The sequence below is a fragment of the Nicotiana attenuata genome, unplaced genomic scaffold, assembly GCF_001879085.1.
Source record: "Nicotiana attenuata strain UT unplaced genomic scaffold, NIATTr2, whole genome shotgun sequence".
Taxonomy (NCBI): Eukaryota; Viridiplantae; Streptophyta; class Magnoliopsida; order Solanales; family Solanaceae; genus Nicotiana; species Nicotiana attenuata.
The window spans coordinates 143,562-213,957 of record NW_017670253.1 but is presented as its reverse complement, the minus strand read 5'-3'; the positions used below and the strand labels follow the sequence as shown (position 1 = coordinate 213,957).

Below are 70,396 nucleotides of genomic sequence, written 5' to 3'. Positions count from 1 at the left end.
CTACCCCACGAAGAATGAAAGAAATTTGTCCCTTATTCTTTTCATATATGAATATCTAGACAAAAGATCCTGCTATAATATCCTTTCACATCCTCTTTGTAGGAGACGTGCCCTGCAGTTAAGAACATTCTACTTCTAGATTCCGAAGGAAAGCGTGTTGCTGTAAAGTACTACTCAGATGATTGGCCAACAAATGTTGCAAGGGAAGCTTTTGAGAAGGCTGTGTTTGCCAAGACACAAAAGACTAATGCCAGGGCAGAAGGTATGATCTCTCTTTTACTGTTGATTTATTTATTTATGTTTGGTCGTGCTCTTTCAAAATTATCTCCTTTATTTTGTTTCATATTTTCAAGTATTATTGGCTGCACATTCTGGTGTCCCTTTCAACATGCAAAGGAAGCAAAAGTTATCCTGCCAGTTGGTTAGGTTCCATTCTGCACTAGAGTTGTCTGTGGGACTATCTTATGCAGTAGATATTAGCAGTCTCTGCAAACATAGAATATTATTATAGACCTCTTGTGGTAGTCTTAAATCAAGTGCCAAAAACAAAGACAAGCTATTAGAAGTTTTGCTAATTTACCAAATAGGAACTCTGGTTAGTGGTGGTAGCTAATAGGTTGAAAATAATAATCTTAAAAGACTTGGTTTTCTTTTGTTTGCTTGCATGTCCTCTTCTAGAAGTTGGTTGTCTCCCGGCCATATGAATTCGAAGTCTTGCTCAGTAATTACTCTCTATATATAAAGAATACCCTTTTGCTTAAGCAGTTTTGCAACATATTGGTTCCCCCCACCCCCCACCCCCACCCCCACCCACACACACACACACATCTTGGTTGCTGCTAAAATTCTTTGTGATTGGAAAGAAAGAGAACCTTGATCTGTCTGACCACTCTTCTTGCTTCTTCTGCAGCGGAAATAACAATGTTTGATAATTATATTGTTGTTTACAAGTTCTCCCAAGATCTTCATTTCTTTGTTACCGGGAGTGACAATGAAAATGAAATAATCCTTGCCAGTGTGCTCCAGGGATTCTGTGATGCTGTTGGTATTCTTCTTAGGTTGTGTACAAGAGCAAAGTTTTCCTTTTCGATATGCATCCCTTGATATTTTCATCTTCATGTACTCATCTTGCTGCAAATGCCTTCTGTTTTAGGGCCAACGTAGAGAAGAAGGAGGCACTTGAAAATTTGGACCTTATTCTTTTGTGTCTTGATGAAATTGTTGATGGCGGGTAAGAGAATTGTGCCATGATCAGATTATTTATTTCAAATTTTAAGTAATTAAAATCTTTGTCTTAGCTTGCTTTGCAACTTTTTCTCATTTTATACAAATACAAGTCAGAATCCTTTATTTTCTTTTCTTTGTTATATAGAATTGTAGTTATTTCTTTTTTTACATGCCCTGTGTAGCACTTATTAGAGTGTTTGACCTTGAGAACTGAAGTAGGAAAATGGAAAAGATTGCGAACATTCAATCTTGCTCTCAATTTCAGTTACAGGAAACTAAGCTGATGAAGAACTTGAAACTACTTCTGGTTAACTTACAATCTTATGAAGATTCTCCATTTTACTTTCTTATCTCTTGTAGAATTGTTCTTGAAACGGATGCAAATGTTATTGCCGGGAAAGTGGCAAGCAATAGCTTAGATTCTGGGGCACCTTTGTCAGAGCAGGTAAACATTGCTCTATTTCCTGATGTGTTCCTTCAAACTGATCGAATAGCTGTTTCATTAATTAGCATCCCTGTGCAATTAACTCATCTTTTACTATGCGTTCTTTCTGGTTTTCTACAGACTATAAGTCAAGCATTGGCAACTGCACGAGAACATTTAGCAAGATCTCTTCTCAAATGATATGTTGGGTCAACAAAAGAAAGGGAAACCAAGGCCTCGCGAGTATTGATTTTCTCCTGAATGAACTAATCGATGAGCATCAAGTTGCATGTGTTTTAGCTCTTACAATTCCAACTTATGCCCAGTCTCTTGTTTCTACATGTTTCGGACATTGTTGAACACGCCAAGATGTAATGCAAACTTGATTCTTGTGTAGAGAGTGGGGAAAGAACTCGTTTGCAATGTGGATTGTGGCCTCATTTAGTTTCTTTTCCAGATTTTCTTTTCTTGCTCCCCTTATTATGTGCATTTAATGTAGTTAATTTATTTTGGTTCATCTTTTGTGTCACCGGAAAAATCATGTTTATAACACATCAAATCGAATCTTTTGTGTCCATCTGAGATTCCATTAGATCGAATCCTACTACCTTTCAACAAGCTGAAATGTGTGGTCTTCCTTTGAGTTTGGGTCTAATGGAACGAATTAAGTCGAGGACAATATATGTAGCAATAAGGATGGTGCATCGCCTATTTATTGTTATCTCTTAAGTTACTCAAAGTTGTGATCTTCTCTTGCCTTCCAAGCTTGCGATTATCTTATTATTGTGATGTTGGTCAGTTCCCAGGTTTTGACATTATAGCAAGTTGATGCCATAATGGAGTCACTACATGTCAATGTAAAAAGAAAATGATAAATTTTCATAACTTAGAATAGTAGCTGAATTTTCATAACTTAGGTTGTGCAACTAAAAAGCAAAAGATGTAAACTAATGTGTATAAAGCTCGTTATGATCCGATGGTAATGATCTAAATCTAGCTTGCCAGGTTTCGTACTCTAAACTAAAACGTAAGCATAAATTACCAAATGCTCCAATTACATCTATCATTTCTTTATAAACGATTAGTAACCTCAACAGTCAATACCATTAGAAGTAGAACCCGTTTGGATGGGCTTAATTTAAGTGACTTTTAAGCCAAAATAGCTTTTAAGTCATAAGTTAGGAATTTTAGCTTTTGACTTTTAGCTTATTTTTGTCATTTTAGCTTAAAAATAAGTGCTTAAAAGCACTTTTTTACTCTATCCAAACACTACAAAATGGCTTAAAAGTTATTTTGGCTTAAAAGCACTTAAAATAAGCCAATCCAAACGGGCACGTAGTCCGTTTTACCTTATTGACTAGTTCCAAAAGAAACGAGTCCACAATTTCATGAAATAAGCCAAACGGTTTTGCTATAGAACCAAAAAATGAAGTAAGTTAACCTGCATGTCTAATTTATCAAGTGAACCTTGACCACATTCGATACCAAATAGGATAGATGAGATTAAAGGTTTTCTATACCACATTCGTCAATTTCCTCTGCAAACATCATATAAAATAGCTCACATAATCAAAGAGCATTTTTAGGTGAGTCGTACAGGACTGAACCACAAAACTTGTCTTCTCTTAAATACTACTAAGGACATCAACAATATTTTCAAATAAAGGGAGATCTTTGTACATTCCACCGGTCCACCCTACTGTGCCAGGAATTTTAGGCTCAATGGAAGTAGGAAATAAGTTGAACCTGACAATAAAAATACCACATCCAAATCACTTGTGCAGCAAGCAGGGCTAAACTGGTTAGGAAACTAAGAAGGATTGCAACACATTGCTTAGTGGAAACAGAACAGCACTTATCACTATAGATAAAGAAGCAAGGGGTTAACTGTGAAACAAAGAGTTAACAAAACAAGAAAAGTCCATTAGCACGACGTTAGCTCACATTCCTACGTTACATTTGACTGATGACAAATACGTGAAGTACAACCTCGAGGCACAGGGCAGCAGCTAGTCGATTCCCCTCGGGACATGTGAATTTAAGCTATTTCCAAAGCAACACCCTGGAAAGGCCACTTTCAAACTCACTACAAGACTCCGAAAAAGCAGGAGGCGTTAAGAGATTATTAGTAGCTGTTCTGCCATAGCTGCTGTTGAGACTGCTTAGGCTGTCCTTGAGAGCCACCCAACGACCCATCCCTTGGATTTTGCTGTTGATGTTCTAATGAGATCCCAGCCTGAGAATGGTAGAAATTTGGGTAGCCCAAAGATCCATGATTCTGCATTGGCTGTTGAGCTTGCCTAAATCCACCACTTTGCTGGTTTTGACCTTGGAAACCATAGTATGTGTTGGCAGGAACAGCTGACATTGTTCTTGAGCCAGGTCCATGAAGCCACATAGCTGAGTTCTCACCCTGAAAGGCAGGGAGAGTGAGCATATACATGAGCTTCAAATAACGGAAAGGAAGAACGGTGATCGACAAAAGCAGTTGATATCAAAACTATTAGACCAAATGAAAAAACATCAAAACCTATTATATTAGAGAAAGCGAGTCGACAGCAATTTGTCCTATTGACTTTAAATAATCAAACGGCGTTTATAGCAAGTGAATTGCTTACCTGCTGAAGAGACATCAAATGATTAGTATCCTTGTACTGAGAGCTCAACATATCATCGTAACTCAAGTTAGTACCAGAGGGAGCAGCAGGCGGGTTCATCGGGAAGTTACCAGGGATAGTTGTTGTATTTCCAAAACCACCATATCCAGAAGCAACACTGGCCGACTGAGGTAAGCTGCTGACAGAAACACTGTTCTTATATTGGGGGAGCACTGCCGCTAGCGACTGATGATAAGTACTGTTACCAGCAAATGGTTGCTGGAATGCAGATGGCATATACGTATAGCTCTGAGGCATAAAGGGATAACTAATCATGTTAGCAAACGGTCCCAGAGGAAGTGTTGGTTGGGAGTATGGATGTACAGCAAGATGTTGTGGCACAGCAGGTCCGGTGGTGACACTAGTTCCAGAAAGTGTCTGCTGTGTAGGTTGTGCTGATTGAAATCCAACAGTCCTCAAAGACTGCAAGTCAACAGAAACAATATCAATGATGTACACCATGACATAAGATAAGGAAGATATCTGTAAACTTATTATTCTAGAAAGGAAGAAGACATAAGATAGAAAATCTCTATCCATATGGTTACACCACCTTTTCATATGAATTGCCAATTAAAATTCAACCCATTCCTCTTAGAGGAACGGATTGTTTCTATAGGTCAATTAAAGGGATCACATTTCACAACTTCTTTTGTGAATCTTCTAAATTTCAGATTATTACTCCCTCCGGTTCACAATAAGCGTCCAATTTGCTTTTAGCACGCCCATTAAGAAAATACTAATTTCTATACAAAAATACCTACTATGACTAAACTACCCCTAATTAAACATTTAATGTGAGGAGTAAGAAAACTTTTTAGGGATATGTACATAGGGGTTATTTTGTAAAAACAAATTGAATTCTTTCTTGATTACATAACTGGACACTTATTTTGAACCAAAATGAAAAAGCAAATTGGACACTTATTGTGAACCGGAGGGAGTATTAACTTATTGCCCTTTCTTTTCTTTTGCAACAACCAAAAAGAAAATCTTAAATGAGAAAATCAAAAGTTAACAGTTCTTTTGACCAGGAACACCAAAAGGTAACATTATCACAACATCGGCCACCTTTACCTAAATCAAAGGGTAATTTTCTTTTCTCTTAATGAGCTAGACCCTCTGAACTGTACCACACAACTAAACAAATTAGCCTTTGAGATATTTTGAAGATCCATGACGAGTAACTATTCTCTTTGTCTACATTTTTTGTATACAGAGTAAAAACACCAACTAACACAACATGAGTTTTACAAAATATCAAAAGCTGTCTGCCCTAAAACATTGGATGGACATTAAGACTTCAGAGAGATGACCTTCAAATTTTAGTTTCAAGCAGCAGAAGGCAGAAGCTATCTTTGAAATTTCATCCTCAATTGTTAAGAGATCCCACCAGTGTTAGATGCAATTAGATCCATTATGTACAACATTCTCATTATGCACAAACAAACTATAAAAACCATTAAAACTACTTCTAAAAAGGGTAAGAAAATAACATATTTTGCGTTTTACGGTACATGGAAAATTTGACAAGCAACAAGTGATGAGCAATACACCAAGTGCACATGAAGAAAAAGAAACTCACTTTGAAAAATGAATTGACTTCATCAAGATAGCATTACCTCAGGCATGGAAATTGTTGAGCCTCCAATTGAAGAAACAGAGTTGCCATATTTTGTGGGCATTGCTTGTGTTGCAGAAAATGGTGAGTATGAAGGATCAGATTCACGACCAGCATGAACATTAGCAGCCAACAAGGTACTTGGCAATGAATTTGTGAAGGCCTGCTCAAACAAAATAGCAAAATGAGTACCTTGCCGTCGAAAATTCTGGTGGGAACTTAAATGTTCCTCTTTTGATTCTCTTGTACTCCATTGACCTACCGCCCTCCTCACATGGGAAAAACAGGTATTATAGGTTTTATCTTTCTAGAGTTTGTAAAACTGAAAACAATTCCTGAAAGAGCATAGATACATTAGGAAAAATAGTAAATTACCACTCATACTAAGTGCCCCCACAATAGTGCCGCAGAATTAGATTCTTCACACGTTAGCCACTATTATTTTATATTTATCAACTTCAAATACAGATTATACAGAAGGAAACTCCGGCATCAGCTTTTTCCTCAAAATATTCTAGGAAAAGATTAAAGGACCACAAGAAAAGGGCAGTCCAAAAGAGTTACAAGAAAAAGACGGTCATCTTTCACTCTAACAGACCACAGCGATTACTCAATTTAGTTAATTTGATTGTCTCAAGCAAAGTTGAATAAAAATATTGTCTATAACTAGCAACAGATTTTCCTCGATTTTGCAAGAGCTATTCAGAAGTTATAATATGTAACCACAGACCAGTGCCTATATAGTGAACAATAACAAGTTCACAAATAATCATGCTGTACTTGTGATATCCACCAAAAATTAACTTTCAAAAGAGTAACTATAAGACTCGAGAGAATAAAAATGGTCAATCATTACTAGATTGTGAATAGATCATGATTCTTTACGGATGTAAATTTTCGAGAATAATCATCTCAAGAACATGTCACAAACTTCTACACCAAACCCCACCTGTCATTGCACCGATAAAAAACAAGAGACTTACAAAAGATATGAATGCATTCACATCTTTCAGTACACTATTAGGCAAACATCTATCCATGCGCAATGTATAGTGTGAACCCAAACTACACTCAACATTTAGAAACCCCCCCCCCCCACCCCCACCCTGCTAGGATAATAGAATAAAGCTACCAACCCCACAACTCTACCATGTCATTTTAAACCTAACAGAATAGCGAGCCAATAGTAAGCAAAATCTATGCGACAAAATTAAAAGTGAAAGTCAAAAGTAAAACATACAGAGCCAATTATTTATTGTGTATGTTCCCCTTAGGGGCTGACTTATGACAAGTTCAACTATAATACACACCCCTGCCCCAAAAAAACTACTAGAAATCAGTTCAATGTACCTTCGAGCATTATAAGTCACCCGATAAACTTTCAGTACAATTAGCTTCAAACTTTAAAACGCAAAATTATATGCAGGCAAACATCCAATGAAGAACAGAGAAATTATTTATATCCTTGACAAAGAGGAAGCTCTTACCATTACATTAGAGAAAGAAGCAAGATTTTGCATCTGGGAACTTGTCTGTGGCTGACTAAATGCTGCAGTCAATTGTTGTGCAGTTTCATATGTGTAGCCACCAGCAGAGGAGGGATACGAGTATTGATTTCCATGTTCACTTAATTCTGTTTTCAACGGCTCTGGTTGTGAAGCAGAAGGTGAATCATAATTTCCAGAACTTGCATTAGTTCTGTGGTACAAGTTACTCTCGGATGCATGTCCAAGAGACTCATCACCATAGTATTCGGGAGCTCTGCAATATAAAGATACACCAACAATTAAGAGGAATAGTTTCGGCTCCCATGCTTCGCATGGGAGATTAATTTATAAATACCTCAATAATAAGATATTTATGCTATCTTGTAAGATTTTATACTTAAAGGATATGAAGATGTTTATACAAAAGTTAAAAAATGCACGTTGGGTTAGCTTTAAGGAACCCTAATTTATCTTAAATGATTTGGTTGGAGAGCGCAGAGATAACTGCACCCATTGTCCTAAATGATAAATTATTTGACTGGAATGAAATGAGTCTGAATAGAAGAAGTTGGTATAGAGGATCCACACAGATGCAGCTAACTTCACCTACTTGGGTTTGGAGAATAGTAATGATTGATTTGACTGACTAATATGATGAACATTTAAAAAAAGCCAACTACAAAAATACTAAGAGAAAGTGCAAGGATATATGTAGTTGAATTTAGTAAATCAGAAGCAAAATTAACTGCATATCCACATCATGTAAGTGGAAGAGGCAAAATTAAGTAATTAACCTATGAGGCAAAACAAATGACTGAAACTTTCCACATCATCTAAGTGGAAGAAGCGACCAGCAGAGATTTGGTGGTGGTGCATCAATGAATTAAAGAAAATCCACAGTTAAGAAGAAGGTATACCTGGATCCCAAGTGCCCAACTGATGAACCCTCCACATCCTTAGGTGCATCTTCCAAGCTAGTTTTCACTGGAGCAGATGCCAAAGGCCCAGAAAAGGACCCACCAATACCAGCACCAAAGCTACCAAAGCTCAGGTGTGAGCAGTCTGCAGTTTGAACTTGAAGATGGTCTGGGATTACAACAGAAGGACCATCTCCCTCAGGTGACAACCCTCGATCATCATGTACATCTAACTGTTGCAAGTTTGCAGCAACTGATGAAACAGAGACGTTAACATCTTCAACTGCAAGCAGATGGCAGAGAATTATTACACAAAAAATAGACATTTCAATAGATTCTATGTAGCAGAATTTCATATGATGGAACAAACAATTTGATTTCACAGATAAACCACACTGCTTTTCACTTTACGTTGAAACTAATAGTGACATGGAAAGCAGGTGTACATGCCTCCTAGCAAGCATCTCCATGTATGCTGCCCCCTCCCCCCAAAAAGAGAAGTTTCTAGGTGGCTTGAGATTAGTTCGACTTTTCTTCCATTTCAAATATAGGGCCAGCTGAAAAGTATGAATTTTAAAGCATCTTTGAATTTTTAAGGATAAACCCCAAACATCAAATTACTTATCAAAAGAGCACTGTATTCCTAAAAAAGGAAGGTCCGGTGTAGTTGCTCTAAGAACACACAACGATAACATTATACTAATGTCAAAGGGGGAACAGAGAGAATCTTTAGTTTACTGGACTAAAGACCTGCCAAGCCCGGAAACCTCGGAGAAAATAATGAAAAACAAACAATAAGCAATACTATGCCAAACGAGCTATTACATAAGCTATTTGACAACAAGTAATACATATTTTCAACAATGAAAAGCATATCACAATACCAACTCAAAACCATGATATACTAACCTTCTTGATGGTCAAAAGTATGATTCTGGTTCTGAAATCTGTAGAGGTCATTCTCATAAATAGATGCACTTCCAGCATTCTCCTCCTGCAAATTTCTGCTTGGAGGACTACCAAGATTTTCAGCAGTGCTGTCATCAGTCCCCTGTACCTCATCAATCTCAGTTTGATGATTAATTCTGTCATATGATATGTTAGCTGGATCAGGATGCAGCTCAGAATCTGCAGGAGGCTCTGAGACAGAGGGCTGGCTAGCAACTGATGGCTGCTCGATTAGAGGCCATTCCTCATCGGTTGAACGATGTTGCACCCGATAATCCCCAGACTCTCGATATACATCAGAAACATTGGATGTATGATCGTCAGAAAACTGAATATTTTGATGTGATGCACCAGAAGGGAGCCCTTGAATATGGTTTTGGTTGGCATTGACATTGTGGTGAGATACATTAGGTACACTCGGCACTTTGCTCTGCGGCTTACCCATCTTCACAATATCCGCCATGGAAACTTGACCTGGCACCCCGCCCCAAGTAGGTTGATATCCAGAAGAATGCTGTGAGACTGATGAAACACCATCAACTGCTGCTGGTGCTGGCTTTTTACTCTCATTTGCGGCAGCATCACTGTAACACGTATCGGAAAAGCATTCAAAGAAAATTCAAAGCAGCATTATGCATCTCCTAAAAGAACGCTGAAAGTGTGCTTAGTCACATGCATTTGTAAATAGCTTACATTGCACGATTATTGAAGTGAATGAAAAGAATTTGCAACTTCATTAAGTCAATGCAGTGATTACAGATCGTAGCTATTAAGTAGTTAAATTAATGCCAAAAACACTTCAACAGAAAGAAACATACTGTGGTTAAGGAATACCATACTGGAACCAACAACACGAGCATCTAAAAAAAACAACTGATGTCCTTTTGAAAGAAACTGAACCATTTAAGACTTCGAAACTACAAACCTGATGGTTGCAGCCCTCCTGCTTATGTTACTTCCGGAAACTCCAGGAGTAGAAGCCAGATTACTTGTATAAGATCCATTCTCCTTTTTGTATCCAGGAGTAGGCTTGGTAGGCTCTGGAAAAAGGTCGTCAGAAACAAAATTATACCCTCACGAGACAACATGACAAACTATGAGAAAGTCAGACCTAATTATGTTTGAAAAGAGTGTGCATTATCATGCATATACCTGACCCACCACGCCCAACATACCGTTCTGCACCACCCCTGCTTCCACGGCCTGAATTGCTAACTGAACCACGCGGCCTAGATTCAGTCGTATCCTTACTCTGAACCAAAGATGAATATAAGTGAAGTATAAAGAAATCAACAACCCATTTAAAAAGCAATGTAATAGCACCTTATAATATTTTGCTAGAGCATGCAACCCATCAGATAGACATAAAACATATCAAGAGGAAAGTGTCATGCACCACTCAAGACGACAAAACAAAAAAGAGAGCTCAGAAGTTAATTATCAAACCAGGGTAGTAAGAGATCTGAGTGGACTACTTTCCCTTCACTCGTATCATATAAAAATTATAAGAGGAACATGCAGATATTAAGGACAAATGTTAAATCAGCTCCATAACCAATTGTCTCTAGATTTCCTGCTTCAATAAAGTTTACGAACCTCTTTTCTCTTTTCACGTTTGCTCTTCACCTCATGAAAAGTATCTGGGCAGTCAACGAACTCCAATTAGAAGGTGATCAAAATTAATAACAAACTATGGTCACCTAAAGTAACAATTAACGCATAAACAGCATAAAGGAAGGCAAACATGATTTATTGGGACTCCGCAAAATATATCAAACTCTGAAGTCTGAATAAGGAATTTCAACTGCAGTAACCAATGTTCTAAAAGTGAAGCACAAAAAGTAATAAGTTCTTGGGGCTTTAAGAGAGAAACCAGAAGCAATTCAAAGTAAAGCAGGCAGTTTTAAAAGCCCCTAATACTGTATTTTTCTCTTTCCTTTATATTTTAAAATCAGCGTCTATGAAAATCACCTCTCCATCTGATTGCTTTGCGCATAACTACCCAAATCGCAAGTGGCATGCTCAACCGGTTAATATAGCTTTTAACAAAGTATGCAACTAACTACCAGGTATATAGCATAAAATTCAAATCTTGCACTTAAGAAAAGGGTGTTCTACATGATGAAACGTATAAATCATACACTGCAACTACAGATGCTCCACACACACAATCCCACTGTGTCATTCTTCTTTCTTAAACAAAGCATCACAATTTAAGAGAATAATGCTCAGAACATCCAGACCTATACGCATGAAAGGCCAAAAAACACACACACAAAAAAAAAAACACAAAAGCCAATTATTCTTTTCTTGTTCCTACTCCTTAAAAAAAACTCACAATTTCTAACAACCAGTATCAGCAAAGAAGTACAGAAACAAAACACCAGCGGGAAAAAAAATATTATCTTAGGTCTTATCAATAAAGGAAGTAACCTTATCACAAAATCAAGAAATCCAAAATCTTCCCAAACTTTTGAGAAAACACAAAAACCCTAAAACCCCAGCAATAATATCTAAAACTAAACAACACCCAGAAAAAGATTCTTCTTTTAAATAAGAAAAGAAAGATCTTTTTAGGGTTTACGGTAAAGACCTTGAGTAAGAAGCCTATTGACGGCTTCATTAGGGTCCATATTACATTCTTTGAGCATAGCATAGATCTCAGGCTCAGGACAGTTAACTATCTCCTTTAAGCTTTGTACCACCTTCCTTGACCCTGCTGGTATTGCTTGTACCCCAACTCCACCATTGCCGCCTCTGCTACTCATCTTTTTTAAGAGTTGCAACTCTTTTTCTGTGAAAAAAGAGAGAAAAAAACAACAAACACCCACTGTATATTTCCTCTTTCAGATCTGTTAAAGTTAGGTTTTTGGGTGTCTCTCACTTTGTGTATAGACTATAGAGATATGTATCTTTGAAAAAACACGCACACACACAGTGAAGGGGTTTTTGCTGCTTTCTCTCTTCTCTCTGTGGGTTTGGGATTTCTCTATTGTGGGCTTCTTACTCCTTTAATACTAATAATAGTTGTAAATAAATGTGTTTTGCCTAATCTTTTTTTTTTTTTGGAAAACCCTCTCTTTTCCTTTTTCTTTCTTTTCTTCCTGCCTTAATAAATAAAAGTATCTCTTTTTTGTATCTGTCTATGCTTCTTCTAATTTTTGCTTCCTTTCCTCTTTTTCTTTTTTGTTTGTGTTCGAGATTTTGGTTATGGAAATTTTACTACGATAGAATAAATCAGTACTTTTATAACTGCTTGAGAAAAATATTCTTGTTTGACTTTGTACTGAGTGGGAGGATTTCTTTTTTCTTTTCTTTTTTTACTTTTTTGGAGAAATTTTTTTACTAGTGCGTAGTATTTTTACTTTTTACATTAATGTGCATATGTTCAAGTAAAAAGTTTTGTTTGAGGGAAAGGACTAGGCTTGAAATTGAAATTCATAGAGCCTTTTATGTTAAAACATAATCCTTCCTTTTTATTTCTTACTTTTTACTAAACTCTAGGGATGAATATATAATTAATCAAGTTATACAGAATATGTGAGCTTTTCATACATTTTGATTAAATATGAACAACTAATTAAATATAATTTTTAAAATTGTGAAATCATCTTATTATCGTGCAAAATTTATTATGTACAAGAAGGCCACAAAATTTAAAATAAAAAATTGTACCCTTTTATATTTAGTATAATGTGAAAAGAAATTACAAGCTCTCTTGTCTTATCTTAATAGTATAATTTAAAGTTAACTCTTTTAGAAGAAGAAAAAAAGGAGTTACATGTTGTATAATTGAACATGTAAAGTCAAATTTTAGATAGCCAACCAATGCACTACAAAAGATTCCTCAAAATTTTACTCTTTTTGTGTTGGCCTTATGGATTTTTTTGTGCAATCTTTTGTGGATTGTTTTACTGAAAAATAAAATAATTAACATTCATAAATTCGAAAAGAAAAAAGAAATAAATTAGTATTCATTCGTTCCCGAATAAAATGCCTACAGTTTCTTTTAGATTATTTCATAATTTATACGAAGATTTTTCACGTCTTTTAATATTAACTAGCAAAACGATATTTTGTGGCGCTTACTCTAAATATATTAGATCAAATTATTACTAATTAATACCTAAAATAGGGAAAAATGCAAACTATTTTCCTTTAAATCTATATCTATATATGTATTAAAGCAAGAAAGTAACCATATATAATTGACATTATATATATATAACAAAAATAATCAAATATAGAATAAAGTTACCATATACTATTGTCATTTATTAGCCTGCCACTTGTCTTAACCATAATGTCAATTATTAGATAGTTTTAAAATCATTATAATAGAAGTTATATAATGGATAAAATCAAAAAAATGAAATCTTATGGAATATTTACATAATATCCGGCCATATTTATTGTTTACTTTTTATAGCTAATATAAATAGATGATATACCGATAACACACGATTATACACATATTATATATAGATTATATAAATTACACATCATTCAATTTTTTAATTTAAGTGATCGGGTGAGCACCTATTTAGGCTGATTAGATAAAGCCAAAAGAAAAATATGAAATAATTTAAACCAAAGACTAAAAATATAATTAAAGTTCATATGTAGACAATTTTTATTAAAACGCATCCTTTTATAGTGAAATAAATTATTATTTTTTGTAACAAAAGAAATAATGGCATATAAAATAAGATAAATATTGAAAAAAAATGTTAGTAAGATCTAAAAACGAGAAATAAAAGATGACAACAAATTTCTTTTGATGTTTCATTTTTGTTGAGTATAAAAATTTTGAAAGTTAATCTCATCGATTTCAAATATTTGTTTTTTCAACTCAAATACATAGATTATAAGATAAGGATATCTAAGAATTTTTTTTTTAAATTACCTTAAGTGTCGTATTTAAAAAATCACTATTACTAACAAGCTGGTATGATATTCGATTGAATTGGAATGCAATTTGAGTAATTTGCATTGAGGTTAAGCCAAGTATGGTGTCGAAAATAAACTACTTGACAATTTTAAGACAATATATGCAATATTTTATAATAATAATCAACTAATTTAACATTTAGTGATTCAAGAACAAAATTTTTGTATATATAGGGTACTGAAAATTCAAATTCTGGGGCTAGAGATATCGGTAAACTTAAAGTGGAGTCATACTAAAATAAATCCGGCCAAAGAATCATTTAAATTTTTAGATATCACTAGAGAATTGAGAAAATGCTAGTCTTTTTTCATGTAGTGTTTCTTAATTAATATCTGACGATTATCTATAATTGTTTAGAAGGTTTAAATGTTAAGGTTATTTACATATAATTCAAATAACTCAGATATTTAACATGGTTAATGTCAAATATCAAAATGGAGTAAAAAAAAATTCACCAACTAAAGAATTTTTTATATTTTTAGATAGCCAACTAAAATGAGTTTTGAATTAAAAATAATATTTTCAATTACATTATTGTAAAAATAATAATTATTGAAAAATAATATTTTAGAAACTGAAATTTTAAGAAAGAAATATTTTTTAAGAGATATCAACACACCAAATAAGAGTACAGTAGTAGTAAAAGAGTTAAGTCTTATCCAAAGAGTCATTTATTGTCTCAATATTTGATTGTTTTGCCATAAATATGAGTTATTATTTTGCTTCCTGACTATTTTTAGGATCCAATGGCACCGGTGAGAATGATATAAAAAAAGAAAAATAGGAGAAATGGTTAGTCTTTTCATGTAGTTAATATCCAATGATTATCTATATTTACCGAGAAAGTGTAAATTTTAAGATTATTTATGTACAATCCAAATAACTTAAATATTTGATATGATTAGTGTCCGCGGATCCGCGCGGGTACTAATACTAGTATTTTTAGGAAAGGAAATACTCAAAAACTAAAAAGAAGAAAATAATTTGGTGAGAATTACAATTTACATGAAAATTTATTGGAATAACTTCATATATTTCAGGTGCAACGATATAGCCGCGTAATGGATATTTAACTAAACTCGGATTCCTGCAAAAGAGACGTCACGCTCCGGAGGAGCAAGTGATAGAAAGATTATTGGAAGTGGGCCCAGTTAGGAGTTTCGAGCGCTTTCGATTACATTGTGTGTAGTTCACTCGCTCAACGATGAAATTATCGGAATTCAATTACCAAAAGATGTTTATCCATAAATATTTTTAATATTAAAAGTCATGGATTGGTTGGTCCAAATTTCCAACTTCCCACGCAGCTTTCCTTACACCAGATGACGTGCTGGGGAATAGGCTTTTCCTTAATGGGCCATTAGTAAGTAGACTTTCCATTTTGGGCTCTGAGATTTGACCAGAGTCTACAATGGGCCTATCGGAATGGTACGGTACAGCCGGTCTAAAAAAATAATCGAATATATATATATATATATATATATATATATGCTAGACGAGGAAAGGCCCGTATACGGGCCCAACATTGTAATCGTAAAATTGTTGTTTGTCGGCGCTCAATTAGTTTTTTGATAAATAAATCGATCATTGTTATATCCATTTAATAACTGATAGAGAATGATATTGGGGATCACAATTTACAATTAATTTATTTTAATAATTTACAAAAAATTAAACGATAAATTATAGCCTGCTTAAGTTGCTCCAATTACTAACATAAAAAGACTATGTGGTATAAAACTCATTTTAACATCAATGTCAAATATAAACATCAAATTGTAAAATTGATTGAATGGTATTATTTTCCCACTATATTTGAATTTTTAACAAGATAATACATTAAAGGTACAAGTGTAATTTGTATTAACAATTTTTCTACAATAAAAAACTTACCGATCTATTTGTAAACTAATTTTGAATACTTCCAACTTGGTCTTGCAAGCGTTGCAAATAGTGGGAACAATCAGCTACCTGATGAAAGTTAAAACGAACAACATCATTCTTTACAATACGAGAAAAGTTAAAAAAGAACTTATAATTTTACTTTATGTATTGTATACAACAAAATCAAGAGAAATTTTTAGTACAGTCAACAAAGAGAACTTCCAAGGGGACTTGTATCCCTAAAGAGGTAATTTAGTACTTCAAACAAAGAGAACCAACTGCACTAAACAAATATTAACATGATACAAATTGTAAGTAATTCAATATAGTAGTTCAAATTATATTTTATTATAACTCGTTTAAAATGATGTTACTGGTGATAAGATAATAAATATCTGATAGAAGTCTATATAAATTATAGGGATTTTAAGTTTTTCTTAGTTAAGGATATAAGAGAAATATTTTTATTTTTTCTATAGATTTATCATATGTTAATTTTTATAATGAAAAATATAAAATATTTTAAGACAATTTATAGATTGTTGAAAACTTATCATGGAAGAATGGAGTTCAAACCATATAAATCAAATTTTCACATCAATTAAGTACATAAGAGATAACCTCTTAGAACAGATGAACAAATATCATCACTTAAATTAACTTTTAAGGTTTAACAAACTATAATTTTTAAAATTACTTTTGAATATAAAACTTTTAGGTTTGAAATCCCCTTCAAATAGTATGAATACATGAAAGTCTTTTTAATTTTTTTTTTAAATTGTGTTAAAATAGTATGGGTAAATGTAAAAATCTTGTAAATATTTATCTATATTTCTTTTTGTTGCTTTATTATTTAAAAATAAAATTTACTTTTTCTGTAAAAATTTTTAGTTGACTAAAACAAAAATTAATAATTTTATCAAATGAGAAAAAACATTCAAAATGAGTATTTTCATGAAATAACTCTATGCAAAAGTAGTCTAATTAATAGTACATTTAAACTTTTAAAGGAGTGATGTGGTCAAGGGAATGTGGGGTCCACGTATATCAAGGAGGACACAATTTGTATTTAAGAAATGCAAACAATACAATAATTTTTTTTGAAATGACATATATACCCTTGGTTGACCATCTTTCCTTTTATTTTTAGATATTATATATATATATATATATATATATATATATATATATATATATATATTGTACCTTTAATGTAGTTTACAAATAGATCGGTAAGTTTTTTATTGTAGAAAAATTGTTAATACAAATTACACTTGTACCTTTAATGTATTATCTTGTTAAAAATTCAAACTGTCTCCCATACTCTTGTCTTGTTTTTAAAGATTCGACCATTTCTTTCCTGCCACACATAATATATTGTAGATGCTAACACCGTCTTGTATAATTGAGCTGCTCCATTTCTTCTCTTGGTCCATTTCTCTGCCCACTTTAGCTCTTTATCCCATCCTTGTATTGATTTGTCAATGCCTTGCCATTCTAACAGTTTACTCCACAATACATTTGCATATGGACATTCAAAGAATAAGTGATTTATGGTTTCCTTTTCACTGTTGCACATGACACAATCTTGATCAACTGATACTCCCCATCTTTGCAATCTATCCTTTGTATATAATCTTCCATGTGCTGTCATAGTTAGTACAAAGTTCCATCTGGGGCATCCACCATTGTGACATACTACTTTCCTCCAACTTACTTTTTCAAACGTCCCTCGCAGCATGTGGTAAATATGTTTGACAGAACAACTGTTCATATTTGTGATATCATCCTGGCTGAATCCTGCTTCCATCATAGTCTTCTGTGCCTTCATGATCTTGCCTACCATCCATGAAGCTTGTTTTAACTGTATTTTCCAGATGTTCCTTCCTCTAATGTAATAACTATGTACCCACAGTATCCACAACTTCTTCTTCTCTTTACATAAGTTCCAAAATTGCTTACATATAACAGCTTTGTTCCAGATTGCTATATTCATGACATTGAATTCACCTGCTGACTTGGGAAGACATATTTTCTCCCATGCTAATAGTGCTTTTTTTGAAACTGTACCTTCTCCAGTCCATTGGTAGCTTCTGCATATTGACTCAATTGGTTTTGTGATCTTCTTTGGTAGGACAAATATTTGAGCCCAGTAGGTTTGAATGGAGAACATGATACTTTTTATGAGTTGAATCCTTCCTGCATAGGACAAGAATTTTGCAGTCCATGAAGTAATTCTTCCGACTATTTTATCAATAAGTGGTTGACACCGAGCTACGAATATTCTTTTGGAGCTCAGTGGTGCACCAAGGTATCTAACTTGTAGTACACCTCTCTGAATTCCTAGAAATTCCAGGATCTCCTCCTGCTCATCATTTGTGACTCCTCCAAAGAAAATTGAGCTTTTGTTTTTATTAATCATCAATCCAGAGGGTTTTGAGAACTCCATAAAGCATTGAAACAATTTTTTAACTGATCCAATATCTCCCCTGCAAAACAATAAAAGATCGTCAGAAAAAACAAGTTGCAAGATTTGCATCTTAGCACACTTGGGGTGGAAGTTAAAATTTGGGATCTCAGCCAGTTTCTTAGTTTCTTTGTCAAGTATTCCATTGCAAGCACAAATAGAAATGGTGAGAGGGGTTCCCCCTGTCTCAATCCTTTCCTAGCCTCAAATGGCTTAGTTAGTGCACCATTAATCATGATTGTATATGTGACAGTTTCCATACAGTTCATGATCCATCTTACAAATTGCTCTGGGAATGCTAATGCATGTAATATCTGCTCCATAAAAGCCCATTCCATTGAATTATAGGCTTTTTGCATATCAAATTTCATCATACATCTAGGTGATACCCCTTTTCTCCCATATCCTTTCACAGCTCATGACTCAGAATAATATTATCTGTGATTACTCTGCCAGGAACAAAAGCTGCATGTGTACTATCAATCAGTATGTCCATTACACTTTGTAGACTCTTGGTAAGAATCTTTGATATCACTTTGTACAAGACTGTACAACATGAAATAGGCCTATATTCTTTAATGCTTGCAGGATTTTTGACTTTAGGAATTAAGGTAATGGCAGTGCAGTTGATAGGCCTGAACATTTGTGCTGAGTCAAAAAATTCCAACACAACCTTTATCACATCCTGTCCAATGATTGGCTAGGATTTCTTGAAGAAAATAGCATTTAGCCCATTGTATCTAGGGGCTTTTAGATCACTAATATCCTTCATTGCTTCGCATATTTATTCCTCGGACACTTGCTTGATAAGCTGTAGTTGTTGTTCCCTATTCAATATTGCCCCCATTTTCATATCATTTGGATTAATAGCTGGAAGATTATCTGCTCTTGAACCCAATAACTTCTTGTATTACCCCATGATTTCTGCCTTTATATCTTCCTCCAACACTAGCTGGTCCCCCATGTCATTAGTTAGTATATGTATTCCATTCAAATTACTTCTATTCTTCATCTGAGCAAAGAAATAAACTGAGTTTGAATCACCCAACTTCAACCATTGCACTCTTGATCTTTGTCTATATATGCTTTCCTCAATCAGTACCCATTTTTCTAGATCCCCCTTCAATGTTTTTTCCTTCTCAATTAGCTCTAGCTTATGTAGATTGGAACTCATTTCTTCCTGTACTGACTGAAGCTCCTTCCTGATCCCTTTAATTCTCTCATCAACTCCTTTGTAATGTTGTGTGTTAATCTCTTTAATAGCCTTCTTTACCTTCTTGAGGTTATTCCATACTACTTAAATCATACCACCAGTACTCCTTCCTTCATAGGCTTGTTCAACTTTCTGTATGAATTGATGATGATCAGCTATACAATTAAAGAATCTGAATGGTCTATTCTTCTTCCCCTGCACTTGTGTTATCATTAGCTTTAATGGTGAATGATCAGACACTAATGGCTCTAAGACTTGTACTTTCATATTAGGCACTATCATCATCCAGGCTGCATTTACTAACCCCCTATCTATTCTACTATAAGTGTGATTGTTAGTCCATGTATAATTCCTTTCCACATATTGTAATTCATGCATCCTTGTATCAAACATATATTCCTTAAAATCTCTCGTTTCCGTATCTTGTACCTCAGTACCATGCTGTCTGTCCCGTGCCTGAAGAACAACATTATAATCCCCCATTGCTAACCAGGGACCCTGTTGTAAACTATGTATCTGTCTCAACTTCCTCCACATACTTAGTCTATCTTTGATAGTATGTAATCCATATATTGCTGAAAACCCAAATGTGAATGCCTTTGATATGATTCTAATCTGACCATGTATCAACTGCTCATCAACTTCTTCTGGATCAAAATCATAAATTCTAGGATCCCATATTACCCATATTCTACTTTTATTGCTTGGACTAGAATTTGATATTCACTGCCAACCAGGTGCTATCTTTTTGATTATATCTTTGGTTCTGTGCTCCTTTACTCTATGTTCAACCAATGCTATTAGAGCTTTATTATTACCTCTTATAAACTCATTCACCTCCTTTTGCTTATATGTTTTTTTCAACCCCCTAATATTCCAAGTTATCACACTCATATTGGTATAAAAACAGGTGCATAATACAGCTCCTGCACCCTTTGACTGCTCATTTGCGTTTTGCTTGTACCTGGTTCATCATAATTTGTGTTGTTCTTCAAGCTTTGGGCCTCTTTCTTTCCTGCAACTTCCTACTCTTCATTTTGTCTGGCCTTAGCTGTCCTTGCTGCTGATTTTCCAAGTACTGTAATCTACCCTTCATCCCTCCTTTGTACTTCTTTCTCTGTTGGTTCTGGCTCTCCTAGCTAGCCAGATTCAATCATTTCCTTTTGTTCTGTTTCCTTCTTTTCATTAGCTCCAATTCTGTCAGTTCTTAGCCAAACTTGTTTACCTTTAGCTACTTTCCTTTGTTGGATCATTCTCTGTGGTTGTGCCCTTTTGATCTCAGCATAATCATGTCCTATTTTCAAACATTTAGAGCAGTATGTTGGTTCCCAATCATAGGCAACCTCCTGTTGAATTAGCCTCCCCTTAGGGTCCTGCAATTTCACACTTCTAGGCAATGGCCTAGTTATGTCCATTTCAATTAGCATTCGTGCATACGAGATCCTCATTGCTCCAGTAGTACATTCATCCGCATACACTGGGTTCCCCAAAGCACTTCCTATCTTGCTTAGTGCTTTCATGCTCCAGAAATTAAGAGGTAAATTGGGAAACCTCGCCCATAATGGGATAGTCTTCAATACTTCATCGTGTACATTGAAATCTTCAGTCCATGCTTTCATGATTATAGGTTTATTATTCACTGTATGAGGTCCAGAGTATAGCACTTGGTCCCTTTCCTCCAGATTACTAAACCTTATCACAAAATAACCCTCATTATGATAGTAGAACTGTGGCTTCCTTGAGAACTTACCTACTGAGCTTAGAAATCTCTCCATAGCTCCAATGGTAGGTGAATCCCCTATCATATACAGAATAATCGCAGATCTCCATTTATCATTTTCCTGCTCAACATCCTCAGCCTCTAATTATACAATTTTCTCACCATTTTGAACGATTGGAGCCATAAACTGTAGATTCATACCCTTCATGGCTAATTTATTCTCTGCTACCACATTTGCCCATGACTGATCTTGTTTGACAACCTTTGATTCATCATTTTTGCTGCTCTCAATAGTACCATAGTTGCATGGTACTATTCCATTGCTGGTGTTGTTCCTGGCTTGCTCTTGAGTTTTCCCGTTCCCAGATCCACTTCCAATAGCTTGAGTAGCTATTGTTGATACCCAAATTTTCCCTATGTATATTTTATATGCAAAGTACCCTCAAAATAGCATATGTATGCATATATAAGCATATCCAAGTGTTTTCTTATTTTGTCCTTAATTTAAAAGTTTTTTAAATCAACTTATCCCCCTATTTTATCCATAACAATCCAATAATTATTTCTAAAATTATTAGTTTTGATGATTTATTTATTGGATCTTTATGTTTATGCTAAAATGTAGCTAAGAGATTTTTTGCATATTTTTACAAAATCATTTAGTATTTTTTTAAAGGCTAAAATCGTATAATTGCAATATTAGCCCTTTTTAGATTTAATTGTGTTTATATTCATAAAATTAGGTCTGGTATTTTTAAATGATTAATCATGTACTATAAATTATTTTATTACCTTTAATTTATTTTCAGAAATTATTTTATTATTTTTTATAAATCAAATACGAAAAATTGGCTATTTAAATGTTAGCCCCAATTCATTTCGATAATAGCCTAAATCGGACCGCAATTTGAATCCCAATTACCCTGGACCAATTCCTATTTAACCTCAACCCAATTCCAATTTAAACCGACCCAAACCCAGCCTCGTTAAACCGCCCCTTTACCCGCTCAATCCAAGCCGTTGATCACTCAGATCAACGGCCAAAAATCGTCCTTACCTAAATTAATTCTAAACTACCCCCTAAACCCTATCATTTCCCACCATACGCCGCCTCTGAATCCCCTCCTCTCTTAAATCCTCTCTACAACAACCCCAAACCCTAGTCGCCGCCACCCTAATCTACCCTAATCCATGGCTTTCTATGGTCGTCTAAGACATGTATTAGCCTCTCATGGCTTCTACGTGTTTGGTTCTGTGGTCTCATGACCAGATTCTGAAGGGGCTTAGTCCAGTCCTTGCTCGATGGCCTTTCTCCGGTCATCTCTGACCTTTCTCCGGCCAGCCATGGCCACTCGAGTCAGACCTTTTACTCTCTTGTTTAGATCGATGGCTTTCAAGGCATTTCTCGTCACTTGGGGTTCTTCTGAAACCCTAATCTCTAAGAATTTTTCGACTCCTTTCAGGTTCACTTTATATCTATGCTTGCTATGAGTTTTTAAACGCCTTCTCGAGGTCTCTTTAATTTTGCTTTAAAAAAAAAAGACTCTTCATCTTTTTCTGATTAAGGTTTTCCTTCAAGTTCTTCTTTTCAATAAATTTTCTGAGTTTAGCATGATAAAAACCCTAATTTCTTTTGGGGTTTCTGAGACTATTTGTTAGTGTTTGTCTGATTTACTTGTTTATCATCTCTAGACTCGATCGGTGTTGTAAACCCTAATTTCTTTGGGTTCATTCGAGTTTCTGAGACTATTTGCTAAATATTGTCAGATTTATTTGTTTATCATCTATAAACTCGATTGATGTTGAAAACCCTAATTTCTTTTGGGTTCATTCTAGTTTTTGAGACTATTTGCTAAATATTGTATGATTTATTTGTTTATCATCTTTAAACTCGATTGAGGTTGGAAAACCTTAATTTCTTTTGGGTCTATTGGAGTTTCTAAATTGCTTGTTCAACTTATTTGTTTATCATCTTTTAAGCATGAATATTGTTAAAGAAAACCTATGTCTTTGAGTTGAAACTGCTCGTTTGAATGCCTGACTTGATTTGAAGTTCCTTGTTTCAGCATCTCTTTCCCTTATATGATTCCTCTGATTCTGGGTTCTTACTATCTTTGAAACTCGACTATGCCGTGAGACCCTTTGCATGCTCCTGACACTCTATTTTCTTTACTACTGATTCAATGAGACCTGCCCTACTTGACTATCATGCTTTGAATATTTGCTATCCACTGACTTTGTACTACTATTGCATGCTGTTTCTTTGCCAATAGTTTGGCCTCACATGTCTTTTGTTTGTGCATTCTATTTATATGCTGAGGTTCCTTCTTTGATTGATGCTCAATTTTGGGACTGATTTCAAAACTTCTCTTTTTGTGAACTCTAATTTTACTCGCCTGTTTAAAGTCATTGATACCTTTCCTTATTATTGCCTTGCTGAATCTTTTTCCCAAAAACAAGTGTATCTCCGTACTTGGACTCGATTGTGTACTTAATGTTTTACTACTTTCTTTTATGGTAATAACCAGTCTGCCTGCAAACTGATTTTCTTTCCTTCTTTTGAACTTGTTAGCCCCGTTAAACAAGTGATTCCTCAATTAAAGGGGAATCGCCTGGTTGATTGATTCTGATTGCTGATTACTTCCATATTTGCATTGAGCTTTATGTATTGCCTTATTTCTCACATGTTTTCAAAACTATAAATACCCACATTCTCTTCTTTCAAACACACGAACACAAAGCATAAAACACTTGAGTTCAGACACATACTTCACTAAAAATCTCTCTTTCCTCTGTTGCTACTTGTATTGCTGCCTTACCTAGCCGACTGAAAGCCAAGGCTAGGCTGTGGGAAGCTTGCTTATTTTTCTCTGCATTCGCATCTTTACTGGTATGTTCTAACTAATTTTCCGCATCAACAACAATATTTTTCTTTACTGTTTCTTTCATCCTTGTTTGTCTCCTATTTGTATTTAACCAAGTTCCATTATTAAGCATGTTGTAATCTGCCCTTTCTGTTTTGAATTAATGCTTCTGTCAATTACTTATTATGTCTTATGATTCCTAAATCCCCATCCCCAATGTGATTGATATCTGTGGTTGGTTTGGGGCATGACAACATTTGAACATTGCTGTGCCTGACCCAAACCCGATCCCCCTGGGATCATAACCTCCATGTCTCCTCTAGATGTTGTGTGTTCTGATTGGTTTATAGGTACGCCAACACCTTCTATTGCTGTGCATGCCCAAAAGCTAATCCCTGCCTAAGTACATAGGCTCTTTGCAATGGATTCCCAACCCCTGACCCCCTTTTGAATGAAGTTATTAGCTTTGTGCTTTACTATTACTGTTTTCCTATCACCCTTTATCCCTCTCCTTTCTCCCCTCAGTTTTAAAACTCTATTCCTGCACTTTCACCATATTCTTAGACTTAAGTTCTGCCCCTCTTGTGTGAGCCTTGCCTTGGGACCCATGAGCTCCCTCTGAACTTGGACACATAAGGGCTGGCCCTTGCACACTGCACTCATCTCTATCTGGTTTCATGAACCTGGGTGTAAGCACTGCCCGGGGTCCTTTGAGACTCTTAGGGAACTCTGACACACCTAGGTCTGAGAAAGGCTTTGAAACATGGCATCTTAAGGCAGTTTATTCCATAGCTCAGGGAGGAACCAAGAATCAGGCTTCCTCTGGTTGTAAAATTTTTATTTATATTTTGATGTAATTCAGTATTTCTGGTTTGTGAATTTGTAATAAACAATCGGGGTTGGCTAGTGGAAAAGGGATGGGTAATTATGCATGCTCAAGGGTAGAAAATACGCCTATAGGACTGCTTTCAATTCTGCATGTTCAATCTGCATTTAGAAACCATGTCTATAGGACTTACTTTAAATCTTGCATGTTCAACTTCACAAATAGATAACCTGTCTATAGGAATTATCTAAAAGTCTGCACGTTTATCACCATTTAGATATCATGTGCTTAAGATCCAATCGGTTATAATCTGGTATCATGTCCTAATGCACCATAAATCATTAGGTGGCGACTCTTAAAAAATGCAAAACCCAGTTCCCCAAAGGAATGAGTTGTCTTATACCCAAAATGTCATTAACCCGATTCTCCTGACGCAAGGAGGGAAAAAAGGGGGCGCGACAGCTGTAGGTGTAACTTCAATTGCCTTCAGTTTTTCCTTATTCCGCGATGGATCTGCTTCCTCTTTGCTTATCTCACTCTGCATGCTCCTCGGAGTGAGATTTCCAACTTGATCTTCAATTCGAACTCCCTTAGGTGACACAAATAGTTCTAGTGCTGCTTTCTTCGTCTTCGTTGATCGTTGTTCATCAACAGCGTTCTTCTGCTAATTTTTCTTAGGCCTACCTCTCCCTCCCATGGCTTCCAAGCGCACGTTAGCTGGTCCACGTTAACGTGCGCCGAGAGAGAAAAGGAAAAGGAGAGAGTAAGAGTTAAAATAGTTTATAAATATATACTTTTTATATATTAATATATATAATCATTGTATATTTTTTATATATTGAGTAGTGTATATAATTATTTTTGATTGACTGGTCAACTGTGATAGTTGCAAATTGGGCAAAATCTCCCAAAGTTTTTTGTTTGAAATCTTTACATGGATAGTCGATCAGGATTACTATTTATTTTCTACAACAACAACAACAAATTTAGTGTAATCACACATAATAGGGTCTGGTAAGGATAAAGTGTACGCATACATTATCCCTACCTTGTGAAGGTTAGAGAGGTTGTTTCTAATAGACCTCTGGCTCAAAGAAAAAGGTGAAAATAGCACATGCTAGCCAGTTTTTCGGACTGGTAATTAAAAAATAACCAGCATTTGTAAAGTCATTGAAAAATAGCCACATTTTGCTGCAACACGGAAAGTTCCAGCATAATATACTGAAGATTGGTGCACCTGTGTATGAACTTCCAGCATAAAAAATTTGAAAATAGCTTTTTGGAGTTTTTTAAATTTTCAAAAATTTCCAAAATGCATCTTCAAGTGAAAATTCGAAATCATATGAACAAACGCAGATTTCGGTAAAAAAATGAAAATTTTTTGGAGAAAGGGGAAAAGTTTCCTATGTCCAAACGGGCTTAGAGTTGTGTTTGGACATAAATATAATTTTGGGTTATTTTTGAAGTTTTGCGAGTAATCTGAGTGAAAATTTTAAAAAATAGCCTTTTGAAGTTTTTCAAATTTTCAGAAAATTCCAAAATCTATCTTCAAGTGAAAATTGAAAATTTTACGGAAAAGGGCTAAAATTGTCCCTCTACTTTGAAAAATTAGTCACATTTATACTTGTTTTTACTTTCTGTCTAAAATTGTCCCTACCGTTAACATAGTAACTAAAATTACCCCTAACCCTAAGAGATGTCCTACAGGGCACCTGGGACCCTTCTCCTAAACTGACAGCTAGGCAAATTCTGAACCTAGTTTAAAAGACCGATCCATTTCACTGACTATCCATGAACCCGTTAGTCCACTCAATAAAATAGCCAAAACTCGGTAACTGTTAGCTACACCATAGCCACGACATCTCGTACTAAACTCCATCCCCACTGGTTCTCACTGCCAAATAAAAGATTCTATGTTTAATACTCCACAATAGTAATACTCTAATCAACTTTAATCAATATTTTGTATTCTAACTTCATTTTGTTGAAAAGAAAAAATCTAACTTCGTGGATTTAACAACGGACCATTACTGTGTATATCGATTTTTGAGATTTTCGAAATATGTCAGTTCTACTTTAATTTTAGAGCTGGAGTCGGTTGGCTGAAGTGATTTCATTCATCGATTTGTTGCGAGAAAATCTACTTTGAGAAGAAATTTTTGGCCTCCACTGAAGGAGCTTCAACCTTGAATTAAAAAGAAGAAAAAAATCAGATCTAAAAAACTTTTACTAGAATTCAATTGGGTGTTATAAAATTTTGTTGGAAATATTTTTTAGAATTTGAATCTAATGTTTAAGGCATTTTGAGCTGATTCGAACTGGGTGTTAGGTTAAAATTTTCGGTGCCGACCTGGTAAGGAAGATGATTTGTCTTTCCGGCTGACTATTGGCCTTCTTTAATCAACAAAGAAGAAGACTAATTAATGGGTTCTAATGTCATCCTATATGGTTGTGCGAGTTTTAAAAATGGATTCATATTTGCTTAGTTGGCAAATTATTATGGGTCCCAGGTGCCATGTAGGACATTTGTTAGGATTGGTGGTAATTTTAGTTATTATATTAACGATAGGGATAATTTTAGATGGAAAGTAGAAACGGGTATAAAAGTAGCTAATTATTTAACATAGAGGTTTGACATTTTTCCTAAAATTTTATGATCAAACACTAAATTTTAAAAAAAAGTGAAAAATTTCTTATGTCCAAATGGGCTCTTAATTAAGGGTGCAATGGTGTTATTCATAGTAAACATAACTGTAACAACGCCCCAAGTTGGTTAATAAGTGTACTATTGTAGGAAGTGTCAAAACTGCGATAGTTTGTGTAAAGAAAAGACTTCTTCAGTCTGAAGATGAGGCTCCTCCACAGCCCCTCACCTCCACCACTGTTAACCTCCTTTGCACCGCGCAAAACCTCAATTCTTCACAAAAAAGCTTCTCTCAACTATGCACAGAAACCCCTTCAACAAGCTCTATCAACTGGGATCTCATTAGTTCTATCATTGGGGCTTCTTGTTTCTGCTCCTAATTCCATCCTTGCACTGGAATCTCCTTCACTACTTGAATCTTCTAACTCATTAAATTGCCCCGAGAACGAGGTGAAGGAGGTGTACACTACTGAAGTATCAAAAGTGGTGAGCAATGAAAGGATTGTGGAAGAGGCTTGGCAGATTGTGAACGACAGCTTTCTTAACACCAGCCCTCGTTCTTGGTCTCCTGAATCTTGGCTTGTATGTATACATTTTTCTCTCTATCTATCCTTTTGTGATAAAGGGTTTCTCTTGCATATCAATCCATGACTAAATATTTTGTTACTTCCAGAAAAAGAAAGATGACATCTTAAGTTCATCAATTCAGACAAGGTCAAAAGCTCATGATATCATCAAGCGGATGTTGGCTAGTTTGGGTGACCCCTATACACGTTTTCTTTCTCCTGAAGAGGTATATAAAAAAGTTCTCTTTACACCTATATTTGCATCTGTGCAGTTGATGATTGACTTCTTGACATGTATGTTAAAACTGGCATTCAATTTGTTGTGGAAGGATGGAAGACTAACACATGGGAATACAATAACTTTTTTGGTTTGGATAGTTATATGGCACAAAAATCATATTTCCGAGTTCGCTATTACAAAGCTTTAAGTATACTGGATATATACTTCCGTTTAGAGGTTGAAAGGTATTTATCAGTGAAGTTTGGAAGAGGTTTGACACTTCGTTGTTAGCATTAGGGCATCAAACTATTTTAAGTTCCTTTACTTTCTGTCCACATATTTTTTTTTTTATGATACCAATATATGTTTGTATAATTGTCCTGATTGTGTACGCATAGTTCATTTTGTTAGTTTTCCTTCCTTATCTCGTCCTTCCATTTTATTGGAGGAAACCGTATGTTAGAGACGATTTTTAGTATTTTTCGGCTTTCAATCATCTTCTCAGTCAAGCATGGTTATCGTATGGTAAATCATGAGATAGATGATTTCTCTTCATTCCTTCTTTCTAAATCTGTATTGCATTTTCCTTATTCAAATAAAACCTTTTACTCACAAACCTTTCAGTGTCCTTGTTCCATGACATGTACTGCTTGTCACTGAAAGTTCTCCAAGATGGCTAGATATGATATGACTGGGATTGGAGTTAACCTCAGGGATGTTCCCGATGGCAATGGAGGTTCAAAACTGAAGGTTTTAGGGCTCCTATTGGATGGCCCTGCCCATAGCGCCGGTGTACGACAGGTATGTCGTATACGGTCTGTTTACTACAAAAGCATTTGCAACTTTTGCGCTGATGTTCTTTTTCCCCCATTGGACAAGTAGTTGATGAAGTGCTAAATCTCTCTGTTATTATAGTCATGATTACTTGATGATGCCACTCACTGCAAAGAATTTTTCATAGTTTATTTATTAAAACAATTGAATAAGGAGAGAGAAGCTTTGAACTGCCAAACTAGTAGCCTCTGATTCAATATGCTTTCCTTCAAGGTCTTCAGTCCTTCTCACAACATGTGCTTGGGGCCTTGCTTGTTAGTTTATTTGGTGTCTTGTACCTTGCTTGTTAGTTTATTTGGTGTCTTGTACTGCATGATGCCTCGTGATTTTAAGTGCGTGAAGATGTGCTATTTTGGCTGCAATAGGTATAATCATTAGCACATAATACTAAGTTTTACCTTGGTAAAAACAAACAAACAAAAAAACTTAGCACATAATTCTAGAAATTTACTAGACCTATACCTATCCGGAGGTTGTGGGTAAGGTGCCTTTTCGAGCTTCTGATGGCTATCAGGCTTTAATGTCGTTTGTTTTCAATTATTTGCTTGAGAATTGTGAAGTTTAATACTTTCTTGTTTATCCTTATGCTTTCTTATGTATCTTTATCTTTTTTTGTGAGAAAAGAAACTTTCTTATGTATCCTTTTCATATGATCTCGAGGGTTGAGGGCAGCACCTCCTCTTTGTATTATCCCTTCTTACGCACCAGATTATCTTTTGCTATCAACTAAACTGTGGCAGATGAGAAGTAGTGAATTTGACCCTTGCTGAGGAAGGAAAATCTCCTGCTCTGCTATTGCAGTGCTCAATAAATTCTTTCATGCCGTTGATAATCTCTTCTAGTTCTTTAAATCGTTAATGTTCTAAAAAAGCTAGCATGCAAAGAGATGGAAGTTCCCTAATCTAATGGAACTTCCCTTCGCAATGGTCTTCAAAGAGTTAATAGGAAGTTTTCTATTTGGCCTATAAGAATACTATATCTCACCTACTGAATAGTTGGTTGGAAGCTCTTCGTTATTCGTAACGATTTTGCACATATTAAGAGTTAGTTACAGGTCTAATGAGTTTGATCCCTCTGTAATTTATTTTGTTTATTCCATTTGATCTAGTCATTGAATGTATCCCTACTTCGTTACATTCTCTCTACAGTTTTCCCTTCTCTAGTTTGATTTACCATTCAGTAGACAAAAGTTAACGTGTATCTTTCATGTGACCTCGTGGCAGGGAGATGAACTAGTGTCAGTGAATGGGGTGAATGTGCGGAATAAATCTGCCTTTGAAGCATCTTCGCTGTTACTAGGTCCAAGTGGGACATTTGTGAACATCATGGTTGTGTTTCCGTACATTGCCGGACCTCAATAGGTCTACTGTTCGATGATATCTTCATGCTGGTTCTCATGATGTAATTGCAGGTTAAGCATGGAAATTGTGGACCTGTTCAATCCATTGATGTGGAGAGGCAGTCTATTGCTAAGACGCCGGTTTTTTATCGTCTGGAGCAGATTGAAAGTGGTTCTGTTTCTGTTGGTTATGTGCGCCTAAAGGAGTTCAATGCATTGGCCAGAAAAGATTTGGTTACTGGTAATTATCTGTTCTATATGCAACCCTCTGTTGAGCACAATAACTGAAAGAGAATATTACTAGTTTAAGTGCTACTAAAGAACTTCATCTAAGAAATTAAGGGTTTTCTGCTTTTTACCAAAACTTTCTTGTTAAGAGTGTAACAGTAAGTGGACAACTATCACTTGAATAACGGGGGAAGGCAGATGCGAAGATGCTGATGCCAGAAGTAAAACATTAAAATGGAGGATATAAATATGAAATGAAGTCCAGCTTTGTTTCACAAGAGGGTTTTATGTACCTAATGGCTCTGTCAGATAAGCTGAAAGCTAGTAAAGCAGAAGTCAAGTTTAAGCACAAAATTTAATACATACATATCTCAGTAAGAGGGTTTTGCATGTCTTGGAAGAACAAGTTGAAACAACTCTGTGATGACTATAATTGCATTGTGGAGCTCTCAACATCTTCCAATCATTGGGCATCTTTGTTTGACTGCATTACATGTTAGAATCATAAATCCTTGATTCGTCAAGACCTAATAGCTGATGAAATGACAGGAGATTGTGTGCTATTGTATTCTGGAATAAAGTTTGTGTTGTTGGCATTTAGACTGTATGGCCTAACTTGTTAAGAATTGAAAGTATTATCCAGAAAAGGTTTGTCCATTCTGGATATCTCACACCTGAGACATGGTCTGAACTCTTTCAGTTTCAGCAATTGAAAAAAAGCATCTTTTTCTGCAGCAATTAAGCGACTTGAAGGCATGGGTGCCTCATCTTTTGTTCTTGATCTCAGAGATAACCTAGGTGGACTAGTGCAGGTTTTCCTTTACCCCTTGTTTGATTTGGTCTATGAGTTTGACAGTTTATTTGCATATAAAGTGGCAACGTTTCTCCTTTCAGGCTGGCATTGAAATTGCGAAACTTTTTCTGAATGAAGGAGACACGGTACACCATAGTTCTCGTCTTCTATATGGAACATTAGCTTTTGTGCGATATGGATATGCTTGAATTATCAGCTTTAAATACTTACCGTTCAGTAAGAAGCTTTTATTCTGAGATATATATGTATTTGCAGGTGATTTCCACTGTTGGAAGGGATCCACAGTATAGAAGGAATATTGTTGCAGAAGCTCCACCTCTTATTACAGCTCCAGTAATTGTAAGAGACTCTTCATGAATGAAATTTGCAATTTTCATTATATAAGAGCCACATCAATGACATCATCTGTAAAATAGAAGAATCCTTCAAAACTTTCTTAAATTGCAGGTTTTCTCTTTGTTTTTTGTTAAATGAACAATTGCATTAGTATTATCAACAACAACAACAACCCAGTAAAATCCCACTAGTGGGGTCTGGGGAGGGTAGTGTGTACGCAGACCTTACCCCTACCCCGAAGGAGTAGAGAGGCTGTTTCTGAAAGACCCTCGGCTCCAAAAAACAAAAAGACAAAAGGAGACAATATTAGTATCACCACGAAAATGATAGGAAAAATAGGAACATGAAATCCAGAAGAAAGATGCAAAGCAAAAGCGGTAGCTAGTAAAATAGGTCCTGCACTAAAACCGAAATAGTAAGACACAACATTGCCACTAGCTATCTTAGACAAAAACCCTACCAGACTAGTCTCACAAAGGTACGAAGTAAGGCAAGTCTCGACTACTTCCTAACCTACAACCTTAATACTCGACCTCCACATCTTCCTATCAAGTGTCATGTCTTCGGAAATCTGAAGTCTCGCGATATCCTGCCTGATCACCTCTCCCCAATACTTCTTAGGCCGCACTCTACCTCTTCTTGTGCCCTCCACAACCAGCCGCTCACACCTCCTTACCGGAGCATCTGGACTTCTCCTCTAAACATGCCCGAACCATCTGAGCCTCACTTCCCGCATCTTGTCATCAGTGGGAACCACGTGCACCTTCTCTCAATTATCATCGTTCCTAATCTTATCCATCCTAGTGTGCCCGCACATCCACCTCAACATCCTCATTTCTTACTTTCATCTTCTGGATATGTGAGTTCTTAACAGGCCAACACTCAGCCCCATTCATCATGGCTGGTCTAACCACCGCTTTATAGAACTTACCTTTGAGTATCGATGGCACTCTCTTGTCACACAGGACTCCAGATGCTAACCTCCACTTCATCCATCCTATCCCAATACGGTGTATGACATCCTCATCGATCTCCCCTCCCCCCTAGATCACCGACCCAAGGTACTTGAAGCTGCCTCTACTTGGGATGACCTGTGATTCAAGCCTCACATCCACGCCCACTTCTCCCGGCTCAGTGCTGAACTTACACTTCGGGTATTTTGTCTTCGTCCTGCTCAATTTGGAACCCTTAGACTCAAGAGCCTGTCTCCAAACCTCCAGCCTCTCGTTAACACCGGCTCACGATTCATCAATCAGAACTATGTCATCGGCGAATAGCATGCACCATGACACCTCCCCTTGAATATGGTGTGTTAACGCGTCTATCACCCGGACGAATAAGAACAGACAGAGCGCCGAACCGTGGTGTAACCCCATTACAACCGGAAAATGCTCAGAGTCGCCTCATACTGTCCTAACCCGAGTCCGAGCCCCATCGTACATGTCCTTAATCGCCATAATGTAGAGGACCGACACACCCTTTGCCTCCAAGCATCTCCAGAGAACTTCTCTAGGAACCTTGTCATACGCTTTCTCTAGGTCAATAAACACCATGTGCAGATCCTTCTTCCTCTCTCCGTACAGTTCCACCAACCTCCAAACAAGGTATATAGCTTCGGTCGTAGAACGACCAGGCATGAATCCAAACTGGTTGTCGGATATAGACACTGTCATCCTCACCCTCGCTTCAACCACCCTCTCCCACACTTTCACTGTCAAAGTTTGCAGTTTTACCATATAAGTCTAAAGAAGTGTTAGATATCGACTTCTAATCCTCTTATATCTCATGCCTCAGCATTAGCTTGGGTCTTTGCTTTAAGCTGTCTCAAAATTTAACGTTTGATGCCTTAAATTTGGTGAAGTTGGTAAGAGCAGTGGATAAATGAAAAGCAGCTATTCATATGTAACAGTTTGGTCATTTGTGCTAATGTTTTCCTGATTATATGGAATCATAAGTGGCTGCATGGCTCAAACTTAGAGTAGATTCCTTAAATTTGCTGAAGTTGCTAAAAGAAGTGGATAAATGAAATACACAACTGATACAGATCTAACAATTTGATTTTAAGCTTATGGCTTCTGGTTTCTTGACTATAGAATCGTGGAATGGCTGTGGTTAATGTTGCAAATTTAGGAATATTGCCTTTTCTCTGTCTAGTTCGCAAATGTTACTATTTGTCTTTACCACTCTGATGGCCTTAGTGACTTCCAATGCAGGTATTGGTTAACAAAAAAACTGCAAGTGCCAGTGAAATTGTGAGCTACTCACACTATATTGTTGCACCAGTTCTTGAAGTTTGAAATATTTGTGTTCTAATTTCTGAATTTCTCTTCAGGTTGCAACTGCACTTCACGATAACTGTAGAGCTGTTCTCGTGGGAGACAAGACATATGGCAAGGTCTGAATTTATAGTTATTGTCTTTGGCGTCCGTGAATCCATATTGACGTAGTCTCTCTTTTCAATATTTGAACTTCTTTATGGGCATACTAGATGGTATAAGTGCATCTTTATAAATTGTAAAGTAACTGTCAACGGTACGCTACATTTATTAACTAAACAAGACTTCTTTGTTTCCCCCAGAAAGTGTTTCCAATCAGATACATGATTAGGTATAACTTGGGAATTTCTAACTTTCCAAGATCAAAATGCTGTGCAGTGTATACTCATGTATGATGACCTGACTGAATCTGAACATTTACCATCGCTCCTTTCTTACCCTACTTTCCCCTCTTGCATTATGGTCATCCCATTCGTCAGTTCTCAAACAAGTACAAAAGCTTGATATAGACTCATGATTACCCTGTCTGCGGCATCTTATCTTCGTCATGACATGATTTTGTCTCCTCTTTCATGAATTATCTATCATTGGAAAAATAAGCACGATAGAAATAAATCGAATATGCATGGGACTTGGGGAATTTGTGAAAGGGGATGAGGCTAACATATATAGGCCTGAGGCCAAAATTATAGTTGGATAACTAATGTGCATGGGGCTCTGAGGACCTTTAGTGCAATCCATTTAAGACCCACATACCCACTCTGCGACCTCTACAATTCATCGTCAACTGTGGCATACTCTTGTTGGTTATGATTTTTACGTGACTAAGATGAAAATAAAAGGTTCTTCATCTAGAATGAGCGAACTACAGCCCTAATGAAGTTGTCTCTTTTCACATTATATGATCGTTGACATTTCAGTCATTATAGAGATTAGAATATCAAATCATTCATTTCAATTGAATAATAATCAATGCTTTCTGAATCATCTGATAGAACCAATTATGTCTACCAGTTGAAGCCTTTTCCATTAACTATCAACCTTAAAAATCTATCTTCTTTATGGTTTCCCGTGCTATAGTCCTGCTTATGTAAAGGGGGTCTAATTGAATCCTTAGCTAGTCTGGTACCACTATTTGTTGTTGCCAGGACTAATAGACCTCCACATTGGCGCATGTTAGCAGCCAAAGGAAAAGCAACTAGCATTGGTGGTAATTAACATATTCATTTGATTTGAAGAGGTGAACACTTACTTAAGAACAGAGAGTGGCTGAGTCGGGGATCTCAGCTCCTTCCTGTTCCCTATCTGAGGCGTTTGTGTTGCAGCTCCTTTAACAGTACTCTATTTGGGAAGACGTGCTCCTGGAAATTGCTGCAACTATTGCACAGCTGTCTGGAGAAGAGTTGTGCTGAGATGAATACAATTACACAAGCTCACTTAACGGCCTAAGTAAGTCAGGGGAAGGAACTGTACAAAGAAAAACCATTATTTGGGTAACCAGATCCCAAGGGGACTATTTTAAGGATATTGCTCTGTAATCAGTTAATTTCTCAGACCGTGAATTAAGTATATTTGCCTTTTGTCATTTTAGTTGTTGGGAGGAGATCTGTGCAGTTGGCACTGTATATGGCCTTTCACTGTGAGGTTGAAGTAGCTTGAAACCCAACTATATATTTTTACCATAGCTACAAAGTTCTGGTGTATGGGAGGGTAGATTTGCTGGTTCTTCTTTCTGAGTTACAACATCACTGTATTCTTCGCATCATTGCAGGGGCTGATTCAGTCCGTGTTCGAGCTGCCTGATGGCTCGGGTGTGGTTGTAACAATCGGGAAGTATGTCACACCAAATAACTTGGATATTAATGGAAATGGAGTTGACCCAGATTTCAGGAATTTTCCTGGTAAGATATTTACATGTGTTAACAGCATATTGTTTCTCTGAATCTAAAACTATATAATATTTGCAGCTTGGAGTGAAGTCACCAATCGTCTGTCAAAGTGCCATAAGCCACAAGGAGGATAAGGTAAAGTTTCGTATTTTCTTCTTCTTGTTTCTGTATTAGCTTATGGTCTCTTATAATAGCACTTCCGTTTACATACAGCTTGCTCGTTTTCCTTTCTGTGCCATTCTGATTCCTCACCATGATGGATGAACTTGGGCTAGTCCTATGATTGTGCAACACTTGGTTGATATGCGTTTAACAGATGTTCACCTTCATAGTCGTTTAGCTTCCCCCTTTGCCTGGGCACCACCAGGACAAAACCAAGATTGGATACATATTCCAAACCTCCTATTGTCTGGGCATCAACTTGAAGCACAAATCAAATCAATATCAGCAACTTTAATCAGATCAAGTGCACAACTGGCCACAATGGTGAAATAGCAGCAAGAACCAGCGAAGGTGTGTTATTTGTATTTAATCTTACTGATGGCAGGAGCCAGTGAATGCTAGTAGCACAAGCTGTGTACATAGATAACTAGCATTTTGCCTGATGTACAACAATGCAATATTGTATACATATTTTTTGAGTAAATCAATCTTGTGAAGGAATGTGTGCCTCATATTGAACTAAATGAATGACAGAGGACATTGATGCCTCATCGGTGGATTTAGACGCTTCAAAGGGGGTTAAAGTTTTTCTCACTTATCTCTCTTAATTGGTTCGTGTAGCGATGAAATGTTCCACCAGTTGGTAACAAAGTGGATTAAGAGATTCTATGATGATAAATGTTTTTGGATAAAAAACACAACTATGTCTTAGATGTTACCAAATGAGGCTTAGATATTACTACTCATTGAGGAGAGATACAAAAATTGAAGTTTGCAGTAGAATAATGAAGAATTATTAATTGTTAGATTCCTCCATCTTTAGTCTCTGAAATTGAATACTACTTGCACTCATGGGGAGACCGGAGAGTAATGGCAAAAGGGTCAGATTATTGGTAAAATGGTAATACCACAAATAACTTCATTGCCTGATGTTTATAGTAATCTGCTATAGCCATATAGCCGGTTAATTGAACATGTATTGTATATTATCAGTGTATTTAAATCCTTGATTTTATATCCATTTTACATTGAATTCGGGAATAGTTTATCTCCAGGCCAAGGATACTTTGGAGCAAAGTAATGATTAAATTCCAAAAGATTTGTAACACCTGAGAAAAGGGGCAGGGGCCAGAAAAGGTAAAGTTGATAAGTTACCTTAATTTTCCTTTCTGGTATTTCTTTTTTCTTTGGCCATGTGGACAACAATATTTTGATTATGTAAAGTGTAAATATGATTCTATTATGTGTTAGGAATCTTGATTAGGCTGCTAATATGAAGTATGGTATCAAAATGTAATTATTATTATAAGAATGTTGTCACCTAAGTATTATAAAAGGTGAAAAGATAACATTATGTCGTAGTGGTTTCTATAGGCTTTTCTTTGGACAGTTTGAATCTATACACTTAATAAGATTGTCGAATTGGCAAAGGGAAATTTGACAAGATATCCCACAACTTTTAGCCTCAGAGCATAAAATTTAAAGCAAGTAATAACAACAAAAATCTGCCATTTTTTTCTTCTCCTTACTTTACCTCTTGAGTAGTCGTTAGTAACAGTGGAAAAGTTAGACAGAAAAGAGGGACGAAAATTCTCACAAACTTAACCACCTTAATTTTAATTCATAGTATAAAGGAAGAATATCTGAGGGAAACAAAAAATTTGAAATTTCGAACTGAGGAATTCACTTTTATAGAACATCTGAAAAAAGTTCGTATAGAAATGCTATAGGATTATTAATATTTATTTTCTAAAATTTTAAAAACTTAACTATATAATTACTACTTGTATAACCAAATATGACGTTACGAATTACACTATAATTAATTTATGACAAATATACAAGAAAAAGGGTAGCATGGTGCACAAAGCATCATGCATTCTTGCAGGGGCCCGGGAAAGGCCGCACCTAAGGGGTGTGATGTACACAGCCTAACCTAATGCAAGTATTAGTGATTGCTTCCACGGCTCGAACCCGTGACCTATAGGTCACACGGAGATAACTTTACCGTAGCTTCGAAGCTCCCCTTCGAGTTATGACAAATGTATAAGTCATTAAAATTACTATAATGTGTAATTATTAGGCTATATATATGAGAAACTTGAGATTTGCATCCAAAACTAGATTACCTTTGTTGGCTTTTTGCCTTAATGGGACAACCTTTTGCTATTTAGGCACCTCCAATTGCTTGAAGTTTCTAGCTACCGAATGCCTCGTATCTCAAGTCTTCTTATATTCCTCTCAATGAAAAACTTAAAAACCTGTACTCTAATGCAAGAAAGCTAGGATTCTGTTCCCTCCTTAACTTTATCATACCTTATATTATATATACATATTACATGCAACAACCAAAGATTGCTTCCTCTTTACAGCTTATGTTTATAGCACTTCTCTTCGTTGAGAAACTACTTATATTATTCTCATCCCAAACTCTCCAATAGAAAACAACAAGGAAGAACAAGTATACAAAATCTATTGAAGGAGTAGCTATGAAAATTTCTTGCTGCTTCCTGTTTTGTCTCCTTATTTTTTCAGGTAAATATCAATATCTTTCCCGTTTATTTTATAATGTTTTAAAATATACGACAATAATAACTACACCTCAATACCAAATAATTTGGTATGGTATATAATTCTAAATGCTAGTAGTAAATTTTAGGTGATACTTCTACTACTACTTGTTGTCTTTTGATCCTTTATATTGTAGTCTTCGGTTAACAATTTGGACTATAGATATTTTTTGCAATCATGAATTGCCAAAGCTAATTTTCGATTTTTCCATTCCAAAAAATTAATGTCCCATTTGTCTATAGATTTTTTTTTCTTTTTTCTGAAAATTTATTTCAAAAATGTGTTTGTCCATGAAATATTGTAAGATTTTGGAGATTTTTCGAAAATGAGTTTTTTTAAATCAAAAAGTGATTTTGACCACTTTTTCAATTTTTTCGGAAAAACTTTTTTCTCTACTCACAAAACTACAATATTTTTTCAAGTGAAATGCATGTCCAAATATTATTTAAATTCCAAATACATTTTTTCAGCTTAACTCCAAATACTAGTAATTTTTATGTCCAAACGCCTACTAAGTTTCATGTTATACTAAATTTTCTTTTTATTTGTTCATAGTACTTACAAGTTTTTTAGGCATCTGAGATAGTGAATTTCTCTTAATCAGATAGTTTTTCCCACTGCGTGAGATTATGCTGGGAAGAGAGGAATATCATTTTGTTTGAATGAATTATACAATTTTCTACCGCTCATTTGAATTCATTGATTTGAAATTCATTGGCTTACTATCAAAATATTCTTTTGCATGCATATACTGTTCTAAGTTTTCACCTTTACAGCAAACTGTTGGATGAATCTATTTGAAGCATTATGATTTAATCAATCCGGATTTTGGACATACAAGTCATTGCAAAATTTTCATGAGTCAAGTTTTGGCACAAATATAATGCTTACTTAAATGAAAAATTCTAAACAGAAAAGCTTAGTCAAAAGAGTTGCCTTTGTCCAAGTAAAAAAAAGTACTTAAATCAACGAAATTTTAATTTCATCCATAGATAACAAAATTGTCTTTTGATTGGAAAACACAAAAAGTAGGTTCTTATGAAACTCCATGTTTCTGAAGATGTACCTAATACAAGAACTGCTAATAACACAAATTCTTTGGTTCAAGAATGTAATCTGGAATCAAACAACCTTGTGATGTACTACTCATTCTTTCAACATGCAGAATCTAAAGAAAAAACGAAAGACAGAACTGACACCTATTTGGTATTACTTACTTCAGGTACAAGCATTGCGGGCAAACCTTCCAGAGAAGCCATCAGAAAAAGCAAAAAACTAGCATTCCAAGAGGAGGACATTGCCATTTCACCTTCCATGTTCTCTACCCAGCAAGATGTTCCCATTATTAATCCAACAACCCCCGGTACAACAAATCCAAACCCGAATCCTAATCCGAACCCCCCCACGATGGATATCCCCCCGCCATCTACCACAGACCCATTCACAAACCCTGGCCCATTCACGAATCCTAACCCTAGCCCAAACCCAAACCCAAACCCGCCCATGAATCCTAACCCAAATCCAAACCCGAATACGAATCCAAATCCAAACCCAAACCCAAGCCCGACCAACAATCCGGGGCCATCTACTGGATCTTGGTGTATAGCCAGCCCCAGTGCTTCACCAACTGCTTTGCAAGTAGCACTGGACTATGCTTGTGGCTTTGGAGGTGCAGATTGTGCAACTATTCAATCTGGTGCAAGCTGCTATGAGCCAAACACACTTAAAGACCATGCTTCCTATGCTTTCAATGACTACTACCAAAAGAATCCAGTTCCCACAAGCTGTGACTTTGGGGGAACAGCAAAACTTACTAATACTGACCCAAGTAAGTGGAAGACTACACCTAACCTACTAAACGTCACATATAAGTAATTTTTCAATCTGCTAATCCAAAAAAAGTTGGCAAAGCTTCTAATTTTTCCTTTCATTGCTGCAGGCTCTGGGAGCTGTCACTATGCATCATCAAAAACAACCCCTACTACACCCCCTGCACAGCCACCTCCCACCCTGCCACCTCCAAGTCCTAGGTATAAACTATCTGAAATTATTTGAGATTTTAAATTATCTCCTAAGCAAGAAAAGTAAAGATGTTTGCCTGTTTCCTTGCAATTGCAGCACAATGACGCCGGTAAATCCATACACCCCAGTTGGACAGAATGGTTCTGGTTCAGAACCAACAGATTATGGTTTAGAGCCAACAGGTAGTCCCAATGGAGCAGATAACTCATCAAGCAACATCCAGTTACTCTTCTCCATGGCTTCTTTCATGGTGGCAATTGCAATAACTCATTTCTGAACAGATTGGGCAAGACATTGTTCACTGGGGCTGCAGGAAGACACTAGTTGTCTCCATACTTCCATTGATTCTAAAGAGGCCGAATCATCATGAGATGTGAAAATCCTCATGGCCTTCAAGTCTTCAACACATTAAACTTGCTATAATTCATCCATTTATGGCTTTTAGTCCAAGTAGGAAGCCAGTACTTAGTGAAGAACAACATCTTAATGTAGCCAATTCTCTATTAAAATATTTCTGCAGTTAATAAATATTTTAGACACAATATCTCGTTTTAGGATCATTTCAATGAAGAGTTATGTACAAAATTCGGGAACCGACCCATTGACAGGAACTAATAAGATCTACCATTTGTCGTCCAAATAACGGCATATGAAGTGTGCTACTCCTCATATACAGAGAACACAGCAGCACACCACTAAATTGCAAAAGCACAACTAATTTTGAAGAATCAATTGAAACTCTAACCTCTTTTTGTTTTTGCTTTTTTCTTCCTCGCACCAGTTACTACTTATTTTAAGTACATTATCAGAAACAAATGGGGCAAGATAGATGGCTCTCTTTATACAGCTACATTAGAGACATAATAAAATTGAGTTAGAATATTTTGGACTACTTCAGAAGAATGTTAACTCGTCTTAGAATTCAACAGTTTGTTAAAATGGGAAGACCTCAATAGAGAAAACATGCCCTGCAAGCCACTTCACTCTTCAAGAAAGATGAACGTATAAAATGTATGTCCAAGTCCTGCATGGCAGTGGTGCCGAGTGCCGACACTATGCTTATACAAGAAGCAGTCAGTCCCTCTTTACAACTTTAGCCTTTTACGTTTTGAGTAGAATCTGAAAGGAGGGTTCTTTGTCCCATGGAGGAACCATTGGAACTCGCAAACTCATTCCATGCAATGTGAGCCCAAAGAAGACACTTTTCTTTTTTCTAGGTCAACGGTAAAACCCAAAATAAGAAGCATTTTGTTTCGTCGATAAGTATCCAAAATGTTACCCGAGGTACAGAATTTAATGGGATACAAATGAAAGCTTGTTCACAGTGATCATTTAATTTATTCCTGCATGAATACATTTAACCTAATTTGTCCCACATACTTGACTAGATATACAGCTTGAAGTTAACATAAGAGGGACTTAAAGAAAGATATTAATTAGTGTGATCTTGACCCCTCAAATGACTCATAATTTATGGGACTCAGTTGAGCAATCACTGTAGTTTCAAGTCAAATCAAGAGCAAGCATGGCATAGCAACAATACAAATGATGGCTAGGGTGGCAATTATTGAACCTTGATCAAATGCCTTCTGCAAGCTGCCAGCACGTGTGAAATGCTGGAAACCCAGATAAGCTGCTATTGCCAAGGAAAGAATAACACCTTCCTTTGTTCCCCTGCCAAGCAATATGAATCAGATATAACTCCAGTCCACCAGAATAAGGAACGTTTATTTATTGAGGAAGATATATTAACCTTAGGTTTGCAACTTGATAAGGAGCCACAATTACCATCAACAATGCTACAAATGGCAATTCCAATTCACCTACAAATGGTCAAGATCAAAGTCAGATATTTCGAAGAAAATCATCTGTGTGATTGATCGTAGCTTAAAACATACAGCATCCAAACACAACAATCTACTTATCACCTTTGGTAAAACAGAACGGGCTCAATTCACAATGTCTGTTAACAATTTTCTGCTAAACAGCATGAATACATGATCCTGATTCTGCTTCCTACTATAAATTTATCCTGTTCCTTGACTTATCATGTTAAATTCACTAAGAGTTGTTAACATGCAAAAGTTCAGCAGTATTCCCTTAGTTTCTAGCCCAAAAAAATGGCTGACATCTTCACCTTAAAACAGGACTAGGAAAAGCACTGGGTACAATTTACTAGCCTGCTTCACTAGGGAATATTGGCTGGATAATGCTATCCAACAACATACAAAATACATATAGCAAAAAACAAAGATAATCAATTTTCTACATTTGAGGTTTAAATCATAGGCATAATAAAGGCAGCAACCAGCAGACCTACCAGGAAAGGAGAAGAAGAGACGAGCAATAAGTGCCAAAAATGCAGACCAAATACCATATTCACCCCTGAAAGTCATTTTTCATCAGTTTGCTGTAATGCGAGAACGTCCAGCTTAAAGAGGTAAGCACGACCTAGTTCACAGATGCTAAAAGAAACTTACTGGATCCATGAGACAACTGCCGTAGGAGCTTGTAAAGCAAATAAAGGAACAAGAAAGGACTTGTGAATAGCAGTGCCCTTTGCAATCATGAGAACGCTAGAAAATTCAACGACAGTCAGATTGCAATATCCAAATTATGGTGCAGCATGCAGCACAAGGTTTACTTGGAAAACAAAAGTAGTTTCTTTGTCATAAATTACACAAGAGTTTTTTTTGGATTGGTAAGGTAAACTATTTATTGATAAACAGTACCAAGTACGTACAGAAAATTTTACAGAAGTCTGGACTCCATCAAACACTACCCAAAAACAGAACCTAGAGAGTCCAAAAAGTGAGATAAACTAAAAGGAAAATTTTCTTTATGCCAAAAAGAACAAGTTTGGCAAGCATCTAAATTTTTACACAGGCTAAATCCTTTCAAACAACACTTATCAATCAAGGGGCATGGACTTTGAATCTTCTAAGAATACAAACTTGAATGGAAGAAAATTAATATGCACTCAGACTCTAGAAAAAAGAGACGCAAAAATAAATCCCAGGAAACGTATTAACTAATGTTACATGGCGGGAACAAGTGTACAGTCTATACAAAAGACTTCTGCAAATGTCCCTCTCTTTTTATCTTTTTGATCGTGCACAGTGTCAGGTTAATTCAAGCATTAACGAAAGTGCGCTTGGAAAACAAAGCTAGTGTGCCAATGCCAAGGGCCAATGCTCTCTCCTGGCTGATGCTTCTAACCAGTGGTGCTACCAGCAGCCTGTTTTCCTTGTACACCTTCTTGGAATATCAAGTACAAACATAAGCATGTAAATGACCCTTAATCATCAAGTAACCTGGAAGCTTTGAAAGTCTAAGTTGCACACATGGAGGATAAAATGCCAGAAAGCTTTTTTTTTGATAAAGTAATAAATTTCATTAAAAAAAGGGCAAAACATGCCCATATACAAGGAGTATACCAAAAAGTAAAAAACCTTACAAAAGGATATGGTTTTCTACGCAATCTTGCGATAAAGTTATACGAGATGGCTTGGAGTTTGGCCATGTCCTGAACTGGTCCGCATGTGCCATCATGTGATCATTGAAGGGGTTAAAAGGAGACGAAATAGACTTACAATCATATAGAGAGAAGTTTTACATGACCATTGGTGCATATGTGAAATCTATGAGAAGAATCCAGAGGCAACATCTATATGTTGAACTGGGAAATGGTATGAAGATCAAATTTTGGCAGGATTACTGGTTTAGTCACATCCCTCGTAAGGAGGAATTCAAAAACTTATTCAGCTACAGCCACATCCTAAATGTACAATAGCCTATTGTAGAGAAAATAATAGGCGGAGTATCACTTCAAGAGGAGAGTCAAGACTGGAAATTGGAGAGGATTACCTCCTTGTTGACAACTGAATTGAAAGCCTGGATTATTGAAAAGGAAGATTTAGTAGGATGCAAAAGAGGTTTACTGGATACGGGTGTTATCATATGCTTCAGAACGGAGGAATGAATCTTGGATTTGGCCTCGTCGATTAATCTGAAAAACTAAGGCTCCTCTAAGAGTGTCTAGTTTTAATTGGACAGCACAAAATGAAGATCTGAGCAAGAGAGAGAGACTGTTTTGTGCAGTAGGTGATAAAATGTATCTCCTTTTTCCCTACACTGTGACGTGATTACTGACATACAGAATATGTTTCTAAATCTACCTTGGTTCCAGTGGTAATGCCGAATCCCTTAGAGATACATATCATAGTTGAACAGGGAAAAGATCACAGAACTCTCTTAGAAAGCTTGGTCACACAATCCCATAATGCATCATGTTGGCCCTTATGGATGGAGAGGAACTGTAGATGTTCTAATGAAAGCTAATCACATTTTGAATCTAGCTGTTTGGTGTACAGCTTGAATAATGTAAATGCTTTAATGGACTTCATATGCTCCCTACAACTATGAGATTGGGGTCTTTTAGTATATTTAATTTGTCTCCCCATACTCCCAATTCACTTGGTCAAAATTAAAACTAAAAAAAATCGAAACTTTAGAAGCTCCAATTTTACAGCAAACATAGCAGCAAAATAAGCATAACAATTAAGTAAAAGGAGACTTACAGAGAGGAGATAGCACAGACCCACTGTAGATTTGTAGGAGCAAGAGCTGCAACATAACAAACAGCCCCTCCACGTCTCTGCCTCATCATCCCTCCACTCAAATCAATTGAAACTCTGTAAAAGAAAAAAAAAATCAAACAAAACGATTAAAGAGGGAAAATAGACCAAAGTGAAATGAATTTATCATATAGAATCATTCAAACAAATGATAATTAACTTACCTGAGAGGGTTATACCCAAGAAAACTGGAGCGGTGCTGCAACTTGTGATGAGAAATCCTAGTTTGATGACATTGAGGAGATCTCAAAGCATAACGCTGCTTATTGTAGGAAGCAAAACAGTGTGTAGGAGTAAAGAGGGTAAGAGAAAGAGAAAGACTCATCATTTTATTTTGCTTTTCGCCAGCGAATGAAGAGAAACAAAGTGGAGATAAAAGGAAAATGGAGTGGGGAGTGAGAATGAAAGATGGTGATTTATGCGTACAAGAAATGGTGTGACATTTGTCAAATATTGAAGCTTTCTTAGTTGGACAAATAGTGATGCCTCGTTTGGATTATTGAATTATTGGAGTTTTAGATTGTTCTTTGCTATTCTGAGGGTACAATTCCCTGCAAAGTGGCAATTTTTGTGGGAGATATTTTTTTATGCTTAAGCCATTCCAACACCGTTGATTAAAATGCTTGTTTAGATTTTTGTTACGTGTCGTTTAATGTATCGAATTGTATTGTACTACAATGTATTGTATTGTTTGATGAATACAATATTTAGATATATCATATTGTTTATCATCGTTTCATGATGTCAGGCACCAATAGTATGAATAATAAATTTGCAATATTACTAAGAAAAAATAGGATACGAAATAGAATTAATATATAAAAAAGTAGGGTACATGATAAAATATAATTATTCAATAATAAGAAAGGATAAAAAAGAGGAGAAAAAAAAAATGACACCATTACACCAAATCCGTTGTAGCATAAAGTGACACTTTGTAGTTACGTAACGATACAATACAGTAAAATTTAACAATCAAAATAAACGATGTATTTAAAGTAATAATATGATACGATAAAATAGGTAACAACCATCCAAACAAGATGTAAAGGTCCATAGTAAGATTTTAAATTTTAACATTTGTTTGATTTTGACTTAATTGATCTTTACGTCGTTCTTATCAAACAAATACTACGCTAGATTTATTTTATATAACTAGTGTTAGAACCATGCGCAAATAATTTGACAGAATATTAATTTTATAAAATTATGATCTAATATATTAAATTACTTTAATAATTATTATTTATATATTATTATTTAATATAGTGTACAGAAATATAACAAAATCTATACAAACTCAAAGGATACATATTATATAGTAACAAATAAATTGTTTGTTCCTTATTTATTTTTATTGTCAAATTAGCAAATAGTTGGTACTATACATTTACTAGTTTGACTTTTTATTAACTTGTTAATTGACTTAATATTTTGAGAACTACTAAGTAATTAGTTTTTTATTTTTTATTATTTTTATTTTAAAATATTTTAAAATTTCAACTTGAAAGTACTCCATAATTTGAATGGGTAGTATGCACAAATATTTGGGCGCTATGGAGGGTGCCTGGCGCCGTGCTGGGCGTCGGTGACGTGAAATGTATCCTATTTCGCCCGGGACAAGGTTATTTCGGCCCTAGACCTACCCAACACGTATAAAAGCAAGACTAAACCTATTTTTGAAGAAGGGGACGCCACTTTGGTGATATCTAACATACTTTGGAGGAGAATTCACGTGGGGCAACACACACCACGCTTGGAGGAGGCTTTCAACTAGTTTTTCTTCTCTTCCCTTCTTTTAGTTTTATAGTTTATTTGTTCTAGAGTTGTTGGGTGCTACATGAACGTTGTAGTTTGAAGCTTGAATTGTTCTTATTATTTTATCATATTGGTTTATTTATTCAATCTTGCGCTTAATTATTTGATTGCTTGATCACCAATTGAATACTATCTACGAATCTAGGATTGAACTCGGGAGAGGGAATTCTAGATTGCATATAAGATTGAGTAGAGCAAGATCTTAACTCTTAGGGGGAGCGGATTTGCGGTTAGGATAGGAATATACCTAATCGCCTTGCTTGGTTATTATACGGGAATTATAAATGCGTTCTTGTTAATCCTAATTCCATAGGAATATAGGCGTTAGGTTAGCTTGAATAGGCGAGTTGTACTTCGGGGGAAGGCTACGAGCAATATTAACCCCGTCAACCAATAAACTAGATAAATTAATTAGACAATTTAGGTAGAAAACTCAACGGGATTGTTAGCCAACCCATAGCTCTAGAATATTCACTCACATTGAATTCGTCTCTATAATTCACCAACTTGTTTTCTTTAATCTCTTAGTTTGTTACTCTAGATTATCTTTAGTTAAATATTCATACTTTGGATTCACTTGAATAGATTAATTGTTGGGTTTAATTTAGTTGATAGTTAATCATAAGTCCCTGTTGGTACGATATCTGGACTTACAATCCTATATTACTTGTCGACCACGTATACTTGCATGTGCGTTTGGGAGCAACAATATACAATTGCTCTTTTTCTATCTCTTAAAGAGTTAAGAAGAAGGCAAGCTTCGCACCATCGTCGTCGTCGCTCGGCTCGGCTTCGGCTTTGGATTCTGTCAAATGATTGATTGATTAATTTTTAGCAGACTATTGCCTCAGATGTTCCTTACAAAAATTCTGATTTCTCCTTCTTCTTTCTGCATTGTTTTAAGTTTTAACAGAAAAGAAAGCAATAAGTGTGATTTACTACTGTTCTTTGCGTTCGTTGTCACTGAGGTTTGAAGTACCGCTATACCAGTGAGGTTATCCGTTCTATCCTGGGAGGAATAATCCTAAACCTCGGGTACTAGGAGGGGATTAAGTTCCTTAAGGAAACATTGTGAATTCAGTGGGCTCGGATTAATTCAGTTCTTCTGCATTTCTGATTTTACATTTTTTTTTTAATATATTTTCAAATACAGAAGACCAACAATTTGACAATGTCGATGCCCAAATCCTTTTCTTGCAAAGGCTAAATAATATGATTATTATATAAAGTAATAATGTAGATATTCTAAAATACTTAGTCTTGAAATACCGAAGATTAAGTAGTAGGACAACGCATCTTAGCTTATGTCGTATCATTTAAAAAGATGGCATATTATTGGTGGTTGATTTATGTGATTATTGAAGTAACAATTGTCAATAAAAATAATATAATGTTTCTATTCAAAATTGAAGTCCAACAAATTAATTATAGTGAAGAAGATCATGCCCTTCCAATAAGTAAACTTTTTCATTATATTCATTGAACTTATGATTTTTTTCTCAGATGGTCATCCAACTTATAATACTAAGCAAGAAACTATTTTGATTTCTCAAAGCAAAAAGGAAATATGATTATGTATATGAGTAGGATAAAAATTAGACCCAAATCAGATCAGATTAATTACAATAGCTTCACTGTAAATCTAATTTACAAAAATCACTTGGATCATGTCTCTCAACACAAAGAGCTAATCCAGTTCCCTTGCCATCTAATCCTATCCAGAATTGCATAATGAAGTTTTAATCATCTTAAACATTTACAAGTAAGTATGTTTCTGGAAAAAAACAATTGTTTCAAATTGTATGGACATTGGCATCTATCTAAATATGTTCCGAAATCCATGTCTTGCATTCATTTTCTTGGTATCCAAGTCCAAATTTTTCCCGAGAAAATTCTCCCTCTTGAACCGTGGCCTTTTTTTCTCTTAGATTTTTCTTCCATTTGAAACCTTCTTGTTCCAATTAAGGAGAAAACTCCTTAAATTAACTTAAAGAATTTGACATCTCTTTACTCACAAATGTTCTGCCAAAAGATGCCACACAAATTGTTGTATTTTCTTGTTTTCTCAGGAGATATGCATTCTACCATGGCCTTTCTTTTGAGACTATTTGGACTTACTTTCTGTCTTTTTTCCCTCATTAAATGGGGCTTAATTCTATTCACATCTGATTGTTGGACTGGCTTTAGGAAAAATTCTTCAGCTCCTTCTTCCAAACATCTATTAATTCTTGAAGGAACATTTTCTGATGACATGATTATTACTGGAATGTCTTTTAAAGATGATGATCCCTGTAAATTTGACAAAATTTCTATTAGTCAACAATTTTATAAAAAAATTTACACAATCTAAACAATTGTATAATGAAAATTCAATAAGGTAAATTTTTTAATTTTTTGTCACAGTATACATACCTTAATCTTTCTCAAGAGATCATAACCAGTCATTCCAGGCATGCTATAATCTGTAATAATCAAATTGATTCCAATTTCTCTTACATGAGAATGGTCAATTTCTACTCCTTCATTCTCATTACTTGACAATCCAAGATACTCTAGAGCCTTACTTCCAGAATCCACAACAGTAACTACAAAGATAGAAAGAAAGAAAAAAAATTAGAAACCAAGATCCAACAGTTGACATATTTTTTTTTATTTTTTGGGAAATAAAGATGAAATATCAAAGTACCTTGGTAAGAAGAAGTCTTGAGGAGTCTTTCAATGAGTTTTCTATCAATAATACTATCATCAACAGCTAGAACATGAAACTGATGATCCATTGTTGTAACTTGTGCCATTTCCAATATGATGATTTTTGAATTTGTGAATTGTGTAGTATTGTAAAGAATATTGGTTATGTGGTTTGGTGTTTGTGAGGTTATTATATGAAGGGAATGACATGATGATATGGTTGTTGATTTCAAGAAGATACGCAAAATATTTGACAGAAGGGAAAGAGAGATACGAATGCAGATATCAGATCAGAATCTTAAGGATTTCCTATGTTGATTTTCTTGACTTTTTCTTGCTTTAACAAATCTTTGGTGTCCCTTTGAAATGAGAAAAGGCTGGATTGAGTGGATGGTGGATCCTACCATTTGATTTTGTTTTTAAAAACAATCAAAAGTGTAAGAGGTCACATGCATTACCACCTGCCTAACCCTTAATCAGAGGTACTGAGTTCGAGTTCTCGGTATGAAAAAATCTTTGGTAGAAAGCGTTTCTCCCTGAATGTAACCCTACGTGGTACGAATTTAGATATAGTCGAGTTCCAAAGCAGGTACCGGACACCGGGTAGGAAACCAAAAAAATGTCACATGCACTATTCTTCTTTCCTCTTTCTTCTAGGTGTATCTTTTTATTTTATTCTTTAATTTTGACAATATCGACTATAGTTCTTTTTTATTTTGTTTTATATATGAAGTTTCTATGGAAAAGATTACCATTTCCTATTGCAGGAGTCAGGACCACACGTTTTATAATTTAATGGAAAGTCAATTTTGAAAAAGAAAATGAATCTTTTTTTCAAATATTTTGTTTGGCTTTGGTCAATTAATGAATTTTCTACCATTACTGTTTATCCACACCACCAATAAGTGGTAAATCTAACAAACATTAGGTGGGAGCATGGCAATAAAGGAAGATCTGAACAAATAATAACATCGATATCACGCGGTCCAGAATGAAGCTTACATATGTCCTACATCTTATACAGATTGCCCTTAATTGTGAAACCATGTATATTGCAATAAACATGAACACATGCAAAATACTGACTATAACTCAAAGTATTCAAGATAACATTGTTTATCCATAAATCGGTACAATTGAATTTATACTTGGTTTATAAACAAGTGAATTAATTAGATCCTAAGATAATAAATGAATTAGACAAAAATATAATACCTAGCCTTAAAATAAAGATAAAATAGTAGAAACAACAATTACGGGAACAAGGCTTCCGGGGACAATAGCAACGATATCAGTAAACAAAAAGATAGAAGTGTATTAAGTTTTGAATAGAGTGTAGCGTGTGTATGCCAGAAAGTTCTCCTCCTTACAATGTTAATAGAGCTCACTATTTATAGCTGCACCTACGGAACAAGGTCCTAGGATCAAGCCCCTCTTTAATGTCAATTATGAGGGCCATTGAAGAATGTGTAACGTCAGGTAGTGAATGCCATATTCCCTGTAACGGGCCGTGTACTTAATGCTGTAGAATATTCCTCATTAAATGCTACCGGGTGGCATGCATTTACTCCATCTTTATGAATATCATTCTCTCTGGTAATAGACGGGATCGTTGCCTTCTAATTCAACTATCTTCGGTCTTCGGCTCCATGCGTCACTTCCTCATGCGATCATTAATATAAACATATTTTACCCTATACAAATAGCCCCCCTGCTTTCCGGTGCATAACTTTGTGTCACCGAGAAGTTGGTAGAAATACCCTCTTTGGAGGAAAATTCACTGACCCCCTCTCAAAAATTTCTGACAGTTGATTAGACGCACGTCTATCCGCATTTAATGCCCCAAACACGCGTCATCCCACGATTTAGCATCACTTTTGCCGGTTGTCAAGGTAATTATGGCCACGAGTTTAGCCGCCTACACCTTTACTTATATGCATCAAACTTCTTCATTTATATTTCATAATTATACAAACTTTCTCAAACTCTTTTCATTCAACTCGTACTTTGTCTTCATCCTCTCTTTAACCTTCTTATTAAGAGAAAAGTTTTTCCTTCTTTTCTGTTAAAAATGGCTTCTTCTTCTAAAAAACCTAGTTCCTCAAAGAACAAAGGTAAAGCCGACGAAGCTGCTCCTCCTACGGTGAACACCATCATCCTCAGAAGTCTTGTCACAACTAAAGACTTCGAAGAGAAATTTTCTTCTGCTAACCCTCGTACATGGGTCGTTAGCATATACCATTTTTCCATCCATCCTTCAATATTCTTGTTGTGAAGGAAGACTGTCATTGCCAAGATTTAGACATTATCGCTCCTGAACTGGCAGAGTGGGTAACCTTACCCAAGAAGGATTTTACATATTTTTTTAAGTATACCTTCACTTTGGGGCCGTTCTCTTTGAGTGGAGAGGTCGACTCCATCATCGTGGAGTTCTGCATCCATACCAAGGTATGTCTGGTACTAGTAAGTCCTTATGTGTGGAGGACAATCGCTTGTCTTCGGTGTCTGTACCAGGAGACAGGAGAGGAGCTAACTCTAGCTCGGTTGATGAGCCTTTATTCCCCGAAGATCTTCAGCGGGGGAATGATAAATTTCAGCAAACGTGACCATCATGCTCTGCTATCTAGCGTGGATGATGATAACGACTGTGGGTGGATGGAATAGTTTGTTGCAGTCGCCACCAGTCTCATCATTACGGACACGGCTTCATCCTTTCTGGAACTATGGAACCGCACTCGTAAGTTCCTCGTTTATCTTTTCTTTCATTAAAGATCATCTCATATCATTATTGACCCTTCTTCTTTTGCCTGTTTCAAAAACTCGATGGGTACCACCTAGGGTTGAAGGCTTGGACCAGTGGGTCTAGAAAATCTTGGACGTTACTACGCCCGAGACCCCCAAAGAACTGGCCCTTATATACGGGTGGAAGGCCAAAATTCTTGGTTAATTGGACTCATCTCATCTTTACTTTTCGTGTAAGGAAGTTGATTAACCATCTCTATTGCTGAATTCAGTTCTTCCCCAGAGTTCAGTTGTCGTCCCCGAGGAGGATGTTTTGGCTAGTCCTGTTGATGTAGTGAGGCTGGTACAGGAAGCTATTACCTGAACAGGTGTCTCCGGGCCTCCTTCAGGTGCAAGTGCTTCTTCTCAGAGTTCCCGGCTGGAGAATAAGTAACCAAAAAGAAGGCATTCCTCCACATCCCGGGAAAAAATAATAAGACAAAGAGTGTCGCATCCGAGTCGTTTACGGAAGTTATGGTGATGAGTCCCCCGCCCAAGCCGTCCATAGACACTATGGTGATCGACGAAAAATGAGAAGCCAGCGAGGAGAGGGCTTCTCTACATAGAAGACGTCGACCTTCCTTAAATCAACAGAATGCTCAATCTGTTTAGTTAGTTCCACCAAATGAGGATGATGCCTCGGCACTCTGGGGGAGTATGATATGGTGGAAAATGCTAACTCCTGCTTCCGAATTCCAGTCATCGTGCCTGGCACCATGAGGCTGAGTACCGGGTCCCTGCCGTCTTCAGTTGATGAGCAACCAGCACTGCACTTGGCGCAGTTATTTCTCATACTTCAACACCATCAGCTTCATCTCCTTCTTCACCAACTCCATTTTTGCCACCAGCAACTGCTACATCATCTCCACCGGTCGCATCTGTCCGAGGAGAGGATGTTCCTCTCCCCTAGTCCTAGTTCATGGGAACTTAGGGCAAAATTACGCCTCCCCCTCAGAAGATCCGCAAAGGAGGATGAGCGTTACTCTCTTGGTCTCTACCGGATGCAATTGTTGTCCCGGCCGGTGGAACTTGCTAACTATCTAAAGCTTTTGGCTTCAGAAAAAAGATAGGGAAAAGATACAAGCTCTCTCGGGAAAGTGTTTGTTTAACAATTCTATACATAACGCTGCAGCGGTATATTTTTCATTTCCTTCGTTATCTCTTCTATCTTTGATATAGTAGTATTTTGAGTTTGACTTTTTCATTTCGTAGGCCAATTTCCTTGCTTCCGAGGGCCTCTAAAGGTTGATTCAAGATAAGGCGGAACTTACCTTTGAGCGGGATCCACTTTTGGCCGAGCGGGACCAAATTATTGCTCGCCTCTCAGAACTGGAAGCTAAAGCTGCTGAGGCCGTTGTGTTGGAAGCTCGTTTGCAGCAAAGCGAGCAAGAAGTAGAGACCCTTAGCCAAGAGATCGCCCCGTTGAGGGTTCAATTCGAAGATTCTAGGGCCAAATAAGGCCAAATAGGTTGTTGTTGTCAGAGGCGAAGCATGCCCAATTGGAGGAGAAGCATAAGAGGACCATTGAGCATAATAGAATTTTCAGCTCTACTGTCCGTGACCTCGATGTCAGCCTTCGAAACTTTAGATTTGTGCGAGAGAACCTTTCTATTGAGGTCGGCCACCTTAAGAAGAACTTCAGCGTCGAGCGGCTTCCCTCATTGTTGAAAAAACATATGCTATGTACAACATGAGGATAAAAATCTTGGAAGAGGCCAAAGCAGGTGTCATTGATTTTGATGTCGAAATCGCTAAGGCCCGTGAGCTGGAGTTAGCTACAAAAAGGGGTCTTCCTGCCCGAGCCAATGTTATCGATTCTTCTGGTTCTGGTTCTGGTTCTGAGTTCTTTGGAACTGAAGAAGAAACGGAAGGTGATGATGCTAAAGGCCAAAATGATGAGCTGGTGGCGGATCCATCCACTATCTGGGGGCGCATATGTTTCTCTTCCTCCGGGCCCCGGAGATGTAGTAGCTTAGTTTTTCTTTTCTTTTCTTTTCCATACTTATGTATTTGTACTGCTTTTGCTTAGAATAGAAGCACTTTTTCGCTTACGTATTGTGCGAATTTCCCACTTTGCATACTTTTTATCTGTGCAAGTCTCTGCGTACTTTTCGTTAAAGAATTTGTGCAAGTTTGCTTTTTGTGTCTTTTTGTGCAAGGCTTTGGGTGTATTTTTCCACCGAAGGCATTTGGATTCCGGGCATAAGTTCTTCCGAAATCAACCCTTTAACGTGAGGGTTTTTATAAGAGAGAGCCCTCTTATGTATAATGTTGACACCCAATTTTTCCCTATATATTTTTTAATATGCAAAATAACTTCAAAATGGCATATATATGCATATGTAAGCATATGCAAGTAATTTTTCATAATTTTTAAAGGTTTTTAAATTGTAGCCCAAATTGGGTTTCAATTACCCAAATCAGGCCCCAATTTCCCCAGTCCAATTTCAATATTAACCCGACCCCTACCCAATTTAATCGACCCAACCCGGATCCCTACCTGCCTCATTCAATCCAGGCCGTCGATCAAAATGATCAACAGCCACCAGCTCCCCTTACCATTTTTAACCAAAACCAACCCCTTACCCTAAATCATTTTCCACCACCCGCCGCCTTTGAATTACCCTTTCTCTCAATTCTCTCTGATACCTCACCTGAATCCTAGCCGCCGCCCTTTAATCCTACCCTAATCCACCCTAATACCTACCTAATCCATGGCCCCTCGTGGTCATTTAGGACGTGTATCAGCCTCCTATGGCTCCTGGATGTTTGGTTTTATGGTTTCATGACCAGACCTCGAAGGAGTTTGGTCCAGTCCTGCTTGACCGTTGTTCATGGCCTTTCTCCGGCCATCCACGACCTTTCTCCGGCCATTCATGGCCTTTCAAGGCGGATCCTTGACTTTTCTGGTTAGATCGTTAACTTTCGAGATCTTTCTCATTTCTTTTGGGTTTTTTGAAACCCTAATCTCTAAGACCTTTCGATTTCTTTCAGATCTTAGATCTATGCTTACTATGAACTTTTTAAGTGTTTCTCGAAGGTTCTTTGACTTTTCTTTCAAAATGACTCTTCACTTTTCAACGATGAGGGTTTTCCTTTAAGTCTTTCAAAATATCTCTTCTCTGATCTTAATGTTGTTGTGATTTTGCTATGTTTAAAACGATTTTCTTATGTTGTTCTTCTATCTATTCAGCATGTTTAAAAACCCTAGTTCCTTTTAGTCTTATCCGAGTTCTGAGACTGTTTGTTTAAATGTGCACTTGTTCTTTGTTTCAGACTCTATTTTCCTCGTTTGACCTGTTTGATTTTGAGTTCTTACCATCTCTTAAACTCGACTACTGTTGAAGCCCTAAATTTCTTAGAAGTTTTCTCACTTGTTACCACTGTGAGACCTTTACCTGTTTCTGATTTCTCTTATCTGGTACTATGTTCTTCTTCACTGTTGATTCTATGTGACTTGACCTACTTGACTACTGTGCCTCTAATATTTTTCTTACTACTGAATCCTAGCTTATTTCTGCCACTACTGTATGTTTGTGATATCTCTTTTGCCAATGTGTTTGGCCTCGCATGGCTGATGCTTCTGTTCACTCTATTTATATACTGAAGTGCAGAATCATATTTCTTCCTTGATTGATCTTGTGACCGATTGCAAAAGCTTTTCTTTTATTAACCCTAATTTCACTCGCTTGTTTAAATTAATTGATTCCTTTCCCTTTACTGTGATATTTTACCTTGCTGAATCATTTTCAAAATAAACCTATTTTGTACTTGGACTTGATTGTTTACTGCATGCTTTTACTGCCCCTTATATGGCAATAATCAGTCTATCCAAACTTGATTTTTCTTTCCTTAAATGAAACCTGTTAGTACCCGTTAAACAGTGATTCCTTAATTAAAGGGAATCACTTGTGTTAATTGATTCTGACTTGTGATTGTTTCCATGTTTGTGTTAAGACTTTATTTATTACCTTACTTATCACTTGTTTTCAAAACTATAAATACCCACCCCCTCTTTTCTTTAAGACAGGAACAACTTGAGTTCAAAAACACACACTCACACTTAAAACTCTCTCTTTCTTTACTGCTATTTGTGCTATTGCTTTGGCTAGTCGGTTGAAAGCCAAAGCTAGACTGTGGAATCTTGCTTACTTTTTCTTACTGTACTTTACTTCTCTACTGGTATGTCCTAGTTAATGTTTCAAGCCTCATCAACAACATGCTTTCTTTAGTTACTTCAGTTTTCTCATTCTTGTGTACTTCTGGTTATGTTTCTGCAGTCTTTTTTACTTTACTAGCATGTTGAATATGTTCCCTTCCCCTTTTAGATTAATGTTTCCCTATGTATGCACTCTGTCAGTTGCTTGTTATGTGATTTGCTGACTTATGAATCCCAAACCCCATATCCCCTCTATGTATTTTTTCTTTGGTTGGTTTGTGTCCATGCCAGCATCAGCTATTGCTGTGCATGACCAAACATGCCCCTCTCTGGGGTCATATGCTTCATACAATGTATTCCCTAGACCCCTCGACCCCTTTGTGTAACTACTAATTTCTGTGTAATTTAAGCTCTACTACTACTGTTTTTTTTTTCAAATCACCCTTTAGTACTTACTATTTCCAACTCAGTTTTAATCAATCCCTGTCCTGCACTTCCACTATATTCTTAGAACCTAGGTTCTGCCCCTCTTGTGTGAGCCTTGCCTTGGGACCCTTGAGCTCCCTCTGAACTTGGACACATAAGGGTTGGCCCTTCCACACTACACTCATTCTTGTTTGGTTATGCAAACCTGGGTGTAAGCACTGCCCGGGGTCCCTTGACACCCTCAGGGAACTTTGACACTCCCAGGTATTGAGAAAAGCTTTGAACACCATGGGCATCTGAAGTGATTAATTATATAACTCAGACAGGAAGTCAAGATCAGGCTTCTTTTGGTTGTAGTTTCTCATTTCTGCACTTCTTTTGTAATTTAAGTATTTGGTCTGTAATAATTTGTAACAAACATTGGGGTTTGGCCAGTAAAAAGGGATGGGCCAATTATGCATGTTTTAAGGGTAGATATCCTGCCTATAGGATCTGTCCTGCATGTCTTACTTCCACACTTGGATATCCTGCCTATAGGATCTATTCTGCATGTCTTACTTCCACACTTAGATATCCTACTTATAGGATCTGTTTAGTAAATTCTGCATGCTTTACTTCCACACTTAGATATCCTGCTTATAGGATCTGTTTAATAAAGTTCTGCATGTTTTACTTCCGCACTTAGATATCCTGCCTATAGGATCTATTAGCTATAATCAGACATCATGCTCACAAAGTTAAGACCAGCTTCTAAATTAGATGTCATGCATATAAGGTTAATATCAATCTTTTTATAGAGATCATGCCTATAGGAATTCCGCTGTGATCAAATAAATCCTGCCTACTCCATTTCATGTTCAATCAGATACCAGGCCTATTGGACCAAAATTAGCGTTAAATACCTAGATACCATGTTTGTAGGAATAAAAATCAGTTATAATAGAAATCATGCCTATAGGATGTAAAACCAGTTTAGCTATAAATCAGTTTGACTCGTACTATTCTGAATTAGTTTAAACAACCTACTCCTTTATCAATGCGGTTTAGAAAGCATGCCTATAGGATCCAAATCGCTCGTTTAGAACTGTTTACTGCTTTACTACATTCCTAACCAGCAATAGATATCATGCTCCTAGGACATCACTATTACGCCTAGGCAAGCCTTAGGCAATAATAATGATAAAATGGGACCCGCCTTTATCTAATTAGCAACTGCTACAACCAGCAGGCAGGCCTGATTCGGACTTCTTATCTGAGCTATATAATGAATCTGGTTCTATCTCAAATTCCCTGTATTAGGATTTTTAAATTTCAGACTTTAATTGTGCTTGAGTCGTGCTATTTATATGTATTATTTGCGGAGGATTATATGAGCCTCTAACTGCCTACATGTTTCCTTTTAAATGAAGTTCTACGTATTTTGTATGTCGCCTTAGTCTTTTGCCTTTAAACCTAAGAGTCAGCCTAAATCCTCCCCATTATAGGAATAGTAGTCCTAAATTCCTCCGGGACTGATAGGAATGGGACGGGTAATAGCACGCAATAGAGTTCGAGACCAATCCGCGCTTTAAATACCTTTACGGGGTGGGAAGGGTAGATATGGATATGATGACCGGTGCGCTAATACGACGTGTCTTTTGAGGAGTGATTACCGGGTACTGCATTGATGTGATCCATATTACAAATAAACCTAGGACCCTTTATATTCATCAGCATGCTTAGTTATAACTCTTTCAAAACTTTGCTTTATTTTATCATTTCCAAACACTTGTGTATTTAAAATCCCCTCTTATTTGAGCCTTGTTTGTTTACGTGTTAATTGCACAAATTCACAAAGAACTATCTGGTCGGAAACCACAATAGTGGATCCTGAGGGGTGCCTAACACCTTCCCCTTGGGATAATTTCAAGCCCTTACCATATCTCTGGTTATCAAATGTAGTTATATTTGAACCCTATAGGTGCCCTAACGCACCTTAACATCGTTAGGCGACGACTCTTCAAAATTTCAAAACCCCTTTCCCAAAAGGAAAGAGTTGTCCCAACCGAATGTCATAAACCCGATTTCGAAGGAAAAAGGGGGCGCGACAGCATGGCGACTCTGCTGGGGATTTCTTTAGGCTTTTACTATTTCAGATTATTCTTGTGAATTTGTACCTCTCCCTATGTGCAATTATCTGTTTAATTCCTTTAAGCATTTAATTTCTTCTTTAGAAGCTAAACTGACATATCTTTCTTGTTTTCTTTTCTTTATTGCTTTACATTTATGAAACTGCTGTATTTATCGCTTTCTTAAATGTGCAAATACATGTCAACATGCTTTTAATTGTTGCATAATCATGCTCAACATCATACTCCACTCGTGCCAAAAGAAATACTATGGCAATGCTTATAATGAGTGGTTACGCTCTTCCTATATCATTACCCCCTAAATTCGGAAAGGCATATTTGCGATAAAACTAGTCGATCAGCGGTGCAGTCGACAGTTTCGAGCCTTCCCCCTTGAGTTGTCCGCTCAAGGGTACCAGTCTAAAACCCCATAGAAACCTCCCTCTGTTCAAATTGTGCATGCATCATGGTCAAACCTAGCCGGGTCAGTTATGTCGTCCACATAATGATCCTTTAAGATAGCCTTGTCCAAAGTCCACTGGGTTTCCCTAAACCCAAAAACGGACGTTGTCACGTTCTGTGCATTTATTTGGAGAACTAGATGCTTCCTACTAATCATTGATATTAAAGAGTCGAGTCTGGTGGGGGAAGGGTCTAACCTTATTTGCCTTGCAGAAATATAAGGCACGAAGTCCCCAGATTCGGCATGGTCACTAACATCCACACAAGGTTGCTAAGCTGGTGGAAAGATTTGCACTCTAGTGATCAGAATCTCGTCAGAGAATATATGGGAAATCTACCATCCCTCCTGGAAATCCAACCCAATAACATGATCATAGAAGCTGCCACATTATTTTGGGATTGTGAAAGAGCCGTATTCCGCTTTGGGGGTATTGAAATAACACCTTTGCTGGAGGAGATAAGAGGATTGGCTGGCCTAGTATGGGAAACTCCGGGCTTGCTAATGCCTGAGAATCGCAAAGGTAGAGGCTTCCTTAAAATGATGGATTTGAAGAAGAATCCGGAATTGACATGCTTGAAGGATTCATACATCCCTTTTGACTACTTGTACAAAAGGTACGGTCACAGCAATTCTTACCACACCTACTCTGGCGAGTTTGCCATCACATCCTTGGGACACGTCCACCGCAGGGTTTTCATATTCATATTTTGCTTCCTGGGTCTGATTGTATTTCCAATGAAGAAAGGTAGAGTTCATACTAGGTTGGCTATGGTAACCAAAACCCTAATGGAGGGAATTGGTGGGCAGGCATTCAACATTGTACCTATGATTATTGCAGACATATACCGAGCCTTAGAGAAGTGTCAACAAGGAGCAAAACACTTCGAAGGCTGCAATCTGCTGCTTCAACTTTGGCTCATAGAGCATCTCCAAAAGGGCAAATATCGACAAGAAATTCAGCGTAGGGATTGGGATGATCACACCCTTTCCATCATCCAAAGCAAATGAATTACATCCCCGACATGTTCGCTCAGCCTGAGGATGCTAAAGGATGGGTTGAGTTATTTGATAATCTGACCGAGGAACAAGTTCAGTGGATGTTCAAATGGTTTCTTACAGAGGAGTTCATCGCTCGATCAGGAGATGCACCTTTCTTGATACTAATTGGTCTCAGGGGAACCTACCCTTACGTCCCTCTGCGAGTTATGAGGCAAGCTGGTAGGAAGCAGGTCATACCTAGGGTTGACAAGACGAGCCACTTTCGAGCCGACTTCCAAGGCGATGATAGTCCTTACAAGTGCCAAGCCCAACACATGTGGCATAGCAAGATCATGATGGGAAGAGACACCATAGAGCCAGACAGATACCACGCCAATTGTACTCCTTTCTATTCAGGTTGGTTGGAAGACAATCATGATGGTTTGGGCCAGTCGGGGGTTTTGTCGTCGAGGCCACAGGTATTATAAGGACGAAAAGGCTGAAGCGCAAGTCAAGTACAACCAGTTGCGCAAAAGGATCCGCCAGTACGAAAGTGAACATCGCGAAATACAATAGTCCAACCAAAAGCTGATCGAAGAATGGAAAGATATGGCTACCAACGCCAACAAAAGACTGGGATACTTGGAGCGAGGCATAGTGGAACTGGAAAGAAAGTTTCTCAAAAGGGTTGAAGATTGCCAAAAGGCTAAAGGGGCTAAAGGCGGATATCTAGCCAGGGCATACCTGTTGCTGGGACTTCGCGAGTTGGGGAAGCTGTTCGAGGGAACCAAGGATGCTGAATCTGGGGAAGGTCCTTCTAGGACCAAGTAGATAGGAATTTATCTTCTTTGCTTAAAATGTAACAAGGCCAATGGCCATTAGTGACTTTTATTTCTTGTTTATTTAATGTCGATTTGGGATTCGTCTTATCTTTATCAATGAAATGAGGCATTTAGCATTCCAAGTTCTCCAAATCAACTTGTCGCTAGGCCTACCTCGCGCACAACGAGGTTCCCAAATTAAGACACGCTTTACATTCCTGCACTACGTGTTTAAATATTGCAATACTTTTTATGATCCTCACTAACTTGTTTACCTTTTTGTTTTGTTTTTGTTTTTGTTTGTTATTCCCCTCCCCAAAGGTTAATTTGTGCACTCCGGCAATATCATCTTATTCCACGAGATCCAGGGGCCCTCCACCCACTCCTCCTCTTAGTCTTGTTAAGAACAAGAACAAAGGCAAAATAGAAGATTTGAACATCAGGAAAGAGAACACAACAGCAGAGGCCACTGATGGCCATGGTATTCGGGTTCCCAATGAAAATGTGTCACAACTTGAGCAGAAATTGTTGAAGTTTCAAGAAGAGCTCGACCAGGTTCGGAATCTGGCCAACCTATCCTTCTCCCTCAGCACCCCAGACACCAACTTCCCCAACGTTCAAAATCCCACACCTCCACAAAAGCAACCAAATCATCCCACTGCTCCAACAAAGAACCAATGCAATACTTGTCACACTCCAAACAACATTCCACTACTCATCCCCGAACCGCAAAACTCCACAAATGACCATTTCCACACCCACACACCAGGCCACCACAACAATCCCATCTACATGGAGACCATGCCATCTCCGCCCAACCTATATCTTGCACACCTGAGTCCGATGAAAAGGATCTACTCATCAGAAACTTGGCTGAAGAGCTTAAGAAACTAACCAGTCGAATCCAGGGCGTCGAAGGAAGTAAAGGGATTGAAGGGTTGAACTATGAAGACCTCTGCCTACAACCAGATGTCGAACTACCGGAGGGGTACAAACCTCCCAAGTTCGAGATGTTTGACGGTACAGGTGATCCAAAGGTCCATTTGAGAACATACTGTGACAAACTGGTCGGGGTAGGAAAAGACGAAAGGATCCGCATGAAGCTGTTCATGAGGAGTCCGAAAGGAGATGCATTATCTTGGTACATCAGCCAAGATCTTAAGAAGTGGTCGAGCTGGGTAGGTATGGCATCTAATTTTATGGACAGGTTCAGGTTTAACACAGACAACGCGCTAGACGTGTTCTATATCCAGAATCTAAAGAAGAAGCCCACGGAGGCATTTCGTGAGTATGTTACTCGCTGGAGGTCCGAAGCTACTAAGGTCAGACCCGCCTTAGAAGAAGAACAAATGAACAAGTTCTTTGTCCGGGCTCAAAACCCGCAATACTATGAACAGTTGATGGTGATTGAGAATCATAAGTTTTCTGACATTATCAAGCTGGGGGAACAAATTGAAGAAGGTATTAAGAGCGGTATGGTTACAAACTTCGAGGCCTTGCAAGCTACAAATATGGCCTTGCAGTCTGGTGGTGTGTCTAAGAAGAGGGACGTAGGGGCCGTGATGGTTGCACAAAGGACCAAGTCTCTCCTTAAATACCAGACCTACCCAATACCTCCACTCACATATCAGCCAGCCCCAAATTACCAAGCACCCTACTACCAAGCTCCACCACCAACTTATCAGTCACCTCCACCTCCCACATATCAGCCCACCTCACCCAGATACTCCCAGCCTGCTCATGTCTATCAAACTTACAATGCATAACCGTCTCATTACCAATCACTCCCCGCACGCCAAAACTTCCCTAGGCCCCGACCTAATTTTGAGCGGAGGCCTCCAAAACAATACACAGCCATCGCCGAACCCATTGATCAACTATATGAGAGACTCAAAGCCATCGGTTATGTCACCCCCGTCTCTGCTACAACCCTGGAGAATCCTTCTCAGTGGGTTAACCCAAACAAGTCTTGTGCATACCACTCCGACATGAAGGGACACACCATCGATGAATTCCGCTCTTTAAAAGACAAGATACAGTCTCTGATTAATAACAAAGTCATTGTAGCAAAGGAAGCCGCTCCGAACGTCCGCAACAACTCTCTACCAGACCATAAAGGCGAGGGTATTCACATGATTGAAGTAGAGGATGATTGGGATCCCGAGGGATCCATCGGGTTGATCGTAGAAGGCGATGATCCAAAGAAACCAGCAGTTACTCTCAACCCCATCATAGTCCAGATCCAACCATCTGAGGTCACTGAGGTAGATGTGTCTATCCCTCTTGAGTTTGAAGTAGAGCCATCAGTAAGGGCACCATCACCATTTGAGGTTGCAGTTTTGCCACCCAAAGAACATGTCCCATTCGAAGTAAAGGTCGTCGCACCGATCCAGTGGCGATGTCCACCATGCCGTCATTCCATACAAAAGCTATACCCTGGGATTATACAGCCGAGGCTAGGAGGAAAGGCAAAATCAGGTTCGGAGAGACCGTTGCAGCACATGATATGACAAGAACTGGGAGAGTCTATACCCCTGAACACCAAGCTGAGTCAAGCAAGCAGGCCTCCAACCAACCACTCATCATTGAGATGGGTCCAGACGACCTTTGGAGGAAAATACAGGCCAAGGAGTATTCGGTCATCAACCAGCTAAACACAACACCAGCACAGATATCCATCCTCTCATTGTTGCAGAATTCCAAGACACACTAAAACGCTCTGTTGAAGGTGCTGAGTGAAGCGTACGTGCCAAGTAACATAACTGGCGGGGAAATGGCTAATATGGTGGGACAAGTATCAGAAAGCCATAAAATCACCTTCTATGAGGACGAGCTGCCACCTGAAGGGTTGGGTCACAACAAAGCCCTGCACATCACCGTGCAATGCGAAGACTACTTCATCACTAGGATCCTGATCGATGGGGGTTACAGCCTTAACATATGTCCGTTGATAACACTCAAGAAGTTGGGCAAAGGGCTGCATGAGATAAAAGAAGGAGCAATCAATGTAAAAGCTTTTGATGGGTCTCAGAGGTCCACCATCGGTGAGATTAGCCTGTGTCTGCAGATGGGACCAACTTGGTTCGAGGTCGACTTTCAAGTGATAAATGTGCCAGCATCTTACAACTTGCTGCTAGGACGACCCTGGATTCATGCTACTGGGGCTGTAGCCTCAACACTACATCAGGCGGTAAAATTCGAATGGAATCACCAGAAAGTGATCATTCACGGTGGCGGCAGCAATCCTATATACAGTCGCCAGACCATTCCGGAAATCGGAAGAAGAAGAAAGCTAGGCGGAGAGACCTACCACCACATCGAGCGGGTCAATGCTGTCGACAAGGACAAATGGTAGGATAACAAGATAGAGAGCATATTGAATTGGAGTGGGTACGAACCTGGCAAAGGACTCGGCAAGAACCTCCAAGGGATCTCTAAACCTATAAAAACTCAAGAAATATGGCACTACCTTCGGTCTGGGATATGAATACACCTGGGAGGAGTTCAATAGTTGGTCGCCACCATGGCGTGGTCCTTTCTACCCGTTAGAGCAACTGATACCGCACCTGGAGCAGACTTTCAAACAGGCTGACGTCATCTATGGGACAGACGAAGAAGAAGCACTCGCAGCAGTGAAAAACTTGTTTTTGGAGGACAATGATATGGATTGCTGTGTTATTCTCGAGGAGGAGGGGGAGGAAGGTCCTTCCATACAAGCTGTGAGTAGAGGGGCATACCTCAACAATTGGACCATCAGGACCACCAGAGTCCGACGAGCCTCGGGGTAGCAAGGCTAAAACAAGCACTGTTCACTGTTTTATTTACTGAATGATTTTTCTTTTTCGCATTTTTCAATTTTCGCAATAAGATATTCAATGTTCAAAATAATTATTCAATTTATCAAAGCATGTTTGATTTTTCCAACGAATTAATATTTATTTCTATCATTTTTTTCCTTACTTTACCTATACAGCCTTACTATTACTTATCTTGATGAACCAATGACTGTGACATGCAATGAGACAACGCAACAAATGGACATTGACTCAGAAGAAGAGGACATACCTGAGGAGATTGTCAAAGAGGTTGAGAACTTTGAGAACATACCTAAGTCCAACCTGGACGAAATCGAAATTGTTAACCTGGGAGACGCAGAAAATGTCAAGAAAACACGAATCAGCATTCACTTATCGCCATCAGAGAAGAAAGAATACACAGAGTTTCTAAAGGAGTATGAGGACATATTCGCCTGGTCATATGATGACATGACCGGTTTGAGTACGTCTATTGTGGCTCACAAACTGCCAACCGATCCAATGTGTCCACCGGTAAAGCAAAAACTCAGAAAGCTCAAACCTGATATGAGTCTGAAAATCAAGGAAGAAGTCACTAAACAGATCAAAGCCAAGGTTCTCAGGGTGGTTGAGTACCCGACATGGTTAACCAACATTGTGCCAGTACCAAAGAAGGATGGGAAGGTCAGAGTCTGTGTCGACTACCGGGATCTCAACCAGGCCAGTCCGAAAGACGACTTCCCTTTGATGAATATACACATCCTGATTGACAATTGCGCCAAGCACGAGCTACAGTCATTCGTGGATTGCTTCGCTGGTTACCATCAGATCTGGATGGATGAGGAAGATGCTGAGAAAACGACTTTCATTACGCCATGGGGAGTGCATTGTTACAAGATGATGCCATTCGGCCTGAAGAATGCAGGGGCCACCTACATGAGGGCCATGACAACCATTTTCCATGATATGATACACAAGGAGATAGAGGTATATGTGGATGATGTTATCATCAAATCCAAGAAGGCCACTGACCACATAGAAGATCTGAGGAAGTTTTTCAACAGACTACGGAGGTACAACCTGAAACTAAACCCCGCAAAGTGTGCATTTGGGGTTCTTGCTGGAAAGTTGCTTGGGTTTATTGTGAGCCACCGAGGAATAGAACTAGACCCATCAAAGGTCAAAGCCATTCAAGAACTACCACCGCCAAAGAACAAGAAAGATGTGATGAGTTTCCTGGGAAGGTTGAACTACATCAGCTGATTCATAGTGCAGTCTACAGTTATCTGTGAGCCAATCTTTAAAATGCTAAAGAAGGACGCCGCTACAAAATGGACCGATGACTGCCAAAAGGCCTTCGATAGAATCAAGGAGTACCTGCCAACACCACCAGTCCTAGTTCCTCCCGATCCAGGTAGACCCTTACTGCTCTACCTTGCAGTGTTAGATGGAGCTTTCGGCTGCGTTTTGGGGCAACATGATGAAACGGGGAGAAAGGAACAAGCCATTTATTATCTCATCAAAAAGTTCACTCCGTAAGAAGCCCGGTATTCTCTTTTGGAACGCACCTACTGTTTTTTGACTTGGGTAGCTCAGAAGCTGAGACATTACTTCTGTGCCTATACTGCGTACCTCATATCAAGGATGGATCCTTTGAAGTACATATTTCAGAAGCCCATGCCCACTGGCAAGCTAGCCAAGTGGCAAATCCTGTTGAGTGAGTTCGACATTGTTTACGTAACTCAGAAGGCGGTCAAAGGACAGGCACTGGCGGACCACCTTGCCGAAAACCTCGTGGATGGAGAATATGAACCCTTGAAAACATATTTTCCTGATAAAGAGGTATCATTCATAGGAGAAGACATTGCAGAATCCTATGACGGTTGGAGAATGTTCTTCGATGGAGCAGCAAACTTCAAAGGAGTTGGCATAGGAGCGATCTTAGTATCAGAAACCGGTCAGCATTATCCAGTGTCTGCCAAACTCAGGTTCCCCTGCACCAACAATATAGACGAATATGAAGCCTGCATCTTAGGGCTCAAGATGGCGATTGACATGAACGTGCAAGAGCTGCTGGTGGTCGGAGATTCAGATTTACTCATACATGAGGTACGAGAAGAATGTACAACCAAGAACTCCAAGATACTCCCGTATCTGCATCATGTATAGGAATTGAGAAAGAGGTTCACGAAGACAGAATTCCAATATGTCCCCAGAGTCCAGAATGAGTTCGCCGATGCATTGGCTACCCTATATCCATGATACAGCATCCAGATAAGAATTTCATTGATCCTATTCCGGTGAATATTCATAATCAGCCAGCTTACTATGCCCATGTTGAAGAGGAAGCAGACGGAAAGCCTTGGTTTCATGATATCAAGGAATATTTGGCAAAAGGAGAGTACCCAGAGCTTGCCAGTCATACTCAGAAACGCACACTTCGGAGATTGTCCGACAACTTCTTTCACAGCGGAGGAATCCTGTATAGGAGGACTCCTGATTTGGGACTATTAAGATGTGCCGACGCAAAAGAAGCATCCAAGCTACTAGAAGAAATTCATGCAGGGACCTGTGGTCCACATATGAACGGTTTTGTCTTAGCAAAGAAGTACTCCGGGCTGGATACTTTTGGATGACTATGGAAACAGACTGCATCCAGTATGTCCGAAAATGCCATCGCTGCCAGATACATGCAGACATGATAAAGGTACCTCCAAGAGAGCTCAACACAACAAGCTCACCATGGCTGTTCGCCGCCTGGGGAATGGACGTCATTGGACCAATCGAGCCTGCCGCTTCCAACGGACACAGGTTTGTCCTAGTGGCGATTGACTATTTCACCATGTGGGTCGAAGCAGCGTCTTACAAAGCAGTGACTAAGAAAGTCGTGGCAGACTTTGTCCGCGACCGTATTGTTTGTCGATTCGGGATTCCAGAGTCAATCATTACTGATAATGTCTCCAATCTCAACAGCGATTTCATGAAAGCTATGTGTGAGAAACTTTCATGATCAGACACAAGAATTCCACAGCCAACAGGCCTCAAATGAATGGAGCCGTAGAAGCCGCCAACAAGAATATCAAGAAGATATTGAGGAAAATGATAGAAAAGCATAAACAGTGGCACGAGAAGTTATCATTTGCTCTATTGGGGTATCGCACCACAGTACGCACATCAACCGAGGCAACCCCCTATATGCTGGTTTATGATACAGAAGTCGTCATTCTCGCCGAAGTAGAAATTCCTTCCTTAAGGATCATACAGGAAGCTGAGCTCGACGACGCAGAGTGGGTAAAAAGTCGTTATGAGCAACTAGCCCTTATAAACGGAAAGAGAATGAACGCAGTTTGCCATGGTCAACTTTATTAGAACAGAATGTCCAGAGCCTTCAACAAAAGAGTCAAGCTAAGACAGTTCACACAGGGACAACTGGTGTTAAAGAAAATTTTCCCGCATCAAGATGAAGCCAAAGGGAAATTCTCTCCCAACTGGCAGGGCCCATACATGGTTCACCGGGTTTTGATAGGAGGAGACCTCATCTTGCAGAAATGGACGGAGAAGTCTGGCCAAACCCAATCAATTCAGATGCAGTCAAACGTTACTATGTGTAATCTTTATGTTTTCCCCATATGATGTAAATTGAACTACGCCTGACCTGATTCCCGTTTAAGAGGGGATATGTAGGCAGCCCTATGGGTTCGGTCACAACTCAATAAAATTTTCATTTCCCCCTAAAATTGGAAACAGGGGCAGAATTTTGAAGAGGACCCTCAAAATTCCGTAGCGAGAGAGGTTGCAATGTCTCGAACCACGTCATAGTCGTCGGTTCTTCTAAAAACTATTTAATTACACATTTATGTCATACTTTTACAAAATCGGGCATGTCTATTATTGAAACTGCTTTGTTTAAGCGGCGCTACCCCAACGATACAGATGGTATCGCCAGGTCAAAGCCGAGTCAAGCAAAGCCAGCGGGGATACGACTAACCTTCCCCTTTACAAAACTCACAATTTTTCTTTGGATGCAGACACTAGGATTACGAAATCATTGAACATATTGTACGCCCATAGAACAAACATTGTTCAAGAATACGATTCTCCGAACCATTGCACTTACCAACATTTGCTATCAGCACGCACCCGTAATGTTCCGTATGTCACAACGCTCCCAGTAATCACCACACCGTAATCTGCCATCAGCTAAGAAAACTCTACTGTCATTTGCTATTTTATTTCTTGCATAAGGCTACCATTTTGCCTTCCAAGGTTAAGCTCTACCTCTATCTACATCTGGATTGCATAAGGCTACTATTCTGCCTTCCAACTTGCATAAGGCTACTATTCTGCCTTCCAACTTGCATAAGGCTACCATTCTGCCTTCCAATCTGCATAAGGCTACCATTCTGCCTTCCGAGGGTAAGCTCTACCTCTATCTGCATCTGCATTGCATAAGGCTACTATTCTGCCTTCCAACTTGCATAAGGCTACTTTTCTGCCTTCCAACTTGCATAAGGCTACCATTCTGCCTTCCAATCTGCATAAGGCTACCATTCTGCCTTCCGAGGTTAAGCTCTACCTCTATCTGCATCTGCATTGCATAAGGCTACTATTCTGCC

At 37.6% G+C, this 70,396-nt stretch overlaps 7 protein-coding genes across 13 annotated transcripts in view; 3 read left to right on the top strand and 4 right to left on the bottom strand.

The window, feature by feature from the left end:
- Window positions 1–2,168, top strand: part of LOC109236736 (coatomer subunit zeta-2-like) — a 3,571-nt gene extending 1,403 nt beyond the window's left edge. Inside the window, exons 2-6 of the mRNA XM_019402948.1 lie at window positions 103–262; window positions 911–1,058; window positions 1,154–1,231; window positions 1,588–1,672; window positions 1,793–2,168. Of these exons, the coding sequence (XP_019258493.1) occupies window positions 103–262; window positions 911–1,058; window positions 1,154–1,231; window positions 1,588–1,672; window positions 1,793–1,852 (531 nt within the window). The 3' untranslated portion in view covers window positions 1,853–2,168. The remainder of the gene's footprint in view (window positions 1–102; window positions 263–910; window positions 1,059–1,153; window positions 1,232–1,587; window positions 1,673–1,792) is intronic.
- Window positions 2,169–3,271: 1,103 nt separating this feature from the next.
- Window positions 3,272–12,294, bottom strand: LOC109236735. Its single transcript, XM_019402947.1, has 10 exons — window positions 11,875–12,294; window positions 10,878–10,921; window positions 10,434–10,533; window positions 10,207–10,321; window positions 9,243–9,865; window positions 8,334–8,616; window positions 7,417–7,690; window positions 5,931–6,092; window positions 4,270–4,731; window positions 3,272–4,064 (listed from the first exon to the last, which is right to left on the bottom strand). Exons 1-10 carry the CDS (start codon window positions 12,047–12,049, stop codon window positions 3,777–3,779), a joined length of 2,526 nt encoding a protein of 841 aa, XP_019258492.1. The 5' UTR covers window positions 12,050–12,294; the 3' UTR covers window positions 3,272–3,776.
- A 5,128-nt stretch (window positions 12,295–17,422) lies between these two features.
- Window positions 17,423–20,279, bottom strand: LOC109236718. Its single transcript, XM_019402926.1, has 5 exons — window positions 20,226–20,279; window positions 19,498–19,856; window positions 19,032–19,218; window positions 18,698–18,897; window positions 17,423–18,605 (listed from the first exon to the last, which is right to left on the bottom strand). Exons 1-5 carry the CDS (start codon window positions 20,277–20,279, stop codon window positions 17,423–17,425), a joined length of 1,983 nt encoding a protein of 660 aa, XP_019258471.1.
- Window positions 20,280–27,998: 7,719 nt separating this feature from the next.
- LOC109236733 (carboxyl-terminal-processing peptidase 1, chloroplastic) lies at window positions 27,999–37,065 on the top strand. Of its 7 annotated transcripts, XM_019402943.1 has the most exons (13): window positions 27,999–28,432; window positions 28,524–28,643; window positions 29,300–29,437; window positions 30,694–30,798; window positions 30,882–31,050; window positions 31,773–31,849; window positions 31,932–31,976; window positions 32,107–32,190; window positions 34,401–34,439; window positions 34,520–34,582; window positions 36,235–36,364; window positions 36,431–36,487; window positions 36,566–37,065. In XM_019402943.1, exons 1-12 carry the CDS (start codon window positions 28,055–28,057, stop codon window positions 36,484–36,486), a joined length of 1,404 nt encoding a protein of 467 aa, XP_019258488.1. In that variant the 5' UTR covers window positions 27,999–28,054; the 3' UTR covers window position 36,487; window positions 36,566–37,065. The 7 variants fall into 7 exon arrangements, 3 of the variants coding, with proteins under 3 accessions (XP_019258488.1, XP_019258489.1, XP_019258490.1); XR_002069538.1 differs by lacking the exons at window positions 36,431–36,487; window positions 36,566–37,065 and adding an exon at window positions 35,789–35,912 and having other exon boundaries at window positions 36,235–36,326; XR_002069536.1 differs by lacking the exons at window positions 36,431–36,487; window positions 36,566–37,065 and adding an exon at window positions 35,789–35,912 and having other exon boundaries at window positions 36,055–36,325.
- Window positions 37,066–38,807: 1,742 nt separating this feature from the next.
- Window positions 38,808–42,491, top strand: LOC109236731 (PLASMODESMATA CALLOSE-BINDING PROTEIN 1-like). Its single transcript, XM_019402941.1, has 4 exons — window positions 38,808–39,049; window positions 40,308–40,913; window positions 41,025–41,115; window positions 41,204–42,491. The coding sequence occupies exons 1-4, from the start codon at window positions 39,004–39,006 to the stop codon at window positions 41,382–41,384; spliced, it is 924 nt and encodes a 307-aa protein (XP_019258486.1). The 5' UTR covers window positions 38,808–39,003; the 3' UTR covers window positions 41,385–42,491.
- On the bottom strand, window positions 42,335–46,150 carry LOC109236732 (cold-regulated 413 inner membrane protein 1, chloroplastic-like). Its single transcript, XM_019402942.1, has 6 exons — window positions 45,909–46,150; window positions 45,688–45,801; window positions 43,588–43,683; window positions 43,428–43,492; window positions 42,861–42,930; window positions 42,335–42,781 (listed from the first exon to the last, which is right to left on the bottom strand). The coding sequence occupies exons 1-6, from the start codon at window positions 46,070–46,072 to the stop codon at window positions 42,616–42,618; spliced, it is 675 nt and encodes a 224-aa protein (XP_019258487.1). The 5' UTR covers window positions 46,073–46,150; the 3' UTR covers window positions 42,335–42,615.
- A 2,957-nt stretch (window positions 46,151–49,107) lies between these two features.
- Window positions 49,108–50,638, bottom strand: LOC109236730 (two-component response regulator ORR10-like). The gene is made up of 3 exons (XM_019402940.1): window positions 50,249–50,638; window positions 49,975–50,147; window positions 49,108–49,851 (listed from the first exon to the last, which is right to left on the bottom strand). Exons 1-3 carry the CDS (start codon window positions 50,355–50,357, stop codon window positions 49,570–49,572), a joined length of 564 nt encoding a protein of 187 aa, XP_019258485.1. The 5' UTR covers window positions 50,358–50,638; the 3' UTR covers window positions 49,108–49,569.
- Window positions 50,639–70,396: the final 19,758 nt, after the last annotated feature.

Bases quoted from the DNA above. Each gene is read 5' to 3' on its own strand.
- LOC109236735 (XM_019402947.1), bottom strand. From the start codon at position 12,049: ATGAGTAGCAGAGGCGGCAATGGTGGAGTTGGGGTACAAGCAATACCA. The intron at 8,617-9,242 runs GTTAGTATATCA...ATCTGCTTGCAG, and splicing joins TACTTTTGACCATCAAGAAG to TTGAAGATGTTAACGTCTCT. The intron at 4,732-5,930 runs GTAATGCTATCT...GTTGACTTGCAG, and splicing joins CAACAATTTCCATGCCTGAG to TCTTTGAGGACTGTTGGATT.
- LOC109236718 (XM_019402926.1), bottom strand. From the start codon at position 20,279: ATGGGGGATTATAATGTTGTTCTTCAGGCACGGGACAGACAGCATGGT. The intron at 19,857-20,225 runs GTACAAGATACG...AACCTCAAGAAG, and splicing joins ACAGACAGCATGGTACTGAG to GTAAAGAAGGCTATTAAAGA. The intron at 18,606-18,697 runs GCTGAGATCCCA...ATTGTTTTGCAG, and splicing joins ACAAAGAAACTAAGAAACTG to GGGAGATATTGGATCAGTTA.
- LOC109236733 (XM_019402943.1), top strand. From the start codon at position 28,055: ATGAGGCTCCTCCACAGCCCCTCACCTCCACCACTGTTAACCTCCTTT. The intron at 31,850-31,931 runs GTTTTCCTTTAC...TTCTCCTTTCAG, and splicing joins ACCTAGGTGGACTAGTGCAG to GCTGGCATTGAAATTGCGAA. The intron at 34,583-36,234 runs GTCTGAATTTAT...GCATCATTGCAG, and splicing joins GAGACAAGACATATGGCAAG to GGGCTGATTCAGTCCGTGTT.
- LOC109236731 (XM_019402941.1), top strand. From the start codon at position 39,004: ATGAAAATTTCTTGCTGCTTCCTGTTTTGTCTCCTTATTTTTTCAG. The intron at 39,050-40,307 runs GTAAATATCAAT...TACTTACTTCAG, and splicing joins TTGTCTCCTTATTTTTTCAG to GTACAAGCATTGCGGGCAAA. The intron at 41,116-41,203 runs GTATAAACTATC...TTGCAATTGCAG, and splicing joins CTGCCACCTCCAAGTCCTAG to CACAATGACGCCGGTAAATC.
- LOC109236732 (XM_019402942.1), bottom strand. From the start codon at position 46,072: ATGATGAGTCTTTCTCTTTCTCTTACCCTCTTTACTCCTACACACTGT. The intron at 43,684-45,687 runs GTAAGTCTCCTT...TGAATTTTCTAG, and splicing joins GTCTGTGCTATCTCCTCTCT to CGTTCTCATGATTGCAAAGG. The intron at 42,782-42,860 runs GTTAATATATCT...ATTGCTTGGCAG, and splicing joins TATCAAGTTGCAAACCTAAG to GGGAACAAAGGAAGGTGTTA.
- LOC109236730 (XM_019402940.1), bottom strand. From the start codon at position 50,357: ATGGCACAAGTTACAACAATGGATCATCAGTTTCATGTTCTAGCTGTT. The intron at 50,148-50,248 runs GTACTTTGATAT...CTATCTTTGTAG, and splicing joins CAAGACTTCTTCTTACCAAG to TTACTGTTGTGGATTCTGGA. The intron at 49,852-49,974 runs GTATGTATACTG...TCAAATTTACAG, and splicing joins ATCTCTTGAGAAAGATTAAG to GGATCATCATCTTTAAAAGA.